Genomic DNA, 72,089 nt, shown 5'->3' with positions numbered 1-72,089 from the left:
TTTGCTGCCAAATGTTGTAAGGTTGTCCAGACATTGACACTGACTAATTGATGTCTCTGATCCAAATTGCTGAGTAGAGCTGCTCGGAAAAAATTGTCAAAAACATTTTCAGAACATGGGTGACATCGAAATTGAAAGTCTTCATGAAATTGGGTCGATTTGCAGGAATTTTGTTTTGGAAGAAAACCCTGTGGGAGATGAGGGGGAATGTTTGACAATGTAATAATGGAATGTTTTGATATTTCCAGAACAGAATGTTTCAATTTTTCATTTTGAAGCAACTTTTCATTTTGAAATTTTTAAAATTCTGTATTAGAAAATGAGACATTTTAAAAACTTAAATTGAAATGTTTTGATTTTTGTCAAAATGAAATGTAAATCAACCAAAAATGACATTTTTAAAAAAAATTTCCTTTGTGGGGAATTATGAAATTTTCAGGTTTTATTCCAGTTCAGAGCAAAGCCAAATCCTTCATGGAATGGAACTTCTGCCTCTACCCAGCTTTGCTGCTGAGTGGAATGCAAAATGTGAGGGCTAGACCATGCCTTCGTCTGCACTTGTACATGTATAATCAAATCTCTTCCAAAGCATCAAATGAGGAAGTCGCCAGGTGTGGGACTTCCCATTAAACTGCTTACAAGCTGATGCTGTTAATTCCAGCTGGATTTAAGACTGTGCTGAGCAACGTTGCCTGTTGGTGCTGATTTCAGAAACAGGGTTGTTCATTAGTGATGAGGAATGCACTATAAAGACAGATACTGCTCACTGCACTGTGACTGATAAGCCTTGAAGAGTGCAGAAGGTAACCAAAGAAATATTCTTTCATACAGTTCCTGAAACCTGTAATAAAAGCCTGCATTTATAAGAGCAATCAACTCTCGTATTCTGGCTTAAAACGGAAACAACTAAAGGGAGGAAAGTCCCATGGGGAAACGGACACTAACACATCCTTTACAATATCCATGGTTGCTATGTGTTCATAAAACAGCAAGAGCAACAGCAAATGCTACAACAAACAATAATAATAAACCAGGCTAATAAGACACTGTTCTTGCCCAGCTTTTCTTAAGAGGATTATCTGCACTAGTGACAGTGTCTAAAAATTTCTGTTTACCCCTAGTAGGAGCCCTAGTGAAAATATCCAGCTACTGCTGTTGTTTTTTCTAATCTTGCTCAGAACAAGCATATCTGACATGGTGCTTAAAATTAGTGGTAACTGGCCCAAAAGTGGATGGATTATATGAAAACTGACACTGGTGTTATCCATGGTAGGGAAGAGAGCTATCTGGAAAATTTCTAATGAAGGTGATGATTTATTGAGCCCAAAGTATTTTGTCTGAAACATTTTGGGTTTGACAAACTTTCAGGGAATCCCTGATTCCTGGCAGACTGCTGGGGACCCTGCAGCACCAGGGCAGACCAACAGGTCTGCTTTCAGCATGGTTCTCTAGAGCTGCACTACCAAGGTCTCTGTCTGATCACTGCTCTCATGGGACCCCCATGAGAGGGGGGGATCCCTAACATGGAGGATGCTTTGCTGGGTGGGTAATGCAGCCCTCACTTGTATGGCCTTTGCTGGGAAATCTCAGTAGGGATGAGGGGAGGCAGGGAGAAGGATGTGGATCCTGATTGTCTTGTTCCAAAGGACCACCAAGTCTCAGCCCTCCTCCAAAATCCTAGCTCACTTAGTGCTCCTGTGAGGTTCAGGATTAGGACAGTGCCATGGAGGAGCCTGATCCCATCCATGCGGGAGAGGGGAGAGGTACGCATAAGGAGAGTCTCCTCTATATGAAGATTGGGTGGGGGGGCTCTCTTGGGTCCATTGTTGTTAATAGAAGTAATCAGAATTAGTGTGAAATATTCACATAAATATAAAGTACTGCAGTAGGCAAGTTCTTGTCCAATCCTAGCTTCGGCAGACCATCTCCAGTGTTGTGTTTCCTAAATTTTAAAGAGCAGAGCCCTAAATAGAAATGTATAAAGTAAATGAAAGACCCTGTCTCTTGAAAAGCCTGCCCCATCATTTGTGAACACAAAGTTTGGCTCTTTATTATAGGTTACTGGAAGCATGAGAAACACTTAGCTGTATTTAAGAAAAGCCTTCAAAACATTTTGAGTCAAAAGCTGCATGTTGTGCATGTTACTGTGTTGGCAGCTTCTTAATGGTACTGTAATTTTCATGGCTACAGAAAATGATATGTTAGAGTTCAGAATGGTTTGGGAGAAAATATCTATTACAGATAGTGGTTCCCTCCTTCCCCACAAGGACTCAATGTGGAATATATCAAGTGCAACCAGTAAAAAGATGGCACTTTTGTAGCTTAAAAATGTGTCTACATTTTGACAAACCACTGGCTCTGACCAACCCCAGATGGCTGCTTGCTGGATGTGACACTGCACCCCATATTCTTCATAGAGATATGCTTCTGATATGAATATGGCATAACTAAGATGTATTTTGTGCAGGATGGGTCACGTGATATATCTTTGGAAAGGTTATGATTTACAGAATATAATTATCCTGTTTGTATGCATGTATCATTTTTGTTTCTAGAGTTAGGAATATAGACTATACATCTGTACTGCAAAAAGTGTTTGCACTTGGGGAATGCCCACTGGACAAAATGCAATCAGTCTAGTTGACTAAGTCTGGAAACAAGTCAACAGACCATTCAGGGCAATAATAGATCTTTGAAGATGCTAATCTCCTACCCTCCTGCGATACTACAAACGGCCTTTGACTCAAGGATGCTTTGATACTGCAGGGTCATATGATCACATCACCTGGTACCAGACTCCATGATGGAATACCAATGTTTTTCCACTGGGGAGGGGGGAACCAGACTAGAAAACAAAGGGTTCCCACTATATGTAAAACCTAGTTAAGGCAGGGAAGTGAAATAATCAGAGTTTGATCTTCACTGAATCCCCATCCAGGAAGGCTGCAATGAACATCTAAGAAAGAAAGACAAAGTGGGGTTGAAGGGCTGGAAAAGGTGTCTGGCCTGTGGAAGGATTACCTGGAGTTTTAAGCTGCAAGCAAGAGCAGTTTGTCTTCAAGAAATTCTGTGAGCTGCTTAAAACAACATTTAGGGTTAGAAATTAGTGCTTGTAACCAGTTCCTTTAGTATCTAAGCTTATATCACATTTTTGTTTTATTTGCCGGGTAATCTGCTTTGATCTGTTTGCTATCCCTTATAATCACCTAAAATCTATCTTTCGTAGTTAATAAACTTGTTTTTGTTTTCTCTAAAACTAGTTTGGAATTCAGAACTGAGGGGAGAAAAAGCTGTGCATATTGTGACAGACCCAGACCAGTGGGGTACAGGAGTCTGGTAGAGGGCAAATATACTGGTCACTGGATGAATAGTTTTCTGTTCCCTGATTGACCAGATCAGGGGCTACACTAGAGTAATCAGGAACCTGCTAGAACTAGATAGGCAGATCAGGCCTGATTAGAACACGTGCAGCCAATCAAGGCAGGCTATCAAGGGCACCTGGGTTTTAAAAAGGAGCTCACTCAGTATTGTGTGTGTGTGAGGTGCTAGGAGCAAGAGGTGCAAAGGAACTGAGAGTGAGCTGATGGAGGAGTAAACGTTTATCAGACACCAGGAGGAAGGTCTGTGATGAGATATAAAGAAGGTGTTTAGAGGGGCCATGGGGAAAGTACCCAGGGAGTTTGTAGCTGTCATGCAGTGTTCAGGAGGCACTATAGACAGTGCATCGCAAGGGGACCACCCGAGGATAGGGGCGCTGGGGCAAAGATTTGGGGGGCCCTTCCATAAAACAAATTGCAATACTATAAATATTTAATTGTGGGGTCCCTGCGGCGGCCTGTGCAAATGCCTACTTGCTCCCTGCCACAGGTGGCCCTGGGAAAATAACCTTTGCATCACGGCACAACCAGTTTTTGAGAACTCTTTACAATGTATCAACTGGTTCTCATATCAACGTGCTATTTATGCCTAAAGCTTATTAGAAAGGAGTTGGACAAATATTTTCCTGTCAAAATCTTTTTCTGGATTGAAAACTAGGGGTTTTTGAAAAAGCAGAAAAAAATCACGGAAATGTCTGGCTTTCCCTCAAAATTTGTTGTGTTTCTTTTATTTAATATGAAGCTGAAATGAATTAGTTCAAACCTGAATATGGTTTGGGGTTTCAGAGTGTGTGGCCAATATTGCGCTTGTGTTTTGAAACTATAAAGAAACAATAAAAAAATTCATGGCTTAAAAAAAATCCCAAAAATTTTTTGAACCACCTCACTTTATGACACAGTCACCTGAGCCCACCAGTCAGAGATTTTTCCAGGTTTCTGCATACATCTGCTGGCTTCTTGCTCATATCTGTACTCCATATGGGTCATTAGCTTTAGACAATAAGAACAGCCTACTGGTCAACCAACGGTCATCCAGCCCAGGTATCCCCTGTCTTGACAAATGGCCAAATGCAAGGGAGGTGAAATCCTAACAAGTAATGCATTCTCTCCTGCTAATCCATCTCCACCGTCTGAACAAAACAAGGCTAGGGACACATCCTTATCCATCCTTGGCTAATAGCCATTAATGGACATTAACACAACTGCATTTAACTGTTTCCTAGAGATGGCTCCATGGAGTCCTCACAACTGAGAACAGTTCCATTGTGGTTTGTCTTATAAGTATAAGGCTTATGGTACAATACTCCACAAACTGCAGCATTGAGCTTGTTCAGAATGTGGATGAGCCTATGATTGTGTATACTGAATGAATGTTTAAAACAGCACATGCATGTGAATGGACACAGGGTGCTAAAATTAAATTAACCCAGGGTTCTCAAACTGGAGGTCAGGACCCTCAGGGGTCATGAGGTTATTAGTGGGGTCACGAGCTCTCAGCCTCCATCTCAAACTCCACTTTGCCTCCAGCCATTATAATAGTGTTAAATATATAAAAAAAAAGTGTTTTAATTTATAAGAAGGGGGTGTCGCTCAAGTTTGCTATGAAAGGGTCACCAGTGTAAAAGTTTGAGAACCACTGAATTGACCCCTCTGTAGCCTCACGGAAGCATGGGGAGGGGTCTCCCTTAGTAGGGTTGAGAAGGATAGATTGCTCTTCTCATATGATCCCTCCCCCAGTGGCTCTATCTAATTTAAATGAAGCTACCCTCCCCTCACATGAATCTCCCTATGGCAGTGAAATTAAATACAGACTATAATTTGGCATTTGAGAAGTGAAAGGGATGGTAGCCCTAATGGAAAAGCTAAACAGCTTGGCTCTTCACAAGCTTCAAACTGCTGAATGAGCTTTAGGGTAGGGAAGGCTGTGCCTCCCAAACAGCCTGGCCCTACCCCCGCCGACCCCACCCACTTCCTGCCCCCTGACTTCCCGCCCGTCAGAATCCCCGACCCATCCTGCTCCTTGTCCCTCACAGACCCCAGAGACTTCACCCCTAACCAGCACCCGGGACCCCACCCCTGTTTCCTGTCCCCTGACCCCCTATCCACCCCCTCGCTGCTCCTGACAGACCCCCAGAACGCCCATATCCAACCCCCCCCGTTCCCTGTCCCCTGACTGCCCCCCAACCTCTGCTCTGTCCCTGTCCCCTGCCCCTTACCCCTGGCTCCCCCCCTCAACCCGGAGCATCAACGCATCCAGCAGCGTCCTTGACAGTGGCAGAGTGGCTCCAGCGGGGGCCCTGAGTCTGTCCAAAAAGCGGCGCCCCCCCCCAGAAAATTTTAAAATGGTTGCAGCGGCCCTGCTGGATAGGTAGTCTGAGCTGCTGGCGGCGGCAGCCCAGGGCACCCCTGGGGTCAGGGCCAGCCGCGGTCAGCCCGCAGCCAAGGCGCCCCTGGGGTCAGCATACAGCCGCGGCAGCCTGAGAGCCCAGGGCCCCCCAGGTCAGGGAGCCGCCGCGGCGCCAGGGTGGCCTCGGGGTCAGGAGCCGGCAGCGGCCCGGCAGCCCAGGCGCCCCCGGGTCCGGAGCCGCCGCTGTGGCCCAGCCAGCCAGGGCCCCCCCGGTCAGGAAGCCGCCGCAGCAGCCCGGAACCCAGAGCGCCCCCGGGTCAGGAAGCCACCGCAGCAGCCCGGCCGCCCAGGCGTCCCCGGGTCAGGGAGCCGCCGCAGCAGGCCGGCAACCAGGGCGCCCCTGGGTCAGGGAGCCACGGGGCGGCCTGGCAGCCCAGGGCGTCCCCCGGGTCAGGAGGCACGGGCGGCGGCCCGGAGCCCAGGGCGCCCCCGGGGTCAGCATGCCGTCATGGCAGCCGTCAGCCCAGGGCGCCCCGAGTCAGGGAGCCGCCGCAGCAGCCTGGCAGCCAGGGCGCCCCCGGGTCAGGGAGCTGCCACCGCGGCCCGGCAGCCCAGGCGCCCCCGGGGTCAGGGAGCAGCTGCCAGTGGCCTGGCAGCCCAGCACCCCCAGGGGTCAGGGCGCAGCCGCAGCAGCCCAGCAGCCCAGGGCGACCCCCAGGGTCAGGCGCAGCCGCGGCAGCCCGGGAGCCCAGGCACCCCCAGGTCAGGACGCCCCGCGGCAGCCCAGGGCACCCCTGAGGTCTCAGCGGTGGTCTGGTGGAGGAGGAAGAAAGAGGACCCCAATGCTCATGCATTGGGCAAGGTAAGAAAATGCATCCCCACAGGTCAGCCTCAGGTACCTGTGCTCCTGCCCCCTTGGTCCTTGCTGGTCCCTGCTCCTGCTCCCTTGTGCTTGGATGGCTGGAGAGAACCAGCAGCCTGCAGAGCTGAGCTGCCCAGTGCCCCCAGGCACCCCCCTGACCCCATCCCCCCCACAGCCCTGACCCCAGCTCTGAGCCCAAGTCCTTCTGAGCTGGAAACCCCCTCGACCCCATCCCCCCACAGCCCTGACCCCAGCCCGAGCTCAGTCGCTTGAGCTGGAAACCCCCTGACCCATCCCCCCAACAGCCCTGACCCCCAGCTCTGAGCCCAGCCCCTCTGAGCTGGACACCCCCCTGACCTATCTCCACAATCCCTGAGCCCAGCCCCTGTGAGCTGGCACCTCTGAACCAGAGCCCAGCTCCCGACCCAGCCCTTTGGTACCAACCATCACAAATCAACCCAGCAACTGCCCACTATGTAATGCAAATGTATATCATACATTACAGCTTTTAATATGTTTTTAAATATTGTATTTAGTTTATTTTCAAATTATGCAAATTAATGTTTGAATGTATTTAACACTAGTTATTTTTTACATTTCCTAATACATGTTACTATAGTATTGGCAAAATGTTTTATGGAAGGGGCTCCCCATTTTGCTTTGCCAAAGCCCCTGAGTCCTCTGGGCGACAGCCCTGTCTGACTTTTAAGCCCGTTGCTGTGTTTTGCCTGCGACAGCAGGGCTAAGCTGTGAGTGAGACCCCATAGCAGCTGCCTGAAGAAGTGCTTGGGGAATCATGCAGAAGGAGCGTGATATTTGTTTGAGTTCTCTCCTCATGGAGGCTGTGTTCCACTTCGTGCAGGACAGCAGTCTCAACAGGACTCTAGCCCAGCACCTTGCCTCAGTTGTAGATTTGTAGTGCACCCATCACCGGGCTCAGTCTGGCACCGCTACCCTCACCACGTGCCAAGAAGCAGTCAAAAAAAGTTGGATGGACTGGTTAGTTACTTTCATGCTGTTGCTTGGCCAGTGTAGAGACCACTGAATGCATAGTATTCCTCTGTGATGTTCTGTCCTGAGCAAAATTGGCATGTTATGAGGTAGTGCCTGTGAGGGACAGGTGTCTGTTTATGTATCCAGCCATCATGTCTTAGGTCTTCTTGGGGGGAGCTTTTTTCCATCCTGCTTTCATTGGTGACACCTATGATGCTCTGGTAGACATCTATGAAGACAATACTCTGACAGGATCATCTGGCAATACATCACGAGTTGACGCAAAGGCTCTTACAAAAACCATTCTAGTTTCAAGTTTTCTTGTTTCTCTTGTTTTGTGGTATGACATATTGTTTGAGATCAACATAGGACTAGCAAACAACTTCAGGCAAAAGAATTGATATATGTGATGCCATTAATCAACTTGGAGAAACCAAGAAGTTTCTTGTGGGCCGCAGAAGTGACGCAGCCTTTGAGAAAACATTGGAAGATGCAGAGTGAACTTGCGGAGGAGTTGATGTACCGCACTTCTTGAATCAGATCCAATCCCGTATTAGAAAGAAGAGGAAGCCAGTTCACATATGAAGCAGATGACGAACTATTCTATGATCCGAAAGAAAAATTCAAAGTGAACTTTTACTTTGCAGTCATTGACACAGCAATACATTCGGTTGAAGAAAGATTCACATTGATGGACAGCAAATTAGTTCAGTATTTGGCTTCATATATTGATGTTACAGTTTGCAAAATAAAACACCAAAGCAAATTATGGAACATTGCTTGAATCTGGAGAAAGCTTTGCAACATAGTGAATCCAAAGATATTGATGCCTTTGACTTGTGCAGTGAATTGCAAGCTATTGCAAGATGAGTCCAAAGGAATTCATCACTGCAAGATGTATTGAACTTCATATGGAAAATAAACTGACAGATAGTGTCCTAACAGTTATTGCTCTTCACATCCTCTTGACTCTCCCGGTTTCTGTGGCCAGTGTGAGCAAAGCTTCTCGAAGCTCAAGCTGATAAAAACATATATGCGAACATCAATGTTGCAACAAAGACTTGTTGGGCTATCTACCTTGTCACTAGAACATGACATTGCTCACAGCATTGACTTGGAGGAACTTGTTTCTAAATTTGCTAAAACTTAAGTGCGGAAACACATAAATTCTAAATTATAACGTTACTCTGTGACCGTGTATTGTGTATAATGTATGTGATTTTTTTTTTGGGTGGGGGGAGGGCGAGCGCAAGATGGAAGTTTCCCCTAGGGCACAAAATATCCTTGCACCGGCCCTGACAACAAGCAACCATATACTTGCCGTTTGAATGAACTTTATTTTAGATTAAGGGAAAACCGCAAACAACAACAGTAACAGTGTCCCCGAGAGAGCACAGCGTGTGTCTCCTCTGTAACAGGCTTCATCCATTCTTCATGACAAGATGGCAGAAAGGCTACTGCTGCAGAGACAGACTCCTGGGAACTGTAAATGTTCAGTACAGATAAAGTAGTAAAGCAAAGTAAGAACAGTTGCTCATGTGAATTAAGATCTGGGCATATAGTCAGAGTCTAATCCAAGCACTGGCTAATTACTTGCCTAGGATCTTTGAATTGATTGGGGCCAAACAGTGCCTTGACCCTAGGAGGGGGCACAGCGGTGGTGCATAAAGACCCATGTGGTGATGGCCTGTGTAAGGGCTTGGTGGAATTGCAGCCCTTATGTCTAGGGGCTACTTTGTGCCTATTACCTGGGGACACATGGCACCCCCAAAGGGGTTTGCCTAGCCAGGCACACCAGCCTATGAAGCTACATGCTTGTGCTGTGGGTAACAGTCTGCATTCCATAAAGAGATACGGCATTAGATGCACTGCACTATGGCCCCGTGTGCTCTGGGATGAATCTTGCCTCTTGCAGGAAAAATGCCTTTGGAAGTTTCTCTTGGAAGACACTATGAAGCCTTGCCCTCTCTGTGTCCTTCAGTTACTTACTGTGTGCAAAATGGGGCTGGGATTACTGACCTCCTTCCCTCACTGGACTTGTGTGAGAGTTAATGGGTTAATATTTGTACAGCACTTTGAAAAAATAAAGCGCTAAGTATGCTGAAACTCCACTGAAGGTGATAGGTTTGCCTGGGATATGACTCAGGAGCAAGGCTTGGCTCAATAGCATGATATCTTTTTTTCCTTTCAGAGGCACTGCCACCAAATGGTAGAATCCAGCCTCCAAAATTGAAGCGTGGACATCCACAGTAAACTCCCCTAATCTCAAGTATCAGGGGGTAGCTGTGTTAGTCTGTATCCACAAAAACACCAAGGATCCTGGTGGCACCCTAAAGACTAACAGATTTATCTGGCCATAAACTTTCGGGGGTAAAAACCCCACTTCTTCAGATGCATGGAGTGAAAATTACAGATACAGGCATAAATATACTGGCACATGAAGAGAAGGGAGTTACTGTACAAGTGGAGAACCAGTGATAACAGGGCCAATTCAATCAGGGTGATCATAGTCCACTCCCAATAACTGATGAGCAGGTGTCAATACCAAGAGAGGGAAAACTGCTTTTGTAATGACCCAGCCAGTCCCTATTCAAGCCCAAATTAATGATGTTAAGTTTGCAAAGGAATTATAGTGCTGAAGTCTTTTGAAGTTTTTTTTGGTAGAAGGATGGCTACTTTTAAATTTGTTATTGAATGTCCAGGGAGACTGAAGTGTTCTCCTGGTGGCTTTTGTATGTTACCATTTCTGGTGTCTGATTTGTGTCCATTTATCCTTTTACATAGAGATTGTCCGGTTTGGCCAATGTACATGGCAGAGGGTTATTGCTGGCACATGATGGCATATATCACATTAGTAGATATGCAGGTGAATGAGCCCCTTATGGTGTGGTTCATGAGGTTGGGTCCTCTGATGGTGTTGCTAAAGTAGATATGGGGACAGAGAAGGAAACAGGGTTTCTTACAGGGATTGGTTCCTGGGTTAGAGTTTCTGTGGCGTGCAGTTGCTGGTGAGTATTTGCTTCAGGTTGTGGGGCTGTCTGTAAGCAAGGACTGGCCTGCCTCCCAAGGTCTGTGAGAGATCTTTTTCCAGGATAGGTTGTAGATCACTGATGATGAGCTGGAGAGGTTTTTAGCTGGGGACTGTACATGATGGCCAGTGGTGTTCTGTTATTTTCCTTGTTGGTCCTGTCCTATAGTAGGTGACTTCTGAGTACCTGTCTCATTCTCTCAATCTGTTTCCTCACTTCCCCAGGTGGGTATTGTAGTTTTATAAGGTGTAGTTTTAAGAATGCTTGATAAAGATCTTGTAGGTGTTTGTCTCTGTCTGATGGATTGGAGCAAATTTGGTTGTATCTTAGGGCTTGGCTGTAGACAATGGATCATATGATGTGTCCTGGATGGAAGCTGGAGGCGTGTAAGTAATACAGGAGCTGGGAGAAAAAGCCAATACTGAACCTCAAAAATTGGAACTGCTGCTTGGTTTCACTGTAGCAGCCCAAAAATGTTCATGAGGATATGTGTATTTTAAAGGGGCACTGAGCTGGCAGGCTTTACTCATCTCTGCTCAGTTGATTTCTGTGCTTTGAGTGTAGTGTATTATGTAACATAAAAGTCTCTGAGGAAACAGAGAACTAACAAGAGGAATCCATTACTGTGGAGGCTGGAAAATCTCATCTGGGATTTGTCTGTGACGTTCACAGGTAGAGCAGGCAAGAGAGATTTCCTAATAAACTCCTCCTCCGAGAGCAAGAGCTGATGTTTTTACTTAGCTCACATTTTTCAGACATGACAGTTCTTGACTAATTCCAGATGGGAGCTTTTAGTTGCTTCACTAGAATGGACTTTGGAGTTTCAAGTTCCTCTGTCATCGGCACATGTTTCAGAACTTGATCTGAGATCGTTAAGTGAAAATATGTATCAAATTTGTTTGGTCCTAAAAATATTCTTGCAATTATCTCCAGAGTTACCAGATGTTCCAGTTCTCCAGAGACTCTTAATTTGGATAGGACACCAGCAAAAATTCATGCTCAAATCAACAAGATGCTGATGTGCAAGGAGACACAGTGCAGCCACCTTACAAGCACCTTGGTGACATGGACAGCCCCAGCTGACTGCCAGCCATTGAGACTCTCTAATACCAACACCATCCCCTGTCATTTGAACTCTTATTTCAGCCAGCTATGAACCAAATACACACTCTGGTTTCGTTTGGATTCTCTACAGCCAGGTTTGTGGTTTTTTTCTTTTTTTTTTTCTTTTTTTTTTTTGACTCAGTTAACTGAACAGTCCAATACAGCTCAATTTATAAGGTAAATTGTATGAGCAGGAGTATGTGATGCCCATAATTGCAGGGCCACCCAGAGGATTCAGGGGGCCTGGGGCAAAGCAGGGAAGCTGCAGCGCTTGTACTCACCAACGGTGGTCCGGGTCTTTGGTGCCATTTCGGTGGCGGTGGGCCCTTCAATCGCTCCACGTCTTTGGCAGCACTGAAGGGCCCCCCCTGTTGCCAAAATGCCGCTGAAGACCTGGACCACCACTTGCCCCCTCAGGCAGCCCCGCATAATTATAGTGCCCCAACCCATATTTCTAACAATCAGAGAGGAACTAGTAAAAATTTCATGAGAACTACTTGTTTAACTTTTTTATCCTCCGCTCCTGGTGCCCATTTTCAATCCCATGTAGTGTCAGATGGGAGGTGGGGTGCTAGATGAATGGTCTGAGTTCTGCCTTGAGTGGAAGCATGCATTAACCCAGCTGGTAATAGTAACTGAATAGGGTCATAAGCCAAAAATTCTTCCTATCTATATATTAATAACAATAAACATGATGGCAGAAACTTACCAGGCTCCAGCTCCAACAGTGCTTCCTGTTCTGTTGGTTCCATCGTGTGCTGCTAATTTGGGTCATCCCAAATAGCTTCTCCAAAATATGGACCTAGGATATGCTGCAGCTGCTCTGAAGGCACAGCCTCCCTGGTTACTGGCCTCAGCACCAGGGTCACTTCTTGCCTTCCATCCATCAAATGACTCTCCTCTGGCATTAGGGAGTTATAAAGATTCTGTCCCTGCTCAGATGATTGTCATTCACCTGTGTGGGCTCAGAGTTTGCTACGGTGCCCAGCATCCAATTGAGTTTCTCCTCAAAGAGAGAGGAAGACAAGGAGATCGCAGAGGTGCCATTAGCATCCTTCACTTTGCATTCTTGAGCCCCTTAATTCACTCTCTGCACTGATCTCCAAAGCCACGAGCTGCTCTGATATAATCTGGACATTGTGGTCAGTTTTTTCAAAAGTGACCTCTGAGTGTCTCAAGTTGGGCACCTAAACACTGAGGCACATCAAATCAGAGGCCACGTCTCAAAATGTTGTTCTTTAAAAGTAGTAAACCTGTTTTGTCTTTTCTTTGCTTTCCTTTTCCTTTCCGTTCAGTGTCACTTTGATGGGTTTGTACAAGCCATCATAACCACATGACTTCCAGCACAGAATAAATTGACTTTACATGGCAACGTGCCTCTAGTGCAGCATTAATCTCGCTCTGCCTACTGCTGAGATGTTAACGTTACAATTAGCTGGTGGAAGTTGTGATATCTCTACCTCCAGGATTCAGTGCACTTGTAACTCTGTGTAGGTGTTTTGTTGCCATAGACCAGCGCTAGCTCCAAACTGCAAACCTCCTACTTCAGGCATTAGCTGGGACCTTTTTGAAGTAGGAGCTTTGCAGCTCTGGGAGCTAGTGCAGTGGGATTTTCTGTTCATATAAAGAAAAGCCTTCCTGAGTAGAAATAATAATGTCAGCAGGTAAATATCAAACTGTATCAGCAAAGAATATTTTATGGGGTCACTGGAAAAAAAATCTAATAAACTTAAATTCAGTGAGGACTCACGTGTTCAAATAAATAGAACCCCAGGGTGGAAAGTACTGGAGCCTGTTCCTGTGAGGACAGTGCACCTCCAACATGGAGTATCTAAGTGGAATTAAAGGTGTTCAGATCATGCAGTGTCTGGGTCTTTGATGAAATATGGTGTGAAAACCACTGCTCTCTGCTGGATGTGGTGTTAAAGCTATTCACACATTTAAGCCGGTTGCCTCCGGAGTATGTTGTGCCTACTACATTCAGGCTGACATAGAGTTCATCTACACAGCAAGCAGAAACCTGCAGCATCAAGTCTCGGAGCCTGAGTCTGCAGATTTAAGCTCACAGGGTTTGTGTTACAGCATGAAAATTAGCAGAGTAGACATTCAGGCTTGTACTAGAGCTCAGGCTCTGAAGCTTAGGGAAGGAGGAGGGCTTCACAGCCTGAGCTTGAATCTCTACACAGCTGTTTTTTAGTGCCATACCACAAACCCAAATCTGGGTCTGTAGATCTAGGCTCTGAGATTCGCAGCCGCTTGCTTGCCACATAGATGTAAGCAAAGAGAAAATACATACAACTAACTAGAACTATGTCCCGAATGGCAATTCCATTTCATGGAGGATTTTGAGATTTCAACAGTGGTTTTGGTTTAGATTTGGAGCAAAATTCAGAAAAAAATTTGCTTTGAGGTTAATGTTCAAACGTTTTGTTCCTATTACAACTTTTTATTGTCATAATACAAAATATAATTTTTCAAAACAGTAATCTCAAAATTTTGATTTAATTGACACAATTTTGTGAAGTAAAAGCGGCAGAGAATCCTGTGGCACCTTATAGACTAACAGATGTTTTGGAGCATGAGCTTCTGTGGGTGAATACCCACTATGTCAGATGCATATAGTGGAAATTTCCAGGGGCAGGTATATATATGCTAGCAAGCAAGCTAGAGATAACGAGGTTAGTTCAATCAGGGAGGATGAGGCCCTGTTCTAGCAGCTGAGGTGTGAAAACCAAGAGAGGAGAAACTGGTTCTGTAATTGGCAATTTTGTGAAGTGTTTCAATTTTGGAGGAATTGCATTTTCCAATGACAATGGTTCTGGTGCATATTTTTTGAGCAGCTCTGATACTAACTCTGAATAAGGGCTTGGTCCTAGAGCCGTATGCACCTACAACACCCATTGAATTAATTGACACCAGGGCTGAGTTAGGCACATCATAATGCAGTGCTCCCCCGACCCCCCGGAAGGCTCTACCCGTAGCCATTTGCTGTGGTCCTATCCTCTACCTGGAGTAAAAGTGGTAGGAGATCTTAACAGACGGTGGCATGGGGCCTGTTATCGTCCTGCCCAAGAATGGCAGCAGCATTTTCTATCCCTGACAGGTAGGGGGCAGATTACCTTTCTCTGAGCTGGGTTTCTTACTGTCTTCAGACTCAGGCAGTCATCACTGAATTGGTTACACTCAGGTCACATGTTCAAGCTTTCCTTTGCAACTTACTTCAAAAAATTGAAAGCTGTAATCACATGACTCTAGGACAGTGGTGGACAACCTATGACTCATCAGGGTAATTTGCTGGCAGGCCGGGAGACAGTTTGTTTACATTGACCGTCCATAGGCATGGCTGCCCGCAACTCCCAGTGGCTGCGGTTCGCCGTTCCTGGCCAATGGAAGCTGCAGGAAGCAGTGAGAGTCACAGGGACGTGCTGGCTGCCGCTTCCACAGCTCCAGTTGGCTGGGACTGGTGAACCACGACCACTGGGAGGTGCTGGCAACCGTGCCTGCAGACAGTCAATATAAACAAACTGTCTCGTGGTCCACCAGCGGATTACCCTGATGGGCCGCGGGCGGCCCGCAGGCCACAGATTGCCCACCACTGCTTTAGGAGATGAGCTCTAGCATAAGCCTATAACATCTATGTCTCAGTCTGGCCCTCATAGAAGTCCTGCATGCAAAAAGCTTATAAGACCAAGATCATAGCCTCATATTTAGTTGATATGATTATGTGCTGTGAGCTAAATTTTGCTCTGTCACGCAGTGGAACTTCACTAAATTCAACAAAGTTACAGTAAGTCCAAAGACAACATTAATCCTGTGTTTTGAGAGAAAATGGTTCTGAGTGCTAGCCCTGTCCGCATTTGTTTGTTCCAGCCATTTCTGCATTTGTTTTAGCTTGTTTCTGTGGTGTTTGTTTTTTGACTGGAAGGAATAATTGCATTTGTTTTTCTAAATGTTAGAGCATAAGAACAGCCATACTGGGTCAGACCAAAGGTCCATCCAGCCCAGTATCCTGTCTACTAACAGTGATCAATGCCAGGTGCCCCAGAGGGTGTGAACCTAACAGGCAATGATCAAGTGATCTCTCTCCTGACATCCATCACCACCCTCTGACAAACAGAGGCTAGGGACACCAGTCCTTACCCATGTTTGTTTAGTCTGGGTGTATCCATATAATTAATCAGACATAAAAGTGAAACACTATTATAGACTAATGTCATTCCTGATACAGTGTAAAATACAAATTTTAAAGCATATTGTTTTATTTCATTATTTCCAATATCTTATCTATGTTAGAGAAGGGAAATAAGAAAAGAGAAAAAAGGAGAGGAGGAAAGGGAATGGGAAAAGGACAAAGTAACATATATAATTAATATAGTATCCAAGTAACAGCAAATTATGATAGGCCTTGTGTGTGTGTGTGTGTGTGTGTATGTATGTATAAACTTGTAACATAAGTTATATGTGTAAGTAATACATAGAAAACATCAGCTTTAAGCAGGACTACAAGATGGAAGTATAATAATAGCATCAAAGTGAGCAACCAAGGTATTGGATTGTTACCCAGAAAAATGGATTTTTGGGACACCGCTCCACTAACCTGCATCTCATCCACTTAGTCTGTTCTTCCTGAGGTAAAAGTTTTGAGGGTTTTTAAGGAAACATTAAAGGACATGGATATAACCTTCCAATAAAGTGATTGACGCAGGCAGTATTCTTTCCAAAACAAGGGATCTTTTTATTAAAGTAACTAATAATCCCTACTACAATATGATGTAAAAATCCTAAACAAGGCACAAAATCCCTGAGACACCAATCCCTTATTGCAAGTTAAAGAGGGTTCAAACTACAATAGCATATACTTTAAATGATTCTAAGTGATGCGATTTGTTATAGGATCGTCATACATATGTGCATGTTATGTTATGCCATCATTTTAAAGCAGAATATCCCATTGACTTGAAATCAATAGGAAGCGCCACTCAAAACTTGATGGCATAATATGTCTCCCATCTAAGTACTATTGATATATCTTGTACACAGGTTAAATATCTCCTTGCTAATAGAGGAAAATATTTCTAAGAAAGTGAGACACTATGGTTCCCTTTTTAAAGTGCAATATTCTGCATACCTAATAGGAATTAACATGATAGGATGAAGCCAAATATTAACTCACAATGAAAGCTTATAGTATGTGCAGTTAGCAGTAGATGTCTCCCAATTTTATCTATCCTCAGTTAGTCTAATGTTCTGTCACAGACCAGTGGCCAGCATCTCAGACAATGGAGAAAGGTACAAGAGACCCTGTGGTAGGCAGTGAAGGGGTAACTTCCCTAACCCCCAACAGCAAGAAGTTGGCTTACACGTGATCCATGAAGGATTTCACATATGAACATTCATGATACCCCCAAGAATACAGCAATTTGAATGCTAGGCTGAGTCGTGAGGCCTCCTATACCTCAGATACATGTATTATCTCTAGTATACTGTCTTTATAACTTTACATACAGTGGGTTTGCATGAGACATCAGGGAGGCTGGAGTTCAGCCTCGTATGTGCATCAGCAAGTAGGTGCCACCTTGTGTGGTAAGGCCGTAGAACCAGGCACAGATGATTCAACTGATCTGCACAGCAGACGGGGTGTTCTAGCTCTTCTTCTTGTTTAATCTGCTTAGCTGTGTTAGTGGTGATTCTTCATGAGTGCCTCAATTCTTGGGACTATGGCATATTTACAAAGAGTAACCCAGCCCCTGTGGTGACAGAGAGAACTTGATTGCCTTGGTGCACCTTATCAATGCATAGTTGAAATTAACTTGACATAAAACTAAGTAAAAAAAGAATTATGAAAACCCATTATCTTCTCAGTGCAAGGCACAAAGGTTTGAATTCTGGATTGCTGTGCAAAGCCTGAATAATATTCCTTGTGCACTGAGTTGGGAGGGATGATGGATTCTTCCACTCCCCAGGGTGTGAATTTTTAGTACAGCCAAAATTACATACTCTCCAAAAGCATCTGTGGCTGCTGTGTTTCTCCCCCCTATGCAAACAGCAGAGTATTGACCAATGGATAATGTGTTGTGATTGGCTGTACAGCCCACTGATGCAGAGAGAGAGAGCCATTGAGTAGCACTTTTTAGTGGCATGCCTGGACTTTGGAGGTTCCCTTGCACGGCTGCCTCCCATGTATTGAGTCCTCAGCTGTTCACTGCATTCATGGCTCTCTTTGTCTGTGGGGAAAGCATTCCCCCTCTCTATCCAAACGCAGTCAGAAACTTAGTGCTTAGCTGGCTGAGCATGCTTAAATGCTTTCTAATATTTACGTTTTCTTTCTAATGGACTCTGGACTGTGCCAAGGATTAGAGACTTTTGTGATATTCATTATCTCCACCTCAAAATCCATTTGATTCATGTGCAGGCTCTTCCTGCAGCAACTGCATTTCCCTTCTTTTCAGCCATTGTGGACAGGGCAATATTTACAGAAGGCTTGTCAGCAATAGTAGCCTACAAAAGGCTTTAGGATATGTAATGCAACTGATTTGAATGTCGAGGGGTTTATTTTCCTCTCCCTGGACACGTGCAATCTTTATTGATGCTAATAAGAGTTATATGTACTATGGACAGGAGAATAGACTGCAGAGTATTTAATCCAATTTAGTAGATAAAGAATTTATTTTTACAGAAGAGTGGCTGATTCAGAGGTCTAGAGGGAATGTGACCATTTGAGACTTGACATCAATTATTTGCTCCTAGGCTAAGAGCAATGTAGAAAAACTGTGTGTAATCTCAGAGGATGAAAATGTTCTTTGTGTCTTTCTCTAGCGACCTCTTTGGCCCTGATCCAGCAGTGCACTTAAGCACATGTAGTTCCACTGATTACAGTGGGATTGCTCACATGCTTAAACACATGCATAGGTGTTTCCCTGAAGTGGAGCCTTTGTGCACTGTGGTGGCAGGTTATTTAGCAGGAAATATTCCATCCTGTGAGATACAGTACTGCATAATTATGTGCATCACAGAGAAGATTACTTCTTTCTCAGAAGCATCTTTCAACTGGCAAGTGTCAGAGACAAGTTGGCTTGCTAGACTATTCTACTATAGTGATTGCTTGGTAGGACCAGAAGGGGGCCAATCCTGGCATTCTGATGTGGGAGGACAGTTGATGTGAATGGAAGTGGAGGAAGATGAGGAAAGTAAAAAAGCCCCAAAAGATTGGAGAGATGAAAGGATAAGGTCTAGGAGAAACCTAAGTAAAATAAAAATCAATGAATAAATATATCATTTGGGTCATTAAATGGTCCCTTACCACTGTTCAGTGGTCACAAAATCATGTGCATAGAAATTTCACATATACCTTTATGTTCCTAAAAGACAAAAGTGGTCAAGTTTGTATATCATTATTTTTAATCATATGGTTAAAGATACATTTAATCAGTGTCAGACATAAAAAGCACAGTCTTAGCCACTGTTTCTTTAGTCTCTTTGGTAAAAGACTATAAAAACCCCTCTTATCTAGCCTGAAGGTTAATGTACAGTACTGCATCTTCATATCCATAATTTAGCAAAGGGATGCAGCATACAGTACATCAACTTTATTTACTTCATACACTGATATAAAAACAGCACAAAATGCTAACTGTACAATTCATGGTCTCAGTAATCCTTTACAAAGACTTTGACTTGGATTTCCAGTTTTATTCAGCAAGTAAAAGTGATGTAAATGTACATTTCTGACTCAAAAGATTTCAAAACCTTGAACACTGACTTACAAACAAGGCGGGGTGCGTCATATGGGTGCCTGTTCAACATCACAGCAGCTTTTATAAGATCACAAGGGTGGTGCCCACTTCAAGCGCTGCTTCAGCAGAGGTTCACTATGGATAGTGAGTCTCCTACACCTGCGGAAACTCTACTAGAGGAGACAACGAGTGCTTAGACTTGACCTATCGCTGCTTCCATTGAATGCTCCCAATGGTAAAATTGCCACATTCCTGAGTGCATTTGAAAATCCTCACCCATGGTTTGTAAATATGTGAACACAAACAAGAAATCACTGTGTATTGTATTTCATCTGAAAGGTACAACGAAAGGTTATGTCTATCCTGGTAGAGTAAAATAGCACTTTCTTTTTTATTCCTTTTGTTTTGCAGTTCTATTATTTCACTGTACTTGTGACACAAACATGATTGAAAAGCAAACTCATACTATAGGTGGGTGTAAAAAAACAACAACAACCCTCTCCATCTAATAATGTTTGCAGTGCTGTTGTAGCGGTCTGGGTCCCAGGATACAAGAGAAACAAAGTGAGTGATGTAATCTTTTTCATTGGATCAACTTCTGTGGGTGACAGAGACAAACTTTTGACTACACAGAGCTATTCTTTAAAGCTGTGTAACTCGAAAGCTCATCTCTTTAACCGTAGAAGTTGGTCCAATAAAATATATTACCTCATCCACCTTGTGTCTGTCCAACAATAGCAGTAATAATTAACTAAGCAAAAGTGCAATCCTGATTTACTCTCCCATTTAGTTGTGAGGAGGGCAAAGGGAAACGGCGATGTGAAAGAATATATATGTTAGAGCTAGTGACTTACCACTTATTTTCTTTAGATTCTTTCAGCTTGTTGATTTTCAAATACAAATGAAAAGACAAATGAATAGACTGTAAGGACCAAACTAATCAGCAAAATAATCTTTTTTTTTTGGTCTGAATTTCAATGGTAAACAGGTCTTGCTACTACTGGGTAACAGCAGTAGCGTGATTTAGTGACTAGGACACGAGCCTGCCAATCAGTAGACCTGGCTTCTATCCTCAGCTCTGCCCCAGGCCTGCTATTTGACCTTGACTTAATCACTTCATCTGTCTGTGCGCAGTTTTGCAAAATAGTGTGTAATGAAAAGAAATGATGGTGTGTGTAGGTGTCTATATATATAGAAAGGAAGTTTTTCTTATGTATGCGTCTCAACTGAAACAGTTTCAGGGTTGTATAAACCATGAAACCTGGTCTGTGTGTCTGGTCTGTGTAAATAGCAGGATGAAGCAGAGTATCATGAGAACTTCAGAAAAGCAGACCTTGACTCCCTCCCTGGGAGAATAACATGAGGGGAAAAGAAGTCCAGGAGAGCTGGCTGTATTTTAAAGAATCCTTATTGAGGTTGCAGGACCAAACCATCCTGATGTGTAGAAAGAATAGTAAATACGGCAGGCACCAGCTTGGCTTAACTGTGAAATCCTTGCTGATCTTAAACTCAAAAAAGAAGCTTACTGGAAGTGGAAGATTGGACAAATGACCAGGGAGGAGTATAAAGATATTGCTCAGGCATGCAGGAGTGAAATCAGGCAGGCCAAATCACACTTGGAGTTGCAGCTAGCAAGGGATGTTAAAAGTAATAAGAAGTGCTTCTACAGGTATGTTAGCAACAAGAAGGTGGTCACAGAAAGTGTGGGACCCTTACTGAATGAGAGAGGCAATGTAGTAACAGAGGATGTGAAAAAAGCTTTTTTTGCCTCTGTCTTCGCCAACAAGGTCAGCTCTCATACTACTGCACTGGGCAGCACAGCATGGGGAGGAGGTGACCAGCCCTCTGTGGAGAAAGAAGTGGTTCAGGACTATTTAGAAAAGCTGGATGAGCACATGTCCATGGGGCTGGATGCACTGTGTCCAAGAGTGCTGAAGGAGTTGGCAGATGTGACTGCAGAGCCATTGGCCATTATCTTTGAAAACTCATGGTGATTGGGTGAAGGACATGATCATTCCCCTCTATTCGGCATTGTGAGGCCTCATCTTGAGTACTGAGTCTGGTTTTGGGCCCCACACTTCAAGAAGGATGTGGAAAAATTGGAAAGAGTCCAGCAGAGGGCAACAAAAATGATTAGGGGGCTGGAGCACATGATTTATAAAGAGATGCTGAGGGAACTGGGATTACTTAATCTGCAGAAGAGAAGAGTGGAGGGGGGAGTTGATAGCTGCTTTCAACTACCTGAAAGGGGGTTCCAAAGAGGATGGATATAGACTATTCTCAGTGGTACCAGATGACTAGAACAAGGACTAATGGTCTCAAGTTGCAGTGGGGGAGGTTTAGGTTGGATATTAGGAAAAACTTTTTCACGAGGAGGGTGGGGAAGCACTGGAATGAGTTACCTTGGGACATGGTGGAATCTCCTTCCTTAGAGGTTTTTAAGATCAGACTTGACAAAGCCCTAGCTGGGATGATTTAGTTGGGGATTAGGTCCTGCTTTGAGCAGGGGGTTGGACTAGATGACCTCCTGTGGTCCCTTTCAACCCTGATATTCTGTGATTCTCTGAGGGAACTGTTAACTTCAGGTGCTCCCCAAGACAAACTGACCAGCAAAAACCCAAGGCCACAAAAATAGACCACTTCTAGCAACTTGAGGGAGCCAGTAGGATTAACAGTGGCGAATAAAAGATAAAAGTAAATAGATAAAAGTAAAATTTAGTAGGTTAAACAAATGCATTACTTAAGTTAGTTATTATGATTTATGCATAAAATGTTTATCCAGGAGTTTGGAAGGGATATGTATGCAGATGAGGTAACTCAGTCTGCATAGAACAGAAGAGAAAAGATAGGTCATTGACAATAGGAAAGTGGATAAAACATAGGGGAAGAACATAACAGAGACCAAAGATTTGGAAAAAGTTGATGTGTTCCCAAGAGAGGTAACTTAATCAGTTTCTTTTATTGGCTTATCTGTTTTTCCATGCACATGTAATTGACAGGTGGTATAGCAGTTTTCTCTTAAAACATACAAAATAAAAAGAACAGGAGTACTTGTGGCACCTTAGAGACTAACACATTTATTTGAGCATAAGCTTTCGTGGGCTACAGCTGTAAATAAATAAATAAATGTGTTAGGCTACAGCTGTAACAAATAAATATGTTAGTCTCTAAGGTGCCACAAGTACTCCTGTTCTTTTTGCAGATACAGACTAACACGGCTGCTACTCTAAAACCCCCCAAAATAAAGGCTACAAGTCTAAATTGGCATGGATCTCGTTTGTCACCCAACAAGACATAATGTTTTTATTTGTAAAGTGCTTTGAGATCCATGGATGAAAGGTTCTATATAAGATGTAAGTGGTGTCATTAAAGTATAAAGTTTTCTTTTTTCCCCTTGAAGTCAGTGTGAGCAAGATCAGTCCCTTGTATAACAACTTACTGAAGTCAGGCAATGGATGGCAAGTCAGATTGGAATGATTTCTTTAAGATAACAGAATCTTGATGGAGGATTTAATGCTGAATATAATCTCTATTACAATTCTATTGTATCCATTCTCATGCACAGTAATTTGGGAGAGTATCTACTCAGCAATGTTTAGCCACCGTGTGCATGTATGTGCATACAAAATATATAAATTATATTATGGTATTGCTTGAATGGCATTGTATATTATTGGACTGGGAGCTTGAACTGTGTGTCTAGAAGGAAATATGTCTAATCCATTTTTATTTATTGTTCCATTACAGACACTGGTAGCAGCACAGAACTGATACTGAAGTTTTGCCATATATTTTAAAAGGAGAAAAATGGTGTCAACATGCCCCCATGTGGTTGTAGACTCCTATACACAGTACCAGAGAGAGACTACTGTTTGCTCACTATTTGGGAGAGATTTAGAGGCAAATCAATCAGTTCAGCATCAAATCCAATTAAAGTACATGGAGATTTAGTGGTTTTTCTTTAAATAATCCTGCTGCCCTGTTACACTGCAAAATGAAATGAATGTGCAGAATTACTTTCCCCCCAAATCCTACTATCTCAAGTGGATTATGAAAAAGTTTAATGGTGTGGTAATCTAGCCGTCCAGTCCCAGACCTGGACTTTAGTGTCCACCAGTCTGGTCCTGTCCCAAATCTGGACTTTTGCGTCCAAAGTTTGGGGGCTTACCTGAAACTCCCCCAAGCTCACTACCAGCTTGGATATTCTCGCTGCCACCAGATCAGGAATTAATCTATGGGGCCTGATCCCCCCTTTCCTCCCTCTGGTGTCCCCAACCCTCCCTTGGTGGGACACCCAGATTCCCAATCCCTTGGATGCTAAAAGCAGGGAAAATAACCCCTTCCCCCTCCTTATCAGGCTTGCCTCGCGGCTAACCTGTGTGACCCAAGAAACCAGCTTTTCTGCTTCCCTCAGGACAATGGAGATGCAAAATACCCACAGCTGGGCTCTGCCACCCCCCTTGCTCCAGGAACGAGGGAAAAACTGTAACCACCAGAGAACAGAGAGAATTCTTCGTCTCTTTCCCCGTAGTCTGCTCTTTCCCTGGACCCAAATAGGAAAATAGCCCTCCGCCTGGCTTTTCCCTTTGCCTCCCTAGGAAAAGAACTTTCACAAGGTTTAACAAGAAAACTTTATAGAAAAAAAGAAAGAAAATATAAAACAATCATCTTGCATTAAGAAACTCAATACAGGCTCTTGCTTATAAGAAAATATAAAGAAACAGTCTGATTTAAAAGATAGCCCAATTAAACCAGCACAACAAATTAACATACAGGTAAATACACCCCAAAGACCATCATAGCTGAATTACTTTGCGGTTCCTGGGTACTTACAGATGTTTAGAAGAAGTATTAGGAGAGAATTAGAAGAAGACTTGTTTCCTCATAGCTAAGAAAACAACAAAGACCCCGAGTATACAAATTCCCGCCCCTGACTTTAAACAATCCAGTTCTCTGATTGGTCCTCTGGTCAGGTGTTCGGTTACCCTTTTCAGGTAAAAGAAACTTAACCCTTACCTACCTATCCATTTATGACAAATGGTCATTTATTTTCATTGAGGCTTGAGACAATCTGAAAGGGATCCATGGGGGTTTTCCTTGCTTTGCTGATATAATTGCTGCTGTCCTAACTTAGAATTTTAGGTGCACTTTGTTTTAATCAGGATATCTGGGGAAAAAAAAAAAACAGTTCTACGGGTAGATGTCAGAACCATGATGTGACACTCGGTAATTATGGTAGGTACCATTTGATATGGCTATTACTCATGTTTGCTGGCTCTGTGTGCAGATTCAAGAAGTGTTATTTATTACAAAGTAATCAATTATATTAATTATGGCTTTTTTAAAAGAAAAAAAGGCAATTGAGAAATCAGGAATTAGAAGTTCATTTTTAATAATCTGCTCTCTATTCCTAAATAAATCTCTAGGCCTGAAAGTGTTCCCAACACTTTCAATCTCTCTTTGCTGTGAATGTTGACTTCAAAGAGAGTGGATGGCTCTCAGTACCTCACAGAACTGGCCCATAGTGAATTTCTTCTTGTGGTGATTTTAAGCAAGTTGATGAGTTTCCTTAGTTGGCAAAATTAGATCATTTTGCAGTGAAGGGCTGTATTCGGTGAGAGATTTGCTTCTGACTAAGTTTGCAAATATTTGTGAAAAGATCAGGTTTTGCATGCAAATATTCCTGAGGGAAAAACTGGTCATTTTACAGGCATAGTCTTGGTTCTGGGTAGATAGATAGATACTGTCTTTCTGACAGCTAAGATCAGAAGAAGTTCTCTTAAAAGTCATTATATTTGCACTTTTGGGAGCATTAGAATATTTTTGGTGTTGGGCCTGCAATGCTGGAGCTCATTCCTGTTGTTGGCTTCCAAGATCTCAAGTTTAAGAACAAAGAAATTGCCATTCTGCATCAGAGCAATGGGTCTTGAAGCCTAGAATCCTGTCTCTGAGAGTGGTCAACACTAGATGCTTCAGAGGATGCAGCATAAAACCCCATAGTGTGCAATTTACATTTGTTGAACTTCAGGGCACAGTATAAGGTACATTCATTTGCTTATGCTCTTGCTTGAAGTGGTGTGAATGATATCATAAATAACACATGGTGTTTTCAATTATTAGAAATGGTTTAAAAAAGGCATTCAGAAATTAATTTTGATGCTGCCACTCTTGACAGGGATCATTTTAAACATGCTTTGTAGATTGAAAGTCATCCCAAGGCGTTGGCATTGAATACACATTACTGAAAAGATAAATAATGAATGTCATTTAAAGGCCTGCAATTCAGAAGTTAATAGAAACGCAGATATTAGGAATGGCAGATCCTAATGTATTTGGTCATCTTGTGTAATGCAGGACTGTCCACTACATTCCATTTTCTAGTGTTCTATTCAGATAAGTTTTAAAAAGACCCAAGTGAGAGACTATACGAGGTCTAATGGATGTTACTGTCAAAAGGATTTTCCTGAAACTAGGACTAAAATTTTCCTTTCTTAATTTTATTCCCCTAATCCTACATTTCAATCCTCTCCCTCTTTGATGTTTGCCCCTTCATATGTTTATTTATATATTCTCCATACCCCTTAACTTTCTGCACATATACAGATCTTTCAGTCATCCAAGATGGCAGCTATCACACTATGACCAGAGATAATTGGTTTCAGAACCTTAAACTCATGTCTTAGCAGCTACAAAGAAAGATTTGCAGTTTATCCTTAAGGGATGTACTGTAAGGTATATCTCTAATTCTGCTCTACCGCATATCAATGATTTTTCCCAAAATTGGATGCCACATGCTTCCAATATTACATTTTTTTAAAATTCAGTATATAGCTCTTGTATGAATTATGTATGTATTTCTATATATATATTCCACAAACTTTTTGACATAAATAATAATATTGAGAAATCTGATTTGCATTGCTGCGCCATAAGCCAACTAAATACAATAATCTAAAATTCCATCAGGGCATATTATTCTATATTTGCATAAAAATTGTTGAATTAATGGAACATAATTTTGAACCATCAATGTAACATGAAAACATAAGAGAACTGAAATGACTGGATAATATTCAGAGATATGTTTTTTAATATTAAGGTTTTCTTAAACCCCACACAACCCTTCCTGCATATTGTCTTTCACTCACTTTCCACCACTTTCCCCCCATCATTGAAGAATACAGGGCCATATCTTGAGAAATGCTGATCAACTTTAACTCATATTGATTTTAGTGGGAAACTCCTACTGATTCCAATAAGAGGTATGGGAGCACAGAATCTCTCAACATCAGGATCATATAATCTCATGACACTCCTTACAGGGGTCTTTGTTCTACAATGCAAACTACAGCCAAGGTATAAAGTTATATCTAACCAAAGCCCAGCTGGCAGCACTTTCTCTTTCCTCTAATTTTTGCACCACAACCGACATGCAGGATAAAGAGCGGTGAGAAGAGAGAGGTAGAGGAAGATAGAGAGGATGGGGCTGAGGGAGCAAATGGTTAAAAGAGCCCACAGTCTTTCAGGTTTTCTTTGATTATGATGTCTGTTACTGCATTGAAAACAAACTTGATGTTCTGGGTGTCTGTGGCGCAGGTCATATGAGAATATATCTCCTTGTCTTCTTTCTTTAAATTCAAGTCTAGGAACCGCTTCTTGATGTAATTTCCTGCATCCACAAATGTGTTTAGTCCTAGTGGGAGACAACAGCAGATGACAAACATTTTTCATCAAAGGCTTCATAGCAGCTGATAACAAACGATTCTGTCAGGAAGATAACTTGAGGCACCCAGGCCTGAAAATTCTGAAATTAAGTTAAGCACCAAAATTCATATTTTATCATGTAAATAATTGTTCTGGTTTGGGGCTTGTCAAAAGGTGGAGAGCAGTAAGTGTTAGGAACAGAGGAAGACATGAGAAAATAGAAGGACAAAAATGGAAAGGAAGAAAAGAATTGAAAATAGAAAAGAAAGGACTGGCAGAAAGGAAGGTGAGAAGAGGAAGGAGGAAAAAAAGGCAAGAAAAATCACAAACCTCAAATTTCAGAATTGACTAGCAATTTTGGGTGGCCAACTTGAGACACCTTAAAGGGACATGATTTTCAGAAAATGCTGAGAACCCGTCTTCTGAAAATTAGGCCCCTTTAAAAGGTGTCTCTAGTTGGGCACTCAAAATTGCTAAACTCTTCCGAAACAGCCTGGAAAATTGAGCTGTTTTTCTGCTGGTAAAAGAGTTGGGGGACTTGACAAAGGGACGAGACCAGTAAGTGGGAGAAACAGGAAAAGATGAGAAAATAGCAGGACAAAAATGGAAAGGAAAAAAAGAGCTGAAAATAGAAATGAAAAGGCTTGCAGGAAGGCAGGCGAGAAGAAGAAAGAGGAAAAAGATCCAGTAAAAGCAAGAAAGCCAAATAGGTCTAAGGATGCAATATTTGTTTCTTTATATAATTTTCCTGCATTGTATTTGTACTTCCCTAACAGAAAGAAGGATCCTGGAAGGAAGTTCAGGGGATCCACTTAAGCCAAGGGCATAATGTGGAGGAGAAAACTTTTGGCTGATTGCTGCCTGAAGACAATGGTGGGCCTCAGTCATGTTTATGCAAGGCCAGATCCTAAGCCGGTATCAGCATAGCTCTACTGAATCTGGCCCATAATGTTTAACTGTATGGCCTCAAAATTGGGTAGGAATTTGGGGTAGCCAACTTGAGACACCTTTAAGGGGCCTGAATTTCAGAAAGTGCTGGAGAACTGATATTCTGAAAACCAGGCCCCTGTGAAAGGTATTCCAAGTTGGGCACTCAAAATTACTAGTCATTTTCGAAAATTTGGACCTTAATGTACACATTAGGATAACAGTCTGGAGTATGGCACTGTTTTTCTACTGGTGGATTGTAGGATTGTATCCTGACTTAACGTGTTCTGCTGCACCAGCCTGTAACAATGGCTTTTTTCTATATCCATAGAAATTATAACCTCCTAAAAGGACCAGCATTCACACATTTTACACTATATCTTTATGTTATGCAGAAAAAAGGGGCCAGATTCAGGCCTGGTGTAAGTAGGTGAAACTCCATTAACTTCAGTGGTGTTGCACCTGCTTATGTTGGTTCTGAATTTGGTTGGATGTGTATTAGTATAGCCTCCGCACAGAATGATAACATAATGCCCTTTTGCCCTAATAACCTTTTGATAGCTCTTGGCAACTTTGCCTATGCTGATTATTTTAATGTATTTTTCACCTTGAAACCTACACCTTACCATCATATTCTGGAAAGCAGACACTGAGCTGAACTTTTGTTATTTTTTCTTGGAAGAGGTCCTTCTTATTTAGAAACAGCACAATGGAGGTGGTAGCGAAGTACTTGTGGTTACAGATACTGTTGAACAGGTGAAGGCTTTCATGCATTCTGTTCTGTTAAAATGCAAAAGGTGCTGATTAGAAGCTGACAGAGTCCATCACCTTGTATTACTTGTACTCTGATGTGCTCTTCTATCAATATACCAGTATAGTGTGTTAACCGTTAAAAGAAGGGTATTAGGAAAAGGAAAGGGAACATAAGAATGGCTATACTGGGTCAGATCAAAGGTCCATCTAGCCTGGTATCCTGTCTTCAGACAATGGCCAATGCCAGGTCCCCCAGAGGGAATGAACAGAACAGGTAATCATCAAGTGATCCATCTCCCATCGCCCATTCCCAGCTTCTGGCAAACAGGGGAAGGGAAGGTTTCTAATGTGTCATCAGAGAACACATTAAATCTTCACAACTCACAAAAGGTTATTTTTTTTCTTCTGACTCACCACATTTTTGTCTTCCGCCAGGACCATGTCATAGGCACTGAGTGCAGCACAAAATATGATGCAAGTAACTCCTTCAAAGCAGTGAATCCACTTCTTTCTCTCTGATCGCTGTCCTCCCACGTCAAACATTCTGTGCAGAAAAAAATAACATGCATACGGTGTGTAACAGTAGATAACTGAAGACACACTCACACCTCCAAAGGACACAAAGTAACTAGAAATGGATGGATATTGTAAAATACGTAGCTGTCTCAAGCCTTGGGTGGGCACTATTCTCCTTCCCCCTTGGGGAAGCCAAACAGACCTGCATTTTTTCTTCCAAATGTGTATTGGGGATCCAGTACAAACCAAAGCCCTACTTCTCCAAGGAGCTATGTGTGGCTGCCCCATGCATTCATTCAGAGCTCCAGTTAAGTCACTAGGGCTCTGCAAAGGTAAAGGAACCCATCCACCCAGAGCTCAGTGCAGGAGTGGACGTTAAATTTCCCATTGAAATGAATAGGGGAGGTGGCCCTTAGTAATAGACACAGGCAGGGAGCCTCCCTAACCTTAACAAAAAAAAAGCGATGCAAATCCATTATCATTTTCTTTGTTTAATTCTTGTGCATGTGGCAAACTGGCAGATCGATCAATAGAAAGCATAGGAGTAAAGGGAATCCAACCTTGGTTGACCTAGCAGTAGCAGTTAAGGCTCTGAGTTTTAAAGGTATTTAAGTATTGCTGTGCTCATCATTGCAATGCCTAACTGATTTAGGAGTCAAAAATCTAATGTTTAAAAGGGATTCAGTCACTTAGGAGCCTTTAATCATTGAGCTGAGCTATGAGGTACTTGTTATATTTTTAATATGAACCTTTTCAAAAATTGTTTAGTTGGAAGTATAGGTGTGTTGACAGGGGGATGTTTTACTTTGTGTCTGGAAAAGACTGTAGTTAGACACAGACATAGCCAATTTTCAAGCATAAGGCATAATTATGACAGCTGGTCATGAATTTTTCATCAATGTTTATTCAATGAAAAATGCAGTTTCTTCAAAATCAAAATTTTTTGTGGAAATTTTTTGACTGCTGGTTTTTTAATTTTTTTCTCAGTGATAAAATCCAAGTGGAGTCAACTCAAATTGAAACATATTAGTCTGTCACATTGAAACATTTTGTTTTGGGACCACTTGACATTAATCTGCATTTGCCTAAATTACTCATAAGAGTTCTGGTTGAGGTGACTCATGCCCCCATTCGCCCGTATGAGCTGGGCTTCCTGGCTGGACTACTTCTCTAATAGTGCCCTGCAGTGTCCTCTTCCCCCGTCCAGTTGAACTGTCAGTGCATCATGGGAATCCCATGACAGTGGCGGGAGATGGAGTCCAGCCCACAGAGGAGAATGGGAGGAATGAAGCACCTAAACTAGGAGGTAGAGGGGGAGTTGTGGAGGTGGCAGTTAGATATTGAACAAAGCTAGAAGTTAGAAATGAAACATTGAAGATTTCAAAATGTTGGACCATTTAGTTTTGATCAATATTTTTCAGAACTTTTGTTCCAAGAAAATTGAGGACATTTTGATTTCTTTTTCTTCTTCCTTATTCAGGATGAAAACAAATGTTGAAGTATTGGATTTTCATACCAGACAGAAATTCCAATTTTTGACCCACACTAATAATTTTCAGTTCCAATTCAAATCATAGTTCTTCTTGCTGTTAAAAAATAAATAAATAAAAGAAAGAAAGCAGATGCAAATCCGTAATAGTAAAATGTTTGAACGCTGTTAAAATCATTTAGGTAACCAAATTTCACAGGAATCACAAGGCACCATGCAGGTGGCACAGCATGAAACCTATTCTTAGACGTTTGCAAATGTAAAGATGCCCTTTGAGGTCTGCTGCTGCAATCCGTACTCAGACAGGAAGACAGTGGGAGTTTTACCTGAGTATGGACTGCAAGATTAAACTCTAATTCAAATTCCTTAGGGATCTCTTAAAAAGCTTTTCATTATGAACTTAAACTTGATATGTTTACAACACAGTATTTTGCTTGTTTCAGTTATGAACTATCAAATAAGTAATAGAGGGTTCAAAGATACCACAACTGAGTTATTAACATACCAGCCTTTTTGGATAAGTAGCGTCCAGAGGAATCAGCCTTTTGTAATTATTTTTTCAACCTTTTACAAAGAGCCTGAAATGTGACAAACCCACCAAGAAGCATCAGAGGGTTTTATACCTGAAGTTCATATCTTTGAAGGAAAACTGAGTCTCAATAATTCCAGTTGTTTTCACTCGTGAGCGCAGAACATCTTGGTCGTTGGGAACATATCCAGGAGCTGTCAGCCTGTCCAGATCATTGAGATAGCTAAAGAAATTTAACAGAGTTTAATAATCCGTGAATCAAAGGGGATTTCTGATAACAATAAAACTGAGTGTTTTTCCTCCAAAATAAATGGGCCTGTGTTTGCTTCTCTTTTTCTCTTCCACACCTGTAAACTGGGAGAAACTCCACTGAAGTCAATAGAGTTACACTTGTGTCAAGGCGTTTCTTTGGACCCATTCTACTCTCACATACAGAGTAGTATCCCATAGGTTTCAATGGGGATCTGCCCTCATAAAGAAGAAAAGAATTTAGTCCCATGCATTCAACATCTGCTGGAAAACTTCAGCTCAAGCACATCTTTAATCTTCCTCCAGAATGCTAAGAAAGCACAGGTCAGAGAGGTAGTTTGTCTAGTTAACTTAGTTCAATCAAGTAGAAGTTGCCATCATGACAAAATCCCTCTGATAGAACAAGATCTGCCAGGAAACTGAGCATCAGACAATGCTGCCAGGTTGTTGCTATAATATCTTTCCTCTTCTAAATGAAATAATGTCATAATGAGTGAACATAATGTTCAGAATAATTCATAACTAAGGTTCATTTCCTTGCACATGCATGAATTTACAAGTTGAAGGTCCAGGAATGTATGTTTTCTTTATTATTAATTACTACTGTTAATTCACATTGATATTATTGTAGTACAGGGAGGCTTAACCCAAGTTGGGGCCCATTTTGTTAATATCCTCACAGCGCCCTTGTTATATAGGAAGTCCCATTCCCATTCTACCAAGGGGTAAACTGAGGCACAGAAGTTTAAATGCCTTGCCTGGAATAAACAGGAAGTCTGTGGCAGAGCCAGGGATTGAATGAGATCTCATGAGTCTTGAGTGTATTGACCATCCTGAAACTCACCCTTCTCCTATCTCTTTTAACCTCAAGTAAAGGTTTAGAAATGGCTCATCAGTAACGCAACTCCCTAACATGTAAAGATTCCCTCCGTTAAGAGGTTAAAAGCTAACATAAAGAGAGTTATGAACCAGCAACAAAAAGGAAGGCAAGAACTTTTTTTGGCTTATAAGTATATTGACTCTTACAACTGATATCCAAATAGCAACAAAAGGTAAAGGCAAAATACATCAGTTTTGATATGTGATCTAACAATGGTGTCAGCATCTTCAGACCTCTAGGATGTTTGTGAGCTGGCACTTTTACAGTGATTTGTTTATCAAAGGCAAACAAGGAATATAGCAGGAATGGCCGTCTCTCTGATGTTCCTTAGGCTTTGTGCTTTCTTCATCTCTCACACAAGGTCTACCCAGCGTGGGATGTGCCTATGTACAGTTCAGCTAATAAGAGAACTACAAAAGCAAACGCCGCAGCTCACCATCCTAATCTGGCACTGTTTAACATACCTGCAAATTTAAAAAGTGCAAGCACTGGGATTTCCCAGTCCCTGCAGATTAGTAAACAAATGGGATTTTCATATTGTAAACTGAATAGACCTCACAGGAGAAAGGAGAACTTCAGCTCATCTGAGCATTTCAATGACAGCCTGTTATGTATGTCCAGCAGAAATGGCCAACCTATTGTTTTAAAATTGTCATCTAATTCTTGTTCATTGGGTCTAAATTCCTGTTCTCTGAGCACATGGCTGAGCAGTTACTCTAGCCAGAGGTCAGTTTATGGGAGTCAGGAGCCATGGCAGTCCTCACTATGTATAAAAGTAGTAAAGCACACGTGTATATGCTAGTCAATATACACACACCTTGTACACAAAAACAGTCAAGTGCCTAAACAAGTTGGAGGCATTAAGTGCTAGTTCTGTCATTCCATAGTTCAGGCTGCAACTGAATTTCTATTATAACGGTAGTTTTTTTCCCCGTTACACTGACCTTAAATTTGGATAAATTGTGACTGACTCCAAGGTAAACATTTTCAGCCAAATTTGAACTGATTTGGACAAGGAATTTCCAAATTTTGATACCCTAAAAATACAGATGGCCTCCAGAGTTCAAGAAGTTGAAGAAACACAAACAAACAATAAAAACACCAGAAAGAAGGAGAGTGTCCAAACTTACTGGACTCACCTAACAAAAAAGTTCAAAGATCAGTCAATGAAACTCTTGGGGCCAGATCCTCAGCACATGTAAATTGGAGTATCTCCATAGAAATCAGTGGAGCTATACTGAATTACACCATCTGAGGAAGTGGCTTTTATTATGTATTATTTGTATTACAATAGCATCTAGGGGCCACAGTCATGGATTAGGTTCCCATCATGCTAGGCCCTGAACAAAACACAGAACAAAAAGATGGTCCCTACTCCAAAGCGCTTACAATCTAAATAGTTTTAAAAGCAATTTAAGTGCAATTTTAGAATGGCTAGTTGGCTCCAGTAGGCTTTAAGCTGACCATAAGAGCTTTGAATGCAATGGCAAAACTCACTTGTACTTTAACGGTGCAGGATCATGGTCTGAAGCTCTGATTTTCAAAGATATTTAGGCGCCTAAAGATGTATCTATTATCTCTTCATCATTTACCACTCTACCAATCTTGTGTCATCCACACATTTTTATCAATGATTTTCTGCTTACTTCCTGATCATTGATGAAAATCTTGACTAGCATCAAGCCTACGTGGGGTATTGAAAATTGTGTTAAAATTACAAGCTATCACTTTAAGTTTGCAAGGGGTTTGAAGGGAAGTGGATGACCTGCCTCTTTCAGAGTCAGTGTGCAAGAGCCAACCTAGAGCAAGGTGGAACGAGTTGTGTCTCTCTACTTTCTCATTGTTTTTAGTTCTTTGTTTTATGGTTCTGGATTTTAAGAAATAAATTAGCATCACATTGCAACTGCCACCTTCCAGAAAGAGTATTTTTTTATACAATTTCTCTGATTGAATGCTGTGACCCTAATAACCTAGTACCAACCCCAGGAAAACACCACTAGAAAACACTCCCTTTCAGTGATGATTTCCCATTGATAACTACTTTGAAATCTATCATTTAGGTGTTCTTAAACCATGTGATTGATATTATATAGTACTAATTCTTTAGTCTGACTGTTGTGTAGTACTAAATCAAATACCTTACAAAAGTCTAAGAATATTTCAACTATTTTATCAACCTAATTTCAAAGAATGAAATATCCTTTTATCATTACTTGTTTTCTTTGTTTAAATGTGGCTAATTCATCATAGGCAAATCAAAAATTAGCTTGGGTTTTTTCAAGTTACCAAGCATTCATTTTCGCCCACCACATCTGATGCATCCCTGCCTTTCTCCCAATATTTAGGCTATATTTCCTGTATTTCCTGGACAGTAATAATAAATTAATGTCTAGTAGAAGCCACCCTTTAAAAGCTCTGGTAAAGACCATCTAATTTTAGGTCTTTTTTGAGAGCACATCGTTGTAATAGCTAAATGCTCTTAAGGTATAATTCTTGTCACTTACTAAACTGCTGAGTCGTTGAGCTGATATTCTGCTGCCTTTTCAAAGCAGGCCTGGATTCCTGGGTCACTCCACAGTCGCTTTATGATTTCAGACAATTCAGGAGTCATGGATCCATCCTCTAGAGAATTTGCCATAGTGTACAATTGTCTTTCATCTTCCTAAAGGGAAATTTCAGTAAGTAGAGTTCAAACATATTCTTGTCCTTGATCTCTTTCTGAAACATACTTATTTAATAATGAATCATAGTGGTTTAGGAATTTCTCATTCTTGTAGTGGTTTTTTTCTGTTATTATGTTGATCTGTGCAACTTTTCTGTGTGTGCGTGTATGGGACAGGGAACACATACACACACTTGCATGTCCTCACAGCTTATCACACCACTTTCTGGTACAGGTCCAAAGCAGGATTTAAGTGGTTAAGAGAACATCCTCTGGCTTTCTGTACCACACGTCAATTCCATCCTAACACAGTAGAGCTATTCAGGGCAGATCGACATGGCAAGAAAGATTTTTTTTATGTAGTATCAGAGACATGTCGTCTGAGCTAAAGTGTTAGTGAGATTTAAGACAAAAATTTCTCAAGAATATTTTTAATGTAATTGGAAAAAAAATGACATGGGTTTTGCTAGCTTTAGGGCACAACAACTCTACCTCCTGCCCCAGCTGCTAAGTGAATCCAGCTAATGAATGCATTTCCCTTCTGATGTGGACTTTAGGGAAGGAACCTGTAACTGAAAAAGAAAAGAGTGGCAGTTTTAAATATATTATTCATAGTTGTGTGTGTCCTGTTGTAATTAACCAAGAAAAGACTGCAGGCCATGTACTATGAGGAAAATATATATTTTTTTCAATATCTAATGGCTTAGAAGCAGAGTTTAAATAAAGAGCTTGATTATATAAGGATCACTTGATACACTGTTATATCAGTGGATATTTATAGAAAATAATCCCTTACCATCATTTCTCACCAAGCTAAGTAATATAATAAGACAATTGAAATGACTGCAACCAAATAGCCTCATAGTTGTTCGAAAAATTTCAACCAAAAATTATGGTTTCTTCATAAATGATTGTTCCCCCCCCGAAAATGTCATTTTCAATTCTAAATTGAAGACAATGTAAGACATTTTTATTTAGTTTAATTTCAAAATGAATTTTTGTTTTGATTTTCAAAAAGAGACAGATTTTTTTAAATTTCTGACTTTTGCTTTTCCTTCTTTATGCCCCATTTTCCTTTTTGCCACTGAATGCAATAGAAAGACTTGGTTTTTCTTCCCACTTTTCCTTTTTGTTTTCTTCACTCTGTAATTTTTCAAAACTCACTCAGCCTTGGAAAAGTAACAGACTTGCAAAATTGAAACACTGGAATTTTGACACTGGAACTTTCCCAAAAGTTGGACAAATTTTGACAAGTTATAATGAAAAAAAATGAGAAAAACAAAATAAAACAAAAACATTCATTTTATTACATTCAGTGGTGAAAACAGGAAGAGAAGAGTGGGAGAGTGAAAAACTAAAATTCCAAAGTCTGAAAATCAAAAACTTTTTTATAAAGTTTTATTTTTGTGATTTTTTATGAAAGTTTAGTTTTGGACTCTGCAAAACAGAAACAAATTCAAAATTTTGAATATTTTTGGTGAAATTGTATTTCCATTTTTGATTGTTTAGCCACTCCCCTGTTTTTCTTCCTTACCCGTTGTTTTGTATCTTCACTAAAGGAAAAATTCATCCCTGTGCACAGGACAAGCATAAGGGCTCTGCATCAATGTAATCCCACATTAGTCTTTTTTTCTGTGGGTATGTCTATATTGCAAAAAAAAAAAAAAAAAAAAAAAAAAAAAAAAAAAAAAGACCCATGGCAGCGAGTCTTAGAGCCTAAATCAAATGACTTGGGCTTGCGGGACTCACGCTCTGGGGGACAAAAATGACAGTATAGACATTTGGGCTCAGGTTAGAGTCCAGGCTCTTGAAACCTAGCAAAGGGGTGGGCCTCAAACCTGGGCTCCAGCTTGAACATCTGTACTGCTATTTTTATCCTCATAGTGGGAGCCCCGTGAGCCTGGTTCAGTTGACCCTGGTTCTGTGACGCGCTGCCATGTGTCTTTTTTTTTTTTTGCAGTGTAGATAGAACCTATGATGTGTAGGCCTTGTTCACACCATCAGCGCAAAAGCGAATTTTTCCTTCTTTTGTGTGATCTTTCTTACCTACTCTGAGAGTCCCTCAGCGCAAGGACCTAGTCTTCTAATATTTTTTTGCAAAGCACCATGCACATGTATGAAGCTAAAATAATAAGGCAAACATTTCAAAGGTGGGTGCCTAATGCAAGCACTTAAATGACTTGTTTTGATTTTCACGTGCCAAATACCCCAAACTCCTATTAATTTAAATGTGTGTTCTGGCTGTTCAACACCAGGCTATTAAGTTAGGTGCCTAAGTAAGGATGTAGAAACCTACTTTTGGGCACACTGTTTTGATAATGTTGGCATTTACCTAGAATAAGATGCAGCAAGCCTTTGATTGAATGAGATGTCCTAATTCCAAGTCTTGTGTTCTAACCATTGGAACAAATTGCCTGTTCTCTTTTTAATTTTTGAAAGTTGTTTTGCTTTGTTACTTTGATCTGTACTCAGGGATTGGAAAGTACCAGCACCACTAGTGCCACCAGCCACCCTAATGGGGATGGAGAGAGAAGTGAGGGATGAAGATTAGGTCACGTCTTCCTCTGTGCACCAGCAGGAGAACTAAGCAGCCACATAGGGGAGGAGACGCTGCACCCCTTACAGATGCAGTGGTAGGTGTGCTGCTTCTGCACAATGTGGGAGCTCTGGGAAGCACAAGCGGGCAGTGTAACTCTGTACTACTCTCCCCATGGTTCAGTGACCTTTCAGCCTCCAAACTGAGCACCCAGATTTGTCCATAAAAGGGAAATATTCATTGCACTTCCCAACAACAGTGGAAAAGTAGCTGTTAAACACAAAGGGATTCTCTCTCTTATTAGTGGTGAGGGGATGAGTTACCAGTTTGGATTCTGGTCAACGTTTGTACAAATTGAATAACATTTTGCTCAAAAGTTTAGATCTCCAATCTCATGTGTCAGCCTTCAAAAAAATGTTCAATTAAATGTTAAATGTTACAATTCAGATGCTTAAGGACACTGTGACACAAACAAAATTCAAGCAGAATAAATGTGCCCACTATAGTAAAACAAAGGCTGAGCTCTTTTGCTATCCCATAGGCATCCATTATCTTGATACAAAAGTTCATATTTGTGTGCCTGTTTCAGAGGCACAGATGTCATACTCACTCTACAAGCAGGGTTTTTATAATCAATCCCTAAAGTGGACATCGCCTTCACGATAGCCAGGATGGATTGCAATATGTTACAGTAAATAACAGATCTGAACTCCATGCATTCCCGATTCGAGAAGCCATCTTTATGGATGATCCTGAAAAACAGAAAAACAGATCTCAGACAACTTTCAAGTAAAGGTTCAAGAAGAACGGGATAACAAGTGCTTTTGAATTCTGTTTGAATACTAAGAAGAACGTAAGGTAGCTTGCTCTAGTAGAACCATTTGTAAATCAGGAAATGTGAAGCCAAGTGTGAGTCTCTGTAGTCAGCCAACTCTTCTGGCTGGTGAAGAGGTGGGTAGGTCCAAAATCACTATTTCAACACATCTCTGCCCACGTACTATCCGGGGCACCTGCACATCTACCAATGTGATATATGCCATCATGTGCCAGCAATGCCCCTCTGCCATGTACATTGGACAAACTGGACAGTCTCTACGCAAAAGAATAAATGGACACAAATCTGACATCAGGAATTATAACATTACAAAACCAGTAGGAGAACACTTCAATTTCCCTGGTCACTCAATAACAGACTTAAAAGTAGCAATTCTTCAACAAAAAAACTTCAGAAACAAACTCCAACTTGAAACTGCAGAACTGGAATTAATTTGCAAACTGGACACCACCAAATTAGGCCTGAATAATGACTGGGAGTGGTTGAGTCATTACTAATTTTACCATACTAATTTCCCCTACTGCTACTCACATCTTCTTGTCAGCTGTTTGAAATGGGCCACCCTCAGTACCACTACAAAAGTGATTTTTCCTCCCTTAGTATTCTACTGTTAATTGAATTGTCTCATCAGACTGCCCCCCCTCTTGGTAAGGCAACTCCCATCTTTTCATGTACTATGTATATATATGCCTACTTCTGTATTTTCCACTCCATGCCTCTGATGAAGTGGGTTCTAGCCCACAAAAGCTTATGCCCAAATAAATTTGTTAGTCTCTAAGGTGCCACAAGAACTTGTTGTTTTTGCTAATATAGTAGGGCACTAGCAGGGAACAGTCCTTGGGCTAAAGGGAGCAAAAGGACTGGGATGGCAGCTTTCTTATTCCACAGCCAGATGGACAGTGAGGGTGAATGGAAGATCTAACACTGAGGGATAGATTGGAACTTCACGATCTGTCCGAGTTAGGGATGGTGCCTAATTGCACCGCTCGAGGAGCAGCACAAAGAGCAAATTGTTACTCACGCCAGGTCTACACAACAGACCTATACTGGTATAACTATGTCGCTCAGAGGTGTGAAAAATCCATGCCCCTGAGAGACATAATTATACCGACCTAACCGTGCCGTGTAGATGGCACTATGCTGATGGGAGAGGTTCTCCTGTTGACATAGCTACCGTCCCTCAGGGAGGTGGATTAATTACACCAACAGGAGAAGTTCTCCCCTCGGCATAGTCGCGTCTGCACTTAAGTGCTACAGCGGTGCAGCTGCGCCAGTGCAGATGTGTCGCTACAGCACAGTACATGAAGACAAGCCTTCAGACATGATTCCTCACTGGCTCTGGAGGGGAATAAGTTACTTTCCCCCATTTTAGGGTGCAGCTTACTCCCTGCTGTGCATCCAGCCAGGTGTTTGACTGGAAATACAGGGCAGAGAGCCAAGGCTACTCCCACTCCCTGCCCACTTACTCAAAGGTGAAGAAAGGGTACCAAGTGAGCTACTCCTGCTGTTGCCCTGTATCCAGAGTTACCCTACCAGCAGGGCGAAGTAGGAATCCCTGCCCAGCAGAACAAGGGCCGTGACAATGAAGCTCTGAATGAACAGAAGTGTACAGAGGGACTTTTCTTGCAAGGGACAAGCTACACTAGGGCCTTGTTTACACTACACAGTTTTGTTGACAAAACAGTGGAGGTGTACACACCACAATGCTCCTTCTGCTGACAAAACTCTCCTGATTTGCCGACTTAATAAAACCACCTCGACGAGAAGCAAAGAGGTTTCTGCCGCAAAGTTATATCTATGAAGAGTCAGTGTATACACGTCACTTGGTTATGTTGCTATAAATCAGGGGTTGGCAACCTTTCAGAAGTGGTGTGCTGAGTCTTCATTTATTCACTGTAATTTAAGGTTTCACGTGCCAGTAACATATTTAACATTTTTAGAAAGTCTCTTTCTATATGTCTATAATATACAACTAAATTACTGTTGTATGTAAAGTAAATAAGGTTTCTTTAAATGTTTAAGAAGCTTCATTTAAAATTAAATTAAAATGCAGAGTCCCCCGGACTGGTGGCCAGGACTCAGGCAGTGTGAGTGCCACTGAAAATCAGCTCACATGCTGTCTTCGGCACATGTGCCATAGGTTGCCTACCCCTGCTGTAAATGGTCTCCAGGAGGTGTCCCACAATGCCCTTCATGACCGCTCTGGTCAGCAGTTAATACTCTGCTGCCCTGCACCCAGGTACACAGGAATCCGCCCCTCCTTCTTTAAAGACCTGGGAGTTTTTGAAATGCCACTTCCTGTTTGCTCAGCATGGACAGCTCACATCACATCTTTCCAGATGACAATGGTGGCTCCATGCAGCAAATGCTCTCCTGCTTGAAGCACACCTGAGTTGTTGGATCTGCTGGTACTATGGCGAGAGGAGGCTGTGCAGTCCCAGCTGCACTCCAGCTGTAGGGACTTTTATATCTATGGCCAGATTTCTCATGGCATACTTGAGAAGGGCTACAAATGGGACACGTAGCAGTACCATGCAAAGATAAAGGAGCTGAGGTAGGCATATCAGAAGGCAAGGGAGTGAAACCGTTGCTCTAGTGCTGCGCCGAAAAGTTGATGCTTCTATAAGGAGCTGGCTGCCATCCTCTTCAGTGACCTCACCTTTACCACCAAGAGCTCCACGGATACTTCAATGGGATTGGAGACTGCGGACAGCAGACTCAACCCCAAGCATGAAGTCGTATATGAGGAAGTTGAGTTGAGAGTAGGCTAGAATGGAATGTCTATGAATCGTATAATATCTCTGACCCAAATCACACAAGAAAAGGCAAAGATACAACTTTGCATACAGTGAGGTACCAAAAACCCCTCTCTAAAACAGTTCCAAAATAGTTCAAAGCTTACCTTCCATTTTGGAAATGCCTAGTGGTTTGGGTGACATTCTCAAAATGAATATATATTGGATCTGTTTCAAAGCCCTTCGAAGACAGTGGAAGGCTTCAGAGACTTCCATTGATTTCAGTGGGCTTTGGCTCCAGAATGAAAAACCTCTAGAACCTCTAGAAATGTTCAAAATGAAAGACAACATGAATGCCAAATGAATGTAACATATGAGCCATGTACAGGGTACATGGGGGTATGAAGTCCCATGGAGTACTTATTGGGGTGAGCTTGGAATGTCCATGTTGGTCATGAGTGGCAAACCAGGTCATGAGAAAGTCATCCAAATGAATATCAAAAAACCTTCACATTGTATAATTCCATCACGCTTTCTGTATATCCTATTTGTTACAGAAAAAAATTATTTCCGATATGTTTTCAAGATATTTTGGAACTTGTGAGGAGACCTTTATAGCCCTCCATCTATAAAAATGAGGTACTTTAGTACCTACAATGGCATGAAATATAAGCAAACTACAAACTACAGTACATTCAAAGTCTAAGGTTGGCTGTTTTACTCTGCATGCCTCTTAGCAGTGCGTGCAGTAAGGTCTGTGTGGAAGTTGTGGGATTAAAAGAACACATTTTTACTGTCTGTTTTGAAGGGTGGGGGGTTGTGAACATCTGAAGGGAAGACAGGCAAATGTACTTATAATTCTCAAACAGTCATTTTAAATGTTATTATTATCCTTAAAAGCATTTGAACAACAAAGAAAGAAAGAAAATAGAGGGCATCAAAATAGCACTAGTTACTGTAATTACAAAAAGAAAAATACTTGTTTTCTCTTGAGGCTTTTATATTTATATTCACGTCCTCTGGCAGCATCCAGGCTACCCACCTCGAGGAACAGTTAGTTAGCAGCAGTCCCCTATTCTCTTTATGTGTGACTTTAACACGCAAGGAAACATTTTCAAATGCACGCATAGCCTTCTTTAGAGAAAATTTAAAACCAGTAATATCACCTTGTAAATTCTCAGAAGGATAAGAACAGTTTTAACAGCTGAAGAATTATCTTCCTCAATCCTAACTGCAAATTAGCTTTTTCTCTGCTAAGACTCTCTAAGTCTCCTTTATGTATCAGAGGATGTTGTACAAAGCATACAGAAGTCAGTGGAATAATTCAGACTTCAGTGGGATTTGGATCAGGTCTACAGATATCTCTGTCATGATGAATAATAGAAAATATAGTATTGTAATGTATTCATTAAAACTCGTATTAGTAGTATTAGGAAGGCCTCATTACGGCTAGTCAAAAAATTTCTGTCAAAACTGTTTTCTGACAGGAAAGTTTTCAACAAAACAATTTTTTTGGAAAATTTTGACTTTTTTTTGAAAAAGCAAACACCTGACAATCAAACCATTGAATATTGAAATATTTCAGGTTTTGGCCAACATATTTTGGTTTTGATATTTCACCAAAAAGTCAAATTTTTCCATGGATTTTATTAACAAAAATGAAAACAATTTTTTGTAATAATTTTCTATGGAAAAAAAAACCCATTGTCCACTAGCTCTAAATCTTATAGACATGGGGTTTTAAAAATAACATGGAGCCTTTCAGGTTTACCTCTAATGCCATCAAGTAAATTAGCCATCAGATTTCTCACAGTTCCCAATTCAGTAGAACAAGCTTAAGTTTAGCCCTATTCAGCAAAAGACTTACAAAATATATGTAACTTCAGTCGGAGTTACATATATTTTAAAGCACTTTGCAGAGTACGGATGTGCTGCTCAATCAGACTTACAATGAAGGAAATAAAAAATGCATGATCTTACGTGAACCAGAAAAGTTGGCAAAAACATTTGGTAAAAGCTATGGTGATGTTATTAAAATTGTCCTGCAGCAAAACCAAAGGGAAAAAAAGTAAAAAAAAAAATGCCATTATGGCATTTATCCCTGTGCCCAACATTGTTCAAATTACTCTTTAAACGGGTCAATCAGGATGTCAAATAACCAGAAAAATGTAAATAAGAGATAAAGTGTTCCCTCTATAAAAACGCTGTTTACATTTGAACAGATTGATACCAGTAATGTGGCAGCATGCTCAAATAATTACAATGGTTAGGGCTCTGGAATTTTGTGATTACTCTCTGTATTTTTCAGATGACTATAAAAAGCAATTTTAGGCAATAATTCACAAATTTACCTGGAAAAATAAGCCCTGATTAAACAATACGATTTTACGAGCTTGTAAATGTAAAGGAGGACATGGGCTGCACATTTAAGTAGGAGTTATGTTGCCACTGGCATGGCACAGTTGAGTTACCTCCTTAAACTACTTCTTTAGCTACCTTTGCAAAAATTGGCCTGCTTAGGTACATGTAAAGGAATGTGAACAGCCTAGCTATAAATATAAAAAATAGTCCACAATGAAGTGCCTAGTCCAACTCCCTTTGAAATCAATGGAAAAACTGTCATTGACTTCAGTGGAAGCGGGACCAGGCCCTTGTTGAGTGAACAGTTTCTACACTAGGTTTATCTGTGGTAATGGCATAATCAAAATCCCCAAAGAGAGTGTGTGAAGGGATATTGCCCTTTGGATGATCCCACCTGCACTTCCCACCATGCCCAGCTGGGACCATGGATGCCTGCAAGTGGAGTAGGGCCATCATCCCAACTTCTTTCCATGCCCTTTGGAGAGGTTTGCATCTGTGGGTGCACAAATACATCACTCCCTGCACTTGTCCCTAGACTTGGTGTAAAATGTGCAATGGGGTCTGCTTGCATCTCCCACTCTGCACAGGGCACAAGTGTCAGACGCAATCTTTGCCTTCACTAGGGAGTTGGCTATAGACAGGAATTAGAGTAATTCTGTGAAGATCAACAGTGATCAACACTCTGAGAAGCAAAGCACGGATTTATGAGTTCAATTATACTCCTTGATCTAATACTCATGGCTCAGGCTATGTTTTAGTCACAAGTATATTTAGTAAAAGTCATGGACAGGTCACGGGCAGTAAACAAAAATTCACAGCCTGTGATCTGTCCATGACTTGTACTATATGCTCCTAAATAAAACTTGGCCAGGGGAGGCATCATGGGGGCTGGGGGGTGGCCCGGAGGGGCACCGTAGTTGCTGGGGTGGGGCAGCCTGGGACCGCCACTGGTGCTGGTGGGTGGGTGAGCAGTGACACATGCCCAAGGACCTCCACTGTTGCTGGTGGGAGAGGGGTTGGCAGGATTGGCAGGCTCCCTACCTGCCTCCTCACAGCTCCCTGGAAGCAGCCAGCATGTCTGTGCAGGTCCTAGGGGGAGGGAAAGTCAGGGGGGCTTCACACACCACCCCCGCCACTAGCTCTGGCTCCGGAGCACCCATTGGCTGGGAAATGCAGCCAATGGGAGCTGCGCGGGCAGTGCCTGCAGGCAGGGGCAGCATGCAGAACCCCCTGGCCTCTCTGTCTAGGAACTGCACGGACGTGCTGGCCGCTTCTAGGGAGCACCCCCACGAGGTAAGCACTGCCCTGCACAAGAACTCCCAGGCTTGATCCCCCTCCTACACCCAAACTACTGCTGCTGCTGGGGTTGGGGGGATGTGGTGGCCTGGGACTGCCCCAGCAGCAGCCGCTGCAGAAATCACAGAGGTCATGGAAAGTCACAGAATCCATGACTTCTATGACCTCCATGACAGACACGCAGCCTTATTCATGGCTTGATGCAATTCCTGTGGAAGCTAATGGAAAGACTGCTTGACTTCAGTAGTAGTTGGATCAGTGCAAGATTGCCAAATATATTTGATTAGAAAATCAGCTATATATCTCCAATCATTTTGTATTTAGCTTTGTATGTTGGAGCTGGAAGTTGATTTTAATTATTTTTTTTTGCATTTTATTTGAAAATAAAATTACTGATAGCTAAGACGTTTGCTATACATACTGCAAATATTCAAATTTTATAACTGAAATTAATATTCATGTACCTACTTCATTTGTTTCACAACAGTGCTCTTTCCTGATTCTCCAGCACCTGCAAAAAAGCAATATTCAAAAATGTTACTGATACACGAATAACTCTAATAGACATTAAAATAATCTTGCAAATTTCATAATTTCCATGGACAAAAACTGGGAAGGGGAGAGACACATACTGTCTTCAGAGATATCATTTTATCTCGCAGAATCCTCTTCCGTTTTAAATCAAGGTGTATTTTGCACTGAAATCCTAATAGAGATATCATTTGTAAAAGCTAAATGAACACTGACGTAATGAAAAGAATATAGATTTTGGAAACAAAGAGAAAAGAAAATGGCTGAACTTATGTTCTGTCAGCATCCACTGGGCACTTAAAGCATATGAGAACTCAGCTTAATGAATAAAAGGCCCTTGATTCTGTATTACATTGCATGGTGGGGAAAGTTTACATTTATTCTATATTTAGAACCGTCACGGGTGCAAACCCATTGTTGCAGCTATAACTCCACTCTCTATGCACCGTAACCTTGGACTCTCGTGTAGAAGGGAGAGTGAGTGTGTGTGGAAAGTAGGACCCCAACAAGCTTCCTCAGTTGAGGAAGAACTCTGTATCTGCCCAGAACCCCATTGACTTCACTGAGGTTCTGCCTGGGTGGCTGGGTCTGCCTGCATAAAGTCAGTTGTAGAACTGAGATTAAGATTTGGGAGTGAGTCGCCTTATTTACTTGAACCCGGCCCTCCTACTCAGGTGCAAAATGGCAAACAATCACAAAATGATCTCCCCCTGCTGCAAAGCAAGTGTAGTTGCACTTACTCTCCGAAGAAGTTGTCAGAACACAGATTGGGGAGTAGCAATGTCAGCAGCTCAGGTGAGTAACTTACTTCCCACATCTAGTCTTAGGCCCTAATGTTTCAATATTACAAATGGGGGCATAATTTGGGGGCTAAATACCAGGAATTCAAGGAACATGATTTTCCATTGCCCTGCTCTTTGTCAGTTACAGCACAAGTGCAAAATACTTTTGATTTACCCTCCTTTGGTGCAGGTGTAAATGACTGCACCCAGTGGAGAATCAGGCCATTGCTGTTCCCACTGAATGTTCATTGGCTGAAGGGAATGAGTTGATAAGCATTTTCTAAACAGATTTTTTTTAAAGTTCACAACATTTAAATGTCAGCAAACGAGTCACAACAACCAGCAAAACATATGCAAAACATTCTTCTAAAACCCATGATATGAGTGGCAGAAAGCACTGATGAAAAATACCATGATTATGCTAAGTTGGCTGATGTGGCCATCTACCACTCTTTGTGATTAATTACGATGATGTCAACAATTGGTTTTGCATCTGGAACTTTCAAATTTGGTATAGGTCATCAGTCAGTGTCTTCTCAATACCCATTTAAGGAACTGAGCAAACCACAGCCCACCCTGGCCAATTGTGCAATGCTTACCACAGTTTCACTATGTGACAGAGAGGTCTCATGAAGTGTTGTTGTAGCAGTGTGGGCAGGATATTAGAGAGACAAGGAGGGTGAGGTGATATCTTTTACTGGACCAACTTTGTTGCTGAGGGAGACAAGCTTTCAAGCTATACTGAGCTCTTCTTCAGGTCTGGTCTTATGACATTCATGCAAGCCTGGGGCATTGAACAATGTTAGTGAAAATAATACATAAATGAGTCCCTGTTCAGTGGCTGAAAGACAATGTTAAATTATAGAAGGAGCTGGGATTTAAATCCAATGGGTGCATCTCTTCTCCTTTGCTTAAACTCTTTATCTCTCAGGAATACTTTTATCATAGGCTACATAGAACTTTTAGGCTCAGTCTTGAGTATGGTATCACTCTTAGATATACCGCCTCTGGAGGAACTCTTGCTCCCAAGGGAGGGTAACAGTAAGAATTTAGTGCAGCCCTGAATCTTTCCTCATGTTCAGCCTGCTCCTCTGGCCAGAGTATTTAAGGGGCAGGGGGCAGAGAGCCATGACTGTATCTGCATTCCACCCCTCCTTCACAGGGAACAGCAGCAACTGAGCTGAGGATCCAGAGTCACAATAGCTCTTAAATGGTTGCATATGGGCTTGGGGGCCTTGGCTCCCTCCTGTTTCACTCGGAGGATTAGGGCTAGTGACAATCCTACTTTATATGTATCACTTATGTCTGAGATAGAGTCAGAAGACGAAGCAAGAAGTTCCCAGACTTCTACTCATAACACTGAACAACCGGAGTTATGTACACTCCCAGAGTTATGTACAGTGGGAGCTATTACAAAGTGAATCTGATAATGCTTATTTATTAAGTATTATATAGTGCTTTCATCCATAGATCTCAAAGTGCTCTACAAAGGGGATCAGTATCTTAATCCCCATTTTACAGATGGAGAAGCTGAGGCACTGAGAGGTGACGAAATGTGCCCAGCAGACCAGCTGAAGAGCTGGGAATGGACCCCAGGTCCCTTCAGTGCCTGTCTGGTGCTCTAGCCAGTAGGCAACACTTCCAACTATTTCAGTTATCTCCTGCTTGGAGGAACAGATGAAGACTGAGGTAAATTCTCTTAAATTTTTCCATGCAGGAAGGTCAGTCACATTCAGTTTCAATTACTGTTAGTTTAGATTAAAAGGGAAAAAAACTATAAAACAAGAATGCAAAGCTGAAGTCCCCGTGTGTGTGTGTGTGTATATGTGTGTGAGTGAGAGCAGTGTGCATCTCCTTTGCAACATGCTGCTTCACTTACGCTCATAAAACACCAGCTACCTCTGCAGACTCCAGGCCGCAGGAAAGGTAAAGGTGCAATACAACATGATAATAGTTGCATAACTACTTAGGTTGCATTCTCTCTATAGATAAATGATGTTTTCATGGCAACTTGTGTATAACTATTCAGGAACAACAGAAAGAACTCTTTCCCACCGGACTATTTATTAGTTTGTCCAGGAATGGGCAAACTACTGGAATAAAAAATTACTGACCCTAATGTGTATCTACAGTTCAAATCAAACCCAACTCTTTTCTGAAGCTTGGAAAAGTTCAGTTAATTTTTGAAAATATCAATGTTTGCTGCTGAGCTTGGCAGGAATGACCCTTGGCATGTATTTTGAACTTCATATCATCAAAGACTTGCAAAGCATCAGAGCTCACACTTTCTAGAGTGGCCTCTGATGTTGAGTGTCTCAATTTTAATTTCTCAAGTTGTGCACCCCAAAAAGGAAGCTACCCTAAAAATCAGTGGCCACTTTTGAAAATTGGGGTGCATTCCAAAGAGAAGCAGAACATCTGCAACTTCCTGTGATGTCAATGGGGTGGAAGATACTTGACAAATCTCAGGTCGGGGCCCCAACAACATTACTGTGAGCTAGAGAAGTATTTAATTATTTTACAGATTGGGAAACTGAGGCACAAACTGTTTAAGTGCTTTGTCTAAAATTACATAGCGTGTCACTGGAAAAAGCAGGATAAAAATTTAAGGATTCCTGATACCCAGATCTACACTCAGTCCATCAGGGCTTGTTGTAGATTATATAAGAAAAGACTTCTCTCACCATTTTCTTCCTGAATGGAATGTGAAATACAGTGGTTGAAGTGTTTCTAGAAAGCCTGTTCTTGTGATATTTAGAGCCGAGACTCCAGATGTTTGAGTTAGAGGGATAAAGTCTGCACATACGTCCTAATTCTTGGGTGTTTCTTTTAAACCTATAACAAGCCATTTCTAACTATCTGAAATACACTCTTCATTCATGTTCAGACCAGTATAAATGGCTAAACATAAAGCTTGTTTCTTAAAGACCTGGGATAGAGAATTGCTGTAAGTGTTAAGTCCACTAATCTTCACAGAGTTATCTCCACCAGGGATGAATGTGACCCAGTGGTCATTTTAAAGAGTAATGTTAGAACATAAGAATGGCCCAACTGGGTCAGACCAAGAGACCATCTATCCCAGTATCCTGTCTTCCAACCAGGGCCGGCTTTAGCCATTTCGCCGCCCCAAGCACGGCGGCATGCCATAGGGGGGCGCTCTGACGGTCGCCGGTCCTGCGGCTCTGGTGGACCTTCCCCAGGCATCCCTGCAGAGGGTCCGCTGGTCCCGCAGCTCCGGAGGACCACCTGCAGGCATGCCGGCAGATGCTCCACCGGAGGCGTGGGACCAGCGGACCTTCCGCAGGCACGCCTGTGGGAGGTCCACTGGAGCCGCCTGTCGCCCTCTTGGCAACCGGCAAAGCGCCCCCCGCGGCATGCCGCCCCAAGCATGCAGTTGGCGCGCTGGGAACTGGAGCCAGCCCTGCTTCTGACTGTGGCCAGTGCCAGGTACCCCAGAGAGACTGAACAGAACAGGTAATCATCAAGTGATCCATCCCTTGTCGCTCATTTCCAGCTTGTGGCAAACAGACCACCATTCCTGCCCATCCTGGCTAATAGCCATTGATGGACCTATCCTTCATGAACTTATCTAGTTCTTTTTTGAACCCTGTTATGATATGGGCCTTCACAACAGCCTCTGGCAAGGAGTTCCACAGATTGACTGTGCCTCATGTGAAGAAATACTTCCTTTTATTTGTTTTAAACCTGCTGCCTATTAATTTCATTTGGTGACCCCTTAGTTCTTGTGTTATGAGAAGCAGTAAACAACACTTTCTTATCTACTTTCTCTATAACAGCCATGATTTTATAGACTTAAATTACATCTCTTCTTAGCCGTCTCTTTTCCAAGCTGGAAAGTCCCAGTCTTATTAATCTCTCCTCATACGGAAGCCGCTCCTATTTGTAATGTGACCACTTGAAAGCTGTAAACTCCAGAGAGATTAGCCTAAATACTAAAGCCTTCTCTTGGTAAAAATACCACAGGATTGTTTTAATCATAAAGGCATTACGGTCACTCTCAAGACTCTTCTAATTTGTGATCTGTCTATCCCTAAAAAAAAAATGGTGGCATCTGGTCCATAATACAGTGGCAATATATAGTCTGAATGGGTAAAAATCTTTCTACCTGAAAGTCCTTTTCTATGATGCTCAGTATAATTACAATGAAATTATTTAATAATTGGAGTCTTGATGATGTTAAGGAGATAAATAACACCTTCTGCACAAAAAATAGCTGACCCATGCTCAGAGCACTGATATCATCTGTACATTTCCCCATCCCCGCACTAGGGGCCCTGATTCTGATCTGAACATGGATTTTCACTGATGTAACTCCACTGACTTCAATGCAGTTACGCTTGATTTACCCTGGTGTAAAGCAAAAGGAGAATCAGGTCCATGCTCTTACTCAGAGATAGGTATGGACCCAAAGCCCAGACTGTAGCACCCTAAGCTTTGGAGAAATTCCAGCTTTGGAGCTCGATCCAAATTCTGTGAACTGGGCCCAGATCTAGTCTGGCCAGTACTTCTGGTTAATCATGGAAGGTGGCGCATGCTGCAGGGAGGCACTGTGGTTCCATCTGGGAAAGGCCACCTTTGCATTAGGCCAAGTACAGCTTAGTGGCTCTATGTTAGTGTTTAAAAGGACTCTGTAAGTAGGATCTGCTCAACCCAGAAAATATTTTCCTTTCACTTGCTCTTTAGTAGATAGCTGCCTCTTCATTGTCCATCTCAAGGATTCCAGAAGGGAAAACGTATTTCCCATTGAAAAGATTGAGATTTTTCCCTTAGGGAGAAGGTGAATAAAAGTGGACATGACGGAAATGTAAAACCTAATTAGGACCCTTTGTTTTCAGTTTTTATGTTATTTAATTTTTCTTGGGAATTTATCAGTGTTTATTTCTCCAGCAACAAAAACAGGTGAAAAATATCAGGGTTTATTTTGGTGGATGGAAAGACAGGAGAAAAAAGTATTCAGTAGATTAATGCTTTGAATTCCATTCATCAACATGGTTTGCTGCAGAATGAAAACAGAACTCAAAACACAGCCACCTCTGAGTTTAAGAAAACAATACATCTCTCATCCCCAAATAAAACTTTACATTTTAATAAACAGTTTACTGCTGTAAACTTAGAACTATTAGCCTATAAATATTTACATTTAATAATTGGGCCACACCATTTGCAGTGCATACACTCAAATTCATCCTTTTCCCCTGTTTTTTTTTTAAACTTTCGAATACTTCCTTGTATTCTGAAATGTGTTCTGATACAGATTTTCGTTTTTTCCCATTTTAGTGTGTCAAATCTTTAAATTGTTATCTGTTAACAGCTTGAAATGTGTATGTGGTGGACGTGAGATTCATCACTAGGTTTAGATGCACATGCATTTCAGAGTTTGTATGCATGCCTGTTTGTTTATTGTGTGTATCTTCTAGATTAATGCATAGCCTTACTTCAACAGGCAGCTTTGCATATGCACAGAGACTAATGTATTATCCTAATACTGATATCTCATGCAATGTATTGTATTTTCCTAATAAAACAAGTTATTTTTATATGTTTGAATGATACAAAAGTAGGGTGAAAATCAGAAGAAAAAACCCGGAAAAATACTTTTTGTAAAACCTTGGAAATGTTCAGTAAAAATTGGTTTAAACTGAGAACCAAAGGGCTTAAACATAATGAACGGTTTTGAGAAGGTAGACCAGGCTACTCACCCTGCCTCTTGAGACAAGAAGAAGAGGACAGTGAATGACGTTGAAAGGTGGCTAATTTAAAATGATAAAAAGAGGAGTGGGTGGGTGAGATTCTGTGGCCTGCATTGTGCAGGAGGTCAGACTAGATGATCATAATGGTCCCTTCTGACCTTAAAGTCTATGAGTCTAGGAGTCTATATCACATGCAGTTAGGCCATGGAACTCATTGCCACAGGATATCATTTAGGCCAAGATCTTAGTGGGGTTCAACACGGTAGTAAACTCTTATCCGGCGAAGCATATCCAGAATTATAATAATAAATACTGAAAAAGAAGCGCTTTGGAAAGCATAAAACTGCTCATGCCTCACTCTATAATGCAACCTCTAAATAATGGGGGTTTGGGAAGAAAATGTTCCTGGTAGCAGGTTATCCCATAATTGCCTTCTGTGGGTTTTCCCACACCATACTTTGTAGGAAATGCTGCTGGACAGAGTCAGAGTCAGGATAATGGACTAGAGTTACCATGGGTCTGATCCACTGTGGTAATTCTAATATTTCCTACCAATATCTATCTATCTATCTACCTACCTACCTACTGTTTTTGGCTACAATAGGATTTTTTTTTTCCTAGAGCTGGTCTTTTTTTTTTTATTTTGACTAAAATCTTCGTTAACATTTAGAATTTCATTTTTTTTTAAAGATTCTTTCTTCCCCAAGTTTTGACCAACTTTAGTTTGTCTCTGAGAGGACAGTAATTTGTCTTACTATGGCACAGCTGACTTCCATATTCACCATAGGATTGAAAAAGCTTTTTAACCTGTATTCAGAATATTCAAGGAACACATACAGCTCTGGCTTTTAAACAACAACGACAACAACAATAATAATAAATAATAAATACCTATCTCTGATGTAGCACTTTTCATCAGTACATTGCAAAGATATATCCCTTTAACATTACTGATTTGTTAATTTTCCAGGGAAAACTTTCATAAATAGAGCATTTGCCAATGTGATATGCAACTAAATATCCATCTGCATTAATTTCACATAATTTACTAAACATTCTAAAACAGATTGTACACAGAAGCATTTTTACGTATAGAAATTTTCACTAAACCATCTGTTTTACTCTACACAGCAAGTTGCAACAGTTTTGCAAATTTAAACAACACATTTTCATTAGGCAGTTGCATCTGTCGATTTTTTTGCTTAATTAATTGCCTCTTTCAATCCATTTGCTAGGGCATTTAAACAGTCCTTATTGTACCGTTACCTTTTACTTTCTGTATTCTACATTACAAAACAGCAATTACTCTAATTATTCTAAAAGTGATTTCTGTTCCTCAAATTCTTTCATTCCAGGGACTTAAATGATCTAAAAATGATTAAATGTAAAAAGACCACATTCATTTTCAACTTGTTTGTCTCCTCTTGCTTGCCCTATCATTCATTTAATGACATAAAGCAGGTGCCAGGCATCACTGTAAAATCACAAAACTTTTTTGTATTTGTCACATTACATAATTGTCTGCTTTAAAGTAAAATTGTAAAAGCTGGATAATCACTGTATTGGAATTTAGTTTAAATGTGAAAATCATACTTTCATAGAAGGAATAATAGATTATTATTATTTATTTACCCAACAAAAGCAATTTGACCGTCCTGGCATCTCGCGCTGCATCTTCTTGGAGTTTCTTTTCCAGTTCCTTTGATTTTCTGGCAGACTCTTTACTCTCTGAACTGACTCCACTACCCATGGTGTGGTGTTAAAGAATCAGTTTATTGTCCTAGCTAGTTTTATTTCTAATTAGAAGAGCTGCTTTAGTTCAAACAGGCAATGCAAGAGCAATGTTATAAGGAAATCTAAAATTCTCATTCAGCCTCTTGTCTAGAGATTGCCTTCAGACTAAGCAGCTGCTTTTGATCCATCACATGATTCAGAGATGGCACAAACAGGGATTTACATAGGAACATGGAATTTCTGTGTTATGATGTCAAAAAAATTAAAATGTCCTGCTCAGCTATTATAGCTATGGAGAATCAAGATATATGAGCTTAAGAATTTCCATACTAGATCTCAGTAGCAGTCCGTTTAGTTCAGTATCCAGTCTCTGACAATGGTTGGTACCATATGCTTCAGAGGAAAGTACAAGAAACCTGAAGTGGGCAATTACAGAATAACCTGCCTATAGGGAATGTAAGTTTCTCAACTCATGTGTCAGTGGCTGGGTTACACCTTTAAGCATAAGGATTTATTATATCCCTTCCTAACAAATGGGTGCATTTTTTTATCTTTTTAATCCTTACTAATGTAACTCCAAATGTTCTCATTATCCACACAGAGAGGTCTAGGTTAGGCGTAGATATTGATGTTGTCAGATCATTAAGAATAAATTAATTATTAGCATACTGGGATGTCTAAATGTTCTCTAATTTCCCACTGTTATGAGAATATGCACTGACTCCTGTTCAGACTTCGTAACAATATGTAACTGCTGGAACACACTTTTGTGTGGTTACCTTTTGGTAAAAACTATGGTGTCTTTGCCAATTCCTACCACTCCGTTAACTGTTATGGAACACGGTGCAGTTGCGGGGTTAGTTAGAAATATCACTGTCCCTCTTTTTTGTGTGGAAGAACAGGCTTTTCTAAAGAGCCAGATTCTCTCCCTTGCAATGTTCTCTTTGTGCCAGTCTGCCAGTGCAAAGAGTTTCCAAAACCAGTGGCTCCAACCAGGTGGAAATTTCCTCTGGCATGGGGAAGTTCCCAGTGTCATGGGAGTGGCTGCTATAATCTATACCTGGCTAAAGGATGGGACATAACCCCGAAGTACTGGAGGGATGGAAACAACTCCCTTCTGGTCCCCTCTGCGGAACTGCATGCTCTGCATATTGGAGGCAGATGAGAATTTAATTCAAATGATGTCCAGTTCTTAGTCATTCCTTACTTTACACTCCCTTAAAATTCAATGGGTAGAATTGACTTTAATGATGCCAGGGTTACACTCAACAAAAGTTCTGCCAGATTGTATGAGTTAGTAGGTGCTCAGATTCAATAGTGATGAGGGTTAGTACTGGAGGGATGGAAACAACTCCCTTCTGGTCCCCTCTGCGGAACTGCATGCTCTGCATATTGGAGGCAGATGAGTATTTAATTCAAATAATGTCCAGTTCTTAGTCATTCCTTACTTTACACTCCCTTAAAATTCAATGGGTAAAATTGACTTTAATGATGCCAGGGTTACACTCAACAAAAGTTCTGCCAGATTGTATGAGTTAGTAGGTGCTCAGATTCGATAGTGATGAGGGTTATATAAGTTGCTTTGCCCAGGTCATTCCTCTCTCTCAATCTCTTCATTGGCTCTCCCTTCTCTGTTGTATTAGACTTAAGCTACTTGTTTTCATTTTCAAGGCCCTTCATGATCCGTCCCCACCGGACCTATCATCTCACTCACCATGTAAAGGTTGACTTTTGCCTCTGATCAGCCTTTGACAAAAGCCTCCATCATCACGTTAAATTTCTAAACAAACATCTTCATGCTTTCTCCTATGTTGCCCCCCATGTTTGGGAGGAGCTCCCTGCAAACACAGTCACTAATTCATTATCCTCTTTCAAAACATTCCTCAACATTAGTCTAGTCTGTGATGTCTATCAAAAGCTTGACAGCAGTTAGGCTACCTGTGCAGAGATCACTGCAGATCATGCTGACCAATATTGTTCCCTTATTTCCCTGTTCCCCTCTGTCAGTCTGTCTCAATTCACTGGTTGTCTCCTGTCTTATAGCTAGACTGGAAGCTCTCTGGGGCAGGGACCATCTTTTTGTTCTTTGTTTGCACAGCACCTAGCAGAATGGCATCCTGTTGCACTAGTAGGGTTCTTTGGCGTTGTGGGAACACAAATAAATACAGTATTTCAGGACTTGCCCTGTAAATTTCAGGACTTGCCCAGTGACAAGATAGAAGCAGGTGAGGTTTGTTATGTTTCAGACAAGATGTGAAATGAGAATGAGGGACGAACAGAGGCCTGGGGTTAGGAGCAGCAGAGGGGAAGGTTCTGCACCAGCAGGGCCAGACTGTCAGCAGTAAGAGGAAGGAGGCCAGTGCTGGATGTGGTGCATGTGCAGAGAATGGAATAAAGAGAAAGCAAACATGGTATCAATCGGCTACATTCCCCTTGGAACAAAAGGGGGAAATGTCTTAATTGAGGAATAGATCTTTTCCTCTGTGCAGGTCCCATCAGGAAATAGGCATTATCCCCACTCATCAATAAGACAGTATAACCCAGTATAGAGGTCTGCAGATTTGGCTCCTTCATTGCACTCTTATTACTCATTGGAGTAACTTTACCAGAAAACAATGCATTTAATTGTTTTCTGCATTGCTCTTCTATAGATGTGAAACCAGTTGCTACGTGTCAACAACTGAGTTTTGCATATTTATTTACACAGCCAAAAAACACTCTGTTGTGTTAAGTCAACATTCCTGCTATGTTTGTTCTTTAAAATAACAGGTAATAAGGTCTCTGTGCATAACCAAATCTTTCCAGTATTTTTTTAAGAGATGAAATCACAGAGCCACATCATTGCAAGATTAGTGCCAGGCATCTGTTTATCAGAATTCGGGCTCTGATTAACTTCAGAGCATTAGATTTTTAGAGCAATAAATCTATCTATCTATCTATATATAAAGCGACTTACAATTTAAACGATCAAGTCACAAGCCTAGAGGGAAGAACAACATTGTCTCAAAACGACGAGCCTAATTCACCACTGTTGCTCCAGTTTTATACTGATGTAACTCCATTGATGTCAATGGAGTTACACATGCATAAACTTGGAATAGGGAAATGGTGAACTGGACCCTATAATGGTTCTTCAGTGCCTTTCACCTTCTGTGCAGGTGAGTGTAAAAGGTCAGAATGAGAGCGTTGCACTCACTTGGCACAGGAGCAAGGCTATAAAAAAAAATCAGGTCTATAATTTCCACAGCATTTAAAATAAACATTTCCCACTAACTCTGGTTGCTAGTGTGATTATTTACCACAACTCACTTCAATTAAATTGCTAGCTTAATTTGGAGCTGTAATGAAAGCCAGTAAAGATAAAAACAAATACCGGTATAAATTAGGTGTTTGGTATATCATAACTATAAAAATAATATTTAGACTTGCGCACTGCCTGTCTCTTAAATCATATCAAAATATTTAATTAAAAATAGTTTTACTACTTTTTATTCATATTAGCCAGTCCAGCTATGGGAGAATAAAATGGGTTCTGTTCTGGTTTGATCTCTAAACTAACTACATTGGATATCAAATTTATTGGGAAACAATAAGTTTTCGGAATGTAACTTCTCATTAAAAGGAGAAGTAATTCACTTTATATTACTGCACTTATGCTAGAAATGCACAGTAGATGGTGCTAGTACTCAAAGCAGGGTGTAGTAATGGTATTACTTTGCCAGTAAGGGAAATGATAGGGAAGAGGCTTTTTAAATATTATTTTTTTTTAAGGAATAGGATCAGTTTGAAAATTTGGATCTGTATCTGGATTCTGAACATCCCAAAATAAAGGGCTGTTCAGATCCAGGGTTCTGATTTGGCAAACTTTTGCAGTGGATCCAGTTTTGAATTTCAAAGTTCCTCAGCATTCTTTTCTTCCTAATCAGAGAGAGCGAGCCAGGTGAGGAAATCTGTGTCTGCATGCTTTCTTTCTTTCTTCATATTTTTACAGTAAAGAGTGACACTTTATAGACTGGAGTCTGCTCATAATTTCCACTATCACTAATGTTTTTCCCAACCATATCAATGAATATCAGTGAGAAGAGGAGGAAATTTAATCAAGCAAAACAACTGAGTAAAACTATGATGTGTAAGTTTTATGGACCATTCAGTGTCCATCGGAGTTGGTGGAAATGTTATAAATGACATTACTGCACATTGGATTGTCACCTACATGATTGTCCCAGGAGCCATGCACATGAGAAAATGGAGCAACTCCAAAGTTGTTTGGATTATGAAGGTGATGAATGTTTTCTATCATCCCTCTGAAGGATATCATAGCTTTATGAACCAGCCTGGCAATTGTGTTCTTTTTCTAGTATTAAAGCATTTAGGATATATATGGTTTTCATACTGATTTTCTTTAATTGGATTTAATTGCTTCCACCTTTTGTATTTTAAAGTTTAAAATACTGTATGCAGGTTTGGTTCTATATCAAGACGAAGTGCTGAGATCCCCACTCTTCTCTTCCTCACACTCTCCTCTCCCTTAACGAGCACTCAAATGCCAGCTCCAAGAAGCGGGAGATAGGATGGCAATAGGAGCCGGGAACACTTCTGCTCCTTTCGGAACAGTCTGATAGCACCTTCTAAACTCTAGTAACCATGTTGTAGTGTAGCCCAGTGGGCTAGCTTGTCCACAGGGGATTCTTAAATATTCACTGCTTTGCATTTTATTCTGCTTTTATGATGTTCAGTAGTAGTGCCTACAGGCCTGTGTCCTGTAAGACATTAGCTTCAGCAAGTTAGCATCAGGCTTAAGGCCTGTGAACTTTGAACAGATAAACTTTGAACACACAAATGACCAACAGAAACCCCAAGTATTGGGGAACTGAAAATAGAGTGTTTAAGGGGGAATTCTGACCACAGGAACATGATCCAACCACAAGAGCGCTGTGGCAACGTATTGACATATATAACAGGTACATTAGCTGCATCCGCAGATACCTAACCACAGAAAGGCCATGGTAATGAATTGATGTACATGATAATAAGTTGGGATAATTGATATACTTACCTATAGTAAGACGCTCCAACATTATTAAGATGAAGAATAAGGAAAAGGGAAAATATTCCCACTGAATGTGCATCAAACATAGTGATGTCAGTGTAACATAAAAGTTTCATCCCAGCCTAGGGGCAGTCGGAGGAGATATAATCTTGGAGTGTGCCAAAGATGGCCACCAGTGATGAGGAGGAAGGTGATGGTGATGAGGAAGATGATGGCTAACATTTCAGGTTGTTCTGTGAGGGATGGTTATGGTCTGAGTTCCTATAGTCTGAGTGTTACAACAGTGCATATCAGGGTTCCCAACTATATAATAATTTGTATTGTACTGGGCCTGATCTCGGGAAAAGAACTTGACAACCCTCAAAGTAATAACTGGGGATTCTTAAATCTATCTATTGATCTGTCTATCTATCTAAATAGATAGATAGAGATATATTGTGACAAAGTTCCTCCTATACCTTGGTGGGTCCTGCGCTTATTGGCAGATTTGCTCACCTCAGTGATCTTCCCCTCTGGTGGAACCCACAGTCTGGATCAACTCCTCCTGTGTCTGATCAGGAGTTGCAGGCCAGGGCCCTGTGGATTGCAACTGTGTATAGTGCCTCCTGTAACAGCGGCATGACAGCTACAACTCTCTGGGCTATTTCCCCCATGGCCTCCTCCCAACACCTTCTTTATCCTCACCACAGGACCTTCCTCCTGCTGTCTGATAATGCTTGATTGTCTGATAATTCCTCAATCCTCCAGTAGCACATCCTCTGAGTCTCAGCTCCTCGCACCTCTTGCTCCCAGCTCCTCACACGCGCTTCCTCTCCTCTGGCTCCTCCCTGTCTGACTGGAGTGAGCTCCTTTTTAAACCCAGGTGCCCTGATTAGCCTGCCTTGATTAGCTGCAGTTGTTCTAATCAATGTAGCTATCTCCACTGCCTTCTAGAAAGATCTTAATTGGCCCCAGGTGCCTTGATTAACCTGGAGCAACTGCCATTTGGTTACCATGGTACTAGGAATTTGTTTAGCCTGGGGCTAACATACCTGTTCCTCAGTACTTTACTGTAGCCATCTGGCCTTGCCCAATCACATATCCTCCCCTCTGCTCAACACCATAGGCTTGGGCAACTTGGGACGCCAGGCAGTGTGCTCGTGAAAAACCATCAGCGTTTCGTGGGGCATCCAGCCCTGTGCCGTATGCGGAACTGGAATGGTTGGAGAGATAAGAACCACCTGGTTACCCTTGCATCTTTTTCCTTATTTCTCTGCATCCAGTGGAGGGGTGCATGGTCTGTCACAAGAGTAAATCGCCGGCCTAAGAGGTAATAATGCAGTGTCTCCATGGCCCATTTGACAGCAAGGCATTCCTCTCGTCGACTACTGCATACTTCTGTTCTCTGGGAGCAGCTTCTGCTTAGGTAGGGATCAGGTGTTTCTCTCCAATCATTGTGACAGAACCGCTCCAACCCCACCTCAGAAGCATCTGTCTGTAAAATAAATTCCTTGGTAAAGTCCGGGGCTGTAGATTCTCCAATAACGCCTAATTCTAACATTTTCTTTACTTCGGCCTTGATTTCTTCTCTTTTGGCTCCTGGGATTCAGTAGGGTCTCAGTGTTACCTTGGCTCCAGAGATCGTGCAGATATGGTGATAGGTCTCAGTCATCCGCCCCGGTTTTGTAGAGACACATTCGATTGTGATTAAATCGTGTCGGCTGCCACGAGTTTTGGATTGGCGTCAAGTCGGGTGATATCTTCACTTGCTCATGTAAGTTAACTTCCTGGGGAAGGGTCTCCTGGGTGACTAAGCATGCCTCTCAATCATGCTAAGGTTTTAGAAGATTGAATGTGGTAAATTTGCTCCGGTTTCCTGCGGCCTGACTGCCGCACCTTATAGTTATCTCTCCCATGGCTTCAATCACTTCGTAGGGTCCCTGCCACTGGGCCAACAGCTTGCTTTCTTCTGTGGCACCAGGACCATTACTCGATCCCCTGGTTGGAACCGTTGAAGCTTTGCTTGGTGGTTATAATGGGTCCGTTGGGTCTCCTGTGCTTTCTCCAGGTGTTCCCATACCATGGTGTAACTCAGGCTATCCGATCCTCATCTGTAGTATATGCTCGAGTATGTTCTTTCTGGGAATTTCGCTCTCCTTTCCCAGGTTCTCTGGCTATATCAATATGCCTCGGGGGTGGCGCCCATTAGTAAGTTCGAATGGAGAGAACCTGTGGAGGCTTGTGAAACTTCCAGGATGGGACATGAGGTAAGGCAATAGGGTATCCCAGTCTTTCCCATCGCGCGCTCACCACTTTCCTGATCATGGCCTTGAGGTCCTACTGAAACTTTTCTACAAGACGTCTGTTTGTGGGTGGTATACAGAGGTCCGTAGGGCTTGTACATGGAGCAATGACAAAGATCTTTCATTAATTTGGATACGAAAGTTGTCCTTGATCAGTCAGTATCTCCTTGGGTAGCCCAACCCGGAAAAAGATCTGTAGCTCCTTAGCTATTGTCTTGGAAGCTGTGTTGCGTAGGGAATGGCTTCTGGATATCAGGTTGCATAGTCTAATACAACCAGACCATGTTGGTGGCCTCGAGCTGTTTCTCTAGGGGCCCAATCAGATCCATGGCTATGCATTCAATGGTACCTCTATTATTGGAAGAGGTATCAAAGGGGCCCATAAGTGTGGGTGAGGGCTATGTAGCTGACACTCTGGACAAGAGGTGCAGTATCACCTGACATCTTCATGTACTCCTGGCCAGAAGAACATCCGCAGGATCCTGGCCTGGGTTTTCTCTACCCCTAAGTGTCCTCCAAACAGTGACTGTGGGAGAGGCTCAATATGGTTTTTGATGTTTTCGTGGCACCAGAAGTTGATGTATCTCCTGCTCCTGCATTTGCACCGCATGGAACAGGAGATCTTTCTTCATTATAAAGTAGGGTCCTATCTCAGTCACCTCTTTCCTGACGTTATCATATCTAGGGTCCTCTACCTGGTCCCGTCAAAAGTCTCTCTCCAGGACTAACCTGTCTGAGCTCCCAGGGCAGCTTCTGCTTCCTCCAAAGGCTCGTTGCCATCATGGCTGGGCCATCCTCCGGCTCACCTTCTGTGTTGTAGTTTCTCTGATGGCTGCTCGTGTCCATCTGCCTACTAGTGTGGTCTTCTGGCCTGGTCAGGATCCGGGTTGTTCCAAGCCTTCGCGGCTTCCTTTTTTTTTGTCTTCCGGACCTTTTAGGGGCTGAGAAAGATCCTGAGAAACTGAAAACATGGGAGTTGACATCCCCTGATGAGTCACTGCCAAGAGGGTCTCCACCTCCCTCCAGCCTCTCTGGGGGGAGTAACTTATCAAACCCTGGATAGTCCCTCCCAATAACTACAGGATATGGGAGTTTAGGAACTATGCCCACTGTCACCTTAATGGGGTTCCCCTGAAACTCTAACTCCACTGGGATGGTGGGGTAATGGCTCATGGCCCCATGCACACACGTCACTGCTACACGTTTGGCTTGCAGCAGCTGGCTACTTTTTACCAGCTTACCCGATATAAGGGTGATAGCACTCCCGGAGTCCACAAGTGCTGTAGTCTCTGCTCCATTTATCTTCACTGGCCTGGTGTAGTTATGCGAGGCTAATGCGATGCCCGCAAGGTAGATAAGGGCACATGGGACCTCCCAATCCCCCAAGTTGCATTGCATAGGCTCCTTGGTGCTAGGACACTGTGCTGCTATATGTCCCCACTCCGCATGCATAACATCTATAATTGTTTCTAATTATTCTCCTATCATGTGGGCTAGGGGGTTTAGTCCCAGGGTTCCCCCTACTCAGGCCAATCCCTTCCTTCTGGAGTCTCTGCTGGTTTTCCGCCCCCCTCTTCCTCCACCTAGGACTCCCCAGAGGTTTGGCTGTCCCACCTTCCAGGGCTGGAGTTGGGTGTTTGCTACAAAAGGGGCTTTCCTTGGGTAGTTGGGTCAATTCCCTGGCTGTCATGTGTCTTTCTACCAGCGTGATCATCTCATCATAGGTAGATGGATCGTTCTGGCCTACCCATTTGCAGATATCTGGTGGCAGTGCCCTCATGTACCAGTCGATGACCAGAACCTCTAGTATCTCTTCAGGACTCCGGGACTCTGTTTGCAACCACTTTCGTGCGAGATGGATGAGGTCATACAATTGGGACTGCGGGATTTTGTCTTCCTTGTACCTCCACTCATGATACCGCTGGGCCCGCACTGCAGTCGTTACTCCAGATCTGGCCAGGATCTCTGCCTTCAGCTGGGAGTAGTCTGCTGCAGCCTCTTCAGGCAGATCATGGTAGGCCTTCTGGGCCTCCCAACACAGGAATGGGGCAAGGATGCCAGACCACTGATCTCGAGGCCAGGCCTCCCATAGGGCTGTCCTCTCAAAGGCCAGAAGGTATGCCTCTACGTCATCCTCCCGCGTCATTTTCTGCAGCCAATGACTGGCCCATATGAGCCGCGTCCCATCATGGCCACGTTTCAGCTCTGTAAGGGTCTTTACCTAGTTTATCAGTTCCCGCAACATAGCTTGGTCTTGAGCAGCTTGGTCCATCAGCAGGCAATTAGTCTCTTGCTGCAGCCGCCCTGCTTCTTGCTGGGGTGGCTGCCTGGCACGGGTAGCCTCCTGCTGGGGCTGCCGTGGCTTGTATCAGTGCTCGCACTATGTCATCCATTGTGGTCACAAAAAAAAATAACCTTTTTTTTTTTTTTTTTTTTAAATCACCCTCCTTCTTCTGCCACATGGTGCACACCAAAAATCCACCCGACACAGTTGTGACAAAGTTCCTCCTTTACCTTGGTGGGTCCTGCGCTTATTGGCAGATTTGCTCACCTCAGTGATCTTCTTCTCTGGTGAAACCCACAGTCTGGATCAACTCCTCCTGTGTCTGATCAAGGAGTTGCGAGGTTTGGGGGGAACCCGGGCCCACCCTCTACTCCGGGTTCCAGCCTAGGCCCTGTGGATTGCAGCTGTCTATAGTGCCTCCTGTAACAGCGGCATGACAGCTACAACTCCCTGGGCTACTTCCCCATGGCCTCCTTCAAATACCTTCTTTATCCGCACCACAGGACCTTCCTCCTGCTGTCTGATAATGCTTGATTGTCTGATAATTCCTCAGTCCTCCAGTAGCACACCCTCTCAGTCTCAGCTCCTTGCGCCTCTTGCTCCCAACTCCTCAACACGCTTCCTCTCCTCTGGCTCCTCCCTGTGTGACTGGAGTGAGCTCCTTTTTAAAACCCAGGTGCCCTGATTAGCCTGCCTTCATTGGCTGCAGGTGTTCTAATCAATGTAGCTGTCTCCACTGCCTTCTAGAAAGATCTTAATTGGCCCCAGGTGCCTTGATTAACCTGGAGCAGCTGCCATTTGGTTACCATGGTACTAGGAATTTGTTTAGCCTGGGGCTAACATACCTGTTCTTCAGTACTTTACTGTAGCCATCTGGCCTTGCGCCATCACAATATATAGAGAGATATATACAGATATAGATATAATCTATAGATCGTGATATAGTAGTGATATGGGACTTCACTTCTGTGGCATGTAGTTATAAGGAAATCCATGCTAGCATTGATAGTGCTTCTCTGCATCCTTGGTACCTTCGCCACTGTTTCATCTTTTTCAGGTGAGTGTCATAAACATACAGTCCCCCAGAGACACTTCATGGGATGGAGAAGCAGTGGCCCATACTAGGCACCCACCACTAATGCTTGGTGAGATATCCACAATAAATTGCAAACCTGCTTGAAATTGAAAATTTTCTGATAATGACACCTTTTTTCACAGAAAAGTTTGCCAATTTTCATGAATTTCCCAAGCAAAAACATTTCAGAATCAAGGGCCCTCAGACGAATTTGAAACACTTTGGTCTTACTTTTTATATTTTATTAATTCTTGGCAGATGGAAGCTGAGATGTCATTCTTCTTTCCCTTCTCTGCCCCTCCCTTCCCATTCCTTTACTCTTCTGCTTTTTTGGGGTTATTTTTTCTGTTCTCCCCTTATTTTGGGGAGAAAAATAAATGAAATATGAACACATAAATAAAAAGATACCCCTGTAAAAATGATCCAATATTAAAGTAGGAACAGGTCAGTTGCTGCAACTATTAACATCTTCCTTACATTATTCCTCTTGATATGACATCTCTTCCTTGTGCTTCATATGTTTCTAAAGAAGCTTAAGAACTATGTTATCTAACATGTCAGTCTCTTCTAGACCTGCTGACTTTAATTGCTAGGGTCTAGATTAACTTTTGTCCAGGGCCACCCAGAGGGGGGGAAAGTGGGGCAATTTGCCCCAGGTCCTGGGTCTCACAGTGGCCCCATGAGCCCTGGTCCAGCGGCGGTCTGGGTCTTCGGTGGCATTTCAGCGGCAGGGGGCCCTTCACTGCTGCTGAAGATGAGGAGTTACTGAAGGGCCCTCCACCACCAAAATGCCCCGCGAGCCCTGGCCTGGCGGCAGTCTGGGTCTTTGGTGGCAGCGGGCCCTTCAATCATTCTGGGTCTTCGGTGGCATTTCGGCGACAGGGGCCCTTCAGTGCTGCCGAAGACCTGAACTGCTGCTGGGTCAGTACAAGTGCCGCAGCTCCCCCGCTTTGCCCCAGGCCCCCTGAATCCTCTGGGCAGCCCTGCTTTTGTCTACTGATTAATCCTGCTTCCATCCTGCTGCTGCTATTGGGACAAGAAATCTACTGCATTCAACTCATGACTCTGCAAAGATTAACATGAGTGTTTCTCTAACAGCTTTTTCACTACAGTTGCAAGTGTACTAGTCCAGATTTGAATGCAATATTTAATTAGATTTCAACCCATCCATGCAGTGAGGGACTGTCACCTTCATGCACCACTGCCAAAATAACTAGATCAAAGTAGAGAAGAAGAATATCCCTGCACTGTGTCTCCAGAGCTGGGCAGAGGAAGGGAATCCTCTTTCACAAAGTATTGCAAAAATTGTGAAATTTGGTTTGTTATAGAATGAAAACCCAAAAATCTGCATGAAAGGGAATGGAGTCCAGATCCAGAGCAGATCCTGAATGCTATGGGAGCCTAGGCTATGAGAAGACAGGACCTTGACGTTTAGGCTCCATTGTTCCCAGAGCTTCTAGTGTTCTGGCACCTTGGCAGCCTACCCCGCAAGCCTTGGAGGAGCCCTGGCAGAGCCAGGGAGCTTTGGAGCCACAGCTCCCAGGCTTCCAGCTCCCTCCCAACTCACCTGGTGGCCTGAAGGGGATCCAGGAGCCTATAAGCACCAGCAGAGTCATGAACCTCAGAGCTTGGGAGCCACAGTTTCCACACTTCCCATCAGCCCATCAGGAAAGCTTCTGAGTAGCGTGGATGCCAAAGCCCCAGGGCTTCAGGCTCTCAGCTCCCTGTCAGTCCACCAGGCAAGCTGCTGAGGAACCAGTTAGATTTCAGATGGAATCCTGCCTGTGTCCCATCACAGCTTTGTCAGATTGGAACCGTCTCCACGAAACATTTTGCTTTAAATGAATCAGTATTTTAAAAAAGAAAGAAAGAAAGAAAGAAACATTCAGTTGAAGCATCTCCAACCACCTGTAGTCTTAACTAAGTAAACAAAAGTGAATGTGATTGAGACTAATTGGAAGAGTTTAATCCACTTGCATCCTGATCCTGCACAACTTTGTCTTCTCTCTCTACTTGCTGCAATGGTTTGATAAAAGCACTTTTGATGTTCTAGCTCCTTTTTAACTGTTGGTACCTTGCAGAGGAGCCTGGTTCCCACTCCCTGTTCCTGTTACTACACCTTGCTCCCGCTTCCTCACCCTAACACCAGCTACTGACTCCAGTGTGTGGCTTGTGACTCTGGCTTTGACCCATGACCATGACTCTGATCTGGGCTCCAACCACTAAGTAAGATTGCCAATGCTATGGGCTCTGACAGATTGTGAGTGGCTGCTCTTCTGTCTGGAGGTTTCCCTCATGACAGGTACCAGTCCTCATCAATGTTAGGTCACTGAGTCTGTTAGGAAAGTTAAGCCACACACCAGCCAAAACATAATGCAGTGTGATGAACAGCGGGAGAGCCCTGCAGCTCTTGAGATACAGGATGCTATTTACAGGTTTACTATTACGACTATGGGTTGATGCTGCTCTATTCCTTGTAAGGCTGTTTGACATTTCCCCCAATTTACTACTGCTGTAGATACAGCTTGTATTTAGAAAAAATAGGATGTAGACTTTCCGAAGGGAAAGTGATGATGCTTGATGTCTAAGTTGAAAAGTTCATTTGCCAAGTACAGGGTGGACATAGTACATGAAGGAACAGCTAAAAACAATGAGAATATCTTTCTGTAAACATCCCATTCTGGCTTACTTCAATTCCCATGGGAGCAAGTCTCTAGAACCTGTCAAATCCCACAGTGCCTTACAGCACAGGAACTGAAGCAAGAGTGGAAACACCACAAATTCTCATGTGATGAGTAGAGCTCCCCATTTTAACCTTTCTCTCCTATACCCCCTAACATGAGAGCAAATAAACAACAGATTAAAGCACAACTTTTTCCATGGTGCTCCTGAGGCAGCAAGCTCCTTTCTTCCAATTCAGGGAGCATGTTCCAGCAGGCTGACCTTTGAGCAGCTTTTAAGCAGGCATTGACAAGCTATGGTCAGGACTTACAGATGGAAAACACTTGTATGCAAGAGCCCTCAGAAGGCAAATAAGCCTGATGGGCCCACTTAACTCATGGGATGGACGAGTCAAATAAAAAATATGCCTGGGAAGGGAGCTGTGTTCAGCACAACTGTTTCCAAAGAGTTACTGGAAAACATGTGACAGCCGGATTTTCAGTACACATGTATGTGCAATATAGTCATAGGGAGAATTCCATGTCTTAACAAGTTATGAACTGGGTGAGAACTTGCTGCATAAAGAGTCGGTTCTTCTTTGCCTTTTTTCTCTGGAGGAGTTGTTGAGATGATGACTGTAATCCCCACCTCAGAGACTGCATGTGCTTCACAGACAATGAGCTGCCCTGGGGGTCCTGTGCTGTAGGGATCTTTATTACTACCCCGTGTAGAACCACTGCCAGTGGGGGTTGTCTACTGCTTTTCTGTTGTCCTGCTTCATGGACTTTTGGAGTCAGATGCTGAGCTCCACTTCAGCTGCTTTGTGCACAATAGTTGTCGGATCTGGTCTGCTGAACATTACATCTGACTAGGAGAATCCTTAGGTACCATTCAGTCTACTGAATGATTTCTGTGCCACCCTCCTTCCCGGATCCCAGTGCAGGGAAAAAGTGTGGCTTGAGGAAAAGTCGAAATGTCCCTACATCCTGGTGATACCCCACTGTCATTACAGTCCCTTGAGGAAATGGGCAGACAGCTGTAAGCATGGGTGATCTTACACCAGGGAGCAGTCTAGGTCTTGGCCATTCCCAAGATTTGTGGGCTGAAAGTGTGACTAAAGTAGCCTTCACATGCTCGCTGCTCATCTTGCACCAAGCCAGAGCAAAGTATCTAGGCCACAACGTAGAGCCCTTGTTTGCTCAGTCCAGCTATTCTGAACAGACAACACAGAGTTCCACATTATGTACTGCCAGAAAAGCAGTAGATCAATTGACATACTGATCAATGCCTGTGTGATCCTGAACTATTCATAACTACAAGCTGGATAGGCCCCATCCAAACAGATGTTGCATACAGGGGCAGTAGTAAAGCCTATCAATGTTTGGTGACTATGAGAATAGGAATATAATGGTACTGATACCATAGTAATACCCATAACCCTTATGGTGCAGCATCCTGCTAGCTGTCCATAGATCTTGCTGACACTTTCCATAGAAAGTCAAGTATTCTTCTGCAAAGGACTCTGGAAGAAATGGAGGATTATCTCCTCTGTCCTTCCCCCATACTCAAAGGAGGAACTTGAAGAGCTAAGTATTTCCTCTTGAATGGGTCCGTTGCCCTCAAAAGTTCTTTTTCCAGCATCAGAAAGGGAAAGAAAAAAAATTCACTTCTCTCCTGAATGTAATTAGTGCAGCTCTGAGGCTCCTTAGACCCACAGGGAAAAGGAAAGGAGTTCCTGTCCACATGTGCAGGAAGCTTCATCCACAGATTAACAAAAATAGATGGGGAAAAAATCTCTTAATCCCCCTCACGTTCTCTCTCCAAGAAATTTCAAATAAACTTGCCCCGCCCAATTGGTGAAAATAGTGAATAGGTTCAAACATGAAGTGACATCTAGGAATCTTTCAAACCCTGGATTAGCTTAGAAACCAAAGTGACTTCTTTAAAATATCTCAGTGAGTGAAGTGTTACTAAAAATTGTCTGATGGAGAGTACTGGAAGCTAAAGCCACAGAACTGAAATAAGCCCATGTGATGCTCACCAATATGCTTCCTCCCTCAGCTGCAGGAATCGCATTTATGGATGAGACCATTATTGTCTCCATGACCATCTAGTATATGTCCTACCATTAAGGGTGCCAAATAGTCCACTTGTGGCAGCGGTTTTGAGACATAGACACATCTCTAATAGAACTTGGACTGGCACTCCAACTGATTTCACAGAGGGCACCAAATAAACAGCCATGATCTGGTAACAAATTTGTGTCACTATCAATCTGAGTGGTAGTAGAATAGTTTCATCTTTCTCTCCTTCTGCATTAAATTCAGGCTCCTCAGCCACATATTCAAGACCTCACACAACTTTCCCCTACTACACATTTGTGGTTCCATTTCATGTTACCTTTCTTCTCACCTGCCATGCTGGTTCTCTTCTAACTGTGCCTTGTGCTACATTCTCCCACTCTCAACAGTGCCTCCTTATACTCCCACCTGTACTTGCCAAGCCTCTTTAAATCCAACAAAGCCCCAGCAATAAGAGCACTGCCCCCTTTCACACCGGACCTGGGCTAGTCCCTCAGGACAGGTTATAGCAGTCTGAAGGCTGCTCTAATCTGTGCCAATAGCCAATGGTGTCAAGTCTATTCCTCTGAGCTTTTGTGTAGGGTTGGAGGTGCAATATGTGTGTGGGCAGGTAAGTGAGGCACTGACTGTAGAGCATAATGGCTATTTACAAAACTATATACATTAGTTGTAAATATGGCTAAAATCCCATCTCTAGTCCCCTCAACCCAACTCAAAATTTTTCTTACAGGGATCTTTGTGATGGTCTTTTTCTTGTCCTTCCATTTTTATTTCTAATTCTTTTGGTACTTTCATTTTAGAAGTTGGTAATATCATACAAAACTGGGCAGTCCCTGATAAGTAATTGTTTTGTGCCTCCATCGATGAGATCTCCTGCAGTAGGTTAATTCATTAAAATAGTTATGTTTGTTATGGAAATAATGACCAACATAAGAATTTCCAAAGACAGTCACAACTGGTCCATATAGTTCAGATCCTGTCTTGGAGAGTGGCCAGTTCTGGATACTTCAGAAGAAAGTGCAAGACTCCCCATATCAAATAATTATGGAATGGCCTATCTATGGGGGAAACATCTTCCTAATTCCTGGCAGCTAGCAGCTGTTTTATAATGTGGCAAGGTACCTTCTTGATCTCATCAGCCTCAGCTGTTTTTAGCCTTGGTGAAACGGGCTTGGGTAAAACAGTACTTCTAGGATGCACAGGGGCAGTCTGTTCCTTCTCCAGTCTTTTCGGCTTAGCCGTGTTTTGTGGATACAGCCGTGTTAGTCTGTATCCACAAAAACAACAAGGAGTCCGGTGGCACTTTGATGGCTAACGGATTTATTTGGGCATAAGCTTTCGTGAGTAAAAAACCTCACTTCTTCAGGTGCATAGAGTGAAAATCACAGATGTAAGCATTATATGTGTTATTATATAATGCCTGTCAATTCTGGGGATAGTCCCACTTGGCTGGGCCGGTTGCTATCGGGGGGTGGCAACCCTAGAGTGACCACATGAGCTTCTCTGTCTTGCCAAGGTTTCAACAGGTTTATTTGATAGATCTGTTCTAGCTTCTGGCGACCAGGCTGTCGGACCTTATAGTCAACCTCTCCAATGGCTTCTATTATCTCATATGGCCCCTGCCACCTGGCCAGGAGCTTGCTCTCTGCTGTGGGTACGAGCACCATTACCCGATCTCTCACCTGGAATTTTCAGATCATCGCTTGGCGATTGTAGTATGTCTGTTTGGCCCCTTGTGCCCTCTCCACGTGTTCCCACACTATGGGGGTAAGTTACGCTATCCTGTCTTTCATCTGCAACACATGTTCAATGATGTTTCTCCCTGGGTTCGGCTGTTCTTCCCAACCCTCTTTGGCAATGTCCAGTATGCCATGGGGGTGGTGACCATATAACAGCTCAAATAGGGAAAACCCCGTTGAAGTCTGAGGAACCTCCCTTATTGCAAATATTAGGTACGGCAGCAGGGCATACCAGTTCTTCCTGTCTCGGCTCACCACCTTTCGTATCATGTTCTATTAAAGTGTTTGATGAAGCCATTGGTCTGCTGATGATAGACTGATGCCCTTATGGTCTGTATATGGAGCATTGCACATAAATCTTTCATTAATTTAGACACAAAGGGGATTCCTTGATCCATCAGGATCTCTTTGGGTATCCCCACTCTAGAAAAAAATGGATTAATTCCTTAGATATGGTCTTGGACATAGTGTTCTGTAGGGATACGGCCTTGGGGTATCGGGTAGGATAATCTAGTACAACCAGTATGTGCTGATGGCCCTGGTCTGATTTCTCCAGTGGCCCTACTAGGTCCATAGCTATTCGCTCGAATGGGACTTCAATAATCGGCAGAAGTACCACAGGGACCCTTAAGTGTGGTTGGGGGCCATGTAATTGGCATTCAGGACAGGAGGCACAATATTGTTGCACTGCGGCATAAATTCTGGGCCAAAAAACTTCTGCAGAATTTGATTGAGGGTTTTATCTACCCCTAGATGCCCCCCGAACAGATGGCCGTGGGCTAGATCTATCATGCCGCTCAGATGCTTCTGCGGTACCAAGAGCTGTTCCACGACTTGCTCTTGGACCCGGGCTACTCTGTATAGCAGATCCCTCTTTATCATATAATATAGCCCTGGGCCCTTGGCTCTCCCTTCCAGAGGGACGCCATTCACCTCAACTACTTCTTTGCCAGTATTGTTATATAGCAGATCATTGGCCTGATCCTGCCCAAAATTCTCCATTGAAGGTCCAATTTGCCCAAACTCAGGGGGATCTATTTCTGGCTCCCTCTCAGGGAGAGTCCCCCGGGAACTGGGTCCAGCTGTGGGTTCGTCGACTGCCTGCATAGTCCCCTTATCAGTTGGGCCAACTCTTTCCCCTACTCATGTAGACTTTCTGGTTCTGGGCCAAGATTCTCCTTCCCCTCCTTTTCTCTGCTCTCCTTTCTCACTGAGTCTTCCTGAGCTTCCCAGGAGGAGAGA

The 72,089-nt window shown here is 42.5% G+C and overlaps 1 protein-coding gene across 1 annotated transcript; it reads right to left on the bottom strand.

Moving 5' to 3' along the window:
- Nucleotides 1–26,947: 26,947 nt before the first annotated feature.
- GNAT3 (G protein subunit alpha transducin 3) lies at nucleotides 26,948–53,691 on the bottom strand. The gene is made up of 8 exons (XM_032802093.1): nucleotides 53,574–53,691; nucleotides 45,386–45,428; nucleotides 38,301–38,442; nucleotides 34,997–35,154; nucleotides 31,458–31,586; nucleotides 29,244–29,373; nucleotides 28,703–28,856; nucleotides 26,948–27,138 (listed from the first exon to the last, which is right to left on the bottom strand). The coding sequence occupies exons 1-8, from the start codon at nucleotides 53,689–53,691 to the stop codon at nucleotides 26,948–26,950; spliced, it is 1,065 nt and encodes a 354-aa protein (XP_032657984.1).
- Between the last annotated feature and the right edge of the window lie 18,398 nt (nucleotides 53,692–72,089).

The sequence above is a fragment of the Chelonoidis abingdonii genome, chromosome 1 (genome assembly GCF_003597395.2).
Source record: "Chelonoidis abingdonii isolate Lonesome George chromosome 1, CheloAbing_2.0, whole genome shotgun sequence".
Taxonomy (NCBI): Eukaryota; Metazoa; Chordata; order Testudines; family Testudinidae; genus Chelonoidis; species Chelonoidis abingdonii.
Note: the sequence above shows the minus strand (reverse complement) of the source record. Positions and strands in the feature narration are given on the sequence as shown.

What these genes read in the sequence shown, in the direction of transcription:
- GNAT3 (XM_032802093.1), bottom strand. Translation starts at nt 53,691, where the DNA reads ATGGGTAGTGGAGTCAGTTCAGAGAGTAAAGAGTCTGCCAGAAAATCA. An exon ending in GGTCAAATTGCTTTTGTTGG is followed by an intron (nt 45,429 to 53,573) that starts GTAAATAAATAA and finishes GCTTTTTTGCAG; the next exon opens with GTGCTGGAGAATCAGGAAAG. An exon ending in TTCAAAGATATGAACTTCAG is followed by an intron (nt 29,374 to 31,457) that starts GTATAAAACCCT and finishes TTTTCTGCACAG; the next exon opens with AATGTTTGACGTGGGAGGAC.